Source organism: Notolepis coatsorum, assembly GCF_963971535.1.
Source record: "Notolepis coatsorum genome assembly, chromosome: 17".
Lineage (NCBI taxonomy): Eukaryota > Metazoa > Chordata > Actinopteri > Aulopiformes > Paralepididae > Notolepis > Notolepis coatsorum.
In genome coordinates, this window is record NC_140181.1 from 97140033 (window position 1) to 97212121 (window position 72089).

Below are 72089 nucleotides of genomic sequence, written 5' to 3' on the forward strand. Positions count from 1 at the left end.
AAATGCTTCTTACTGTTACGCTCCAGAGACAAAGCCTTGTTCTAATCAAATCAACTACATGGTAGTTATTACATATTATAACCTTGAAACGGGTCGCTGGAGACCCTAACACCACATAAGTGTTAAATCGCCACCTGGGGGCTCTTGTGGTCAATTTACCAAACAAAGCTGTGAAAGTTACCTTTATGATCGGAGAGAGCCATGGGTAATAAAGAGACATCAAAGCTGAAAGCTGTCGAAGAGATTGGGAGAACAGAACAAGTAGTCAATCCCGGAGGTCTTATGTCTGGCAGAGAAACAGGAAAAGTCCTTTAAGGTAGGGTTAACTAGGCGCCATAGGTCAGTTAGGCCAGTAACATGAGTCAGTATCAAGTGTTATACCTTTTATGACCCTTTATTTCTGGTGCAGTGTTAATAGTACACACTCATAACATACAGTAATGTTAAATAACTGCCCGATATTGAAAGATGAAGTAACAAAAGGAAAAAATGGCAAAAGCACTTACTCCTAGGACATTCTTTGACAATTCTACAGCCCAAAATACACAAGAAATCTAAGCGGAATTACATATGCACAGGGTTAAGTCACCGTGTGAGCATACAATATTTTACATTAAAAAAAACACCCAGAGAAAAAACCGAGCATTTTCTTGAATAACTCCAGGGAATTTTTTATAAAAAAATTTCTATGTGGAAAGTAATTTTTTTTGGTGCAGATACATCTTTTCCTCAGTTAGTGACAACAGCCTGTTTAAGCTGCTGCGGTCAGGCAAGCGCCTACGGTCACACGCTGCAAAAACAGAGAGACTCCGACTCAGCTTCTTCCCCCAGGCCATCAGAACACTGAACTCTCCACTCACAAATACACATGAGCACACACAGACACACACACCACTCAAACCAAAAAAAAAAGAATCACTTTAAACAAAATGTCACTTTAAAAAATAGAATCTTTAGAAACACTTTAAAAGAAGGAGGTACTGTATAGTTTAGAGACAGTAAGAGTTAACATTGTAAATTGTATATTGCATAGTATATAAGAACCAGTTTCTCAGGAACCTAGCATGTCTTTTTTTACCATGCATATCTTGTGTCTTATCTATTTAATTTTTTCGATGCCTATTTTATTATTGTATTTTGCATATGCGGGCAAGACCACCCGCATTTCACTGTATGCCCTGGTATGTATGCGACAAATAAACCTCTTGATTCTTGATTCTTTATTTGGATATTGTTCTGGGTGTTTTTAGCAGATAATATGAAAATATATCTATTCTGATGTTGCCTTCAATATGCAAGGGATTAGATGCAGCCTGCATTCGGGAAAAATAAATGGAACGATCTAGATATTTCAAGATTCTAGGGCTAGGCTGTACTTCCGCGCACTGCCAGTCAGCCTGTAGGGCGATGGAGAAAGACAGTCTTCATCATAAACGGTTCCAAAGATATGTAATGTCTTGTAAAACATGTCTAGTGGCGTGGGCGCAACACTCTGCTTTAGAGGGTTAAAACCAGACGAAAATATAACTACACATAAGTCATATAGATGTTCAAGGTGGATGTTGGTCACCAAGAGAGCCTTAACCCAACAATCATGTCTTTCTGACACATCCGTTTGGCAAAACAAATCACGAAAAAAGACACCAAACAGATCTTACTTTACAGAAATACTTTGTACAGATTTATTGACAATAGTCACAAAAGGTGATGGCAGAGAAGGGGAATAAGTGTTTGTTTGTGGGGTCAAGAGATTAGTTCCGTGTAGAGAGTCTGGTTGGCGAAGTCGGACGGCTTGCCCCGGGGGTGAGGCAGCGGGGGGCTGCTGCCTATGCTGCGACGGGGGACCCCCGCACTCAGGAAGTAGAAAGGCACGTGGGTAATCCTTCCACTGGACCAGCACTGGAAACACAGACAGACACACCACTTTAGTCACTGGCTGGTGGTTGGGAACAGGTGGGTGATTGGAAACTTTTAAACACTACACCATATTTGATCCATTTATTACAAAAAGATTTGCACTACATCCATACAAATTTTTTTGCAATTTGCATTCTTAAAAAAAACGTTTGCATTTTTGCACCTCATTGTTTGCATCGTGTACTTCATTTCGTACTTTAGGTTGTATATTGTATAGTGTTTGGAGTTTATTCGTTTTTTTTTTTTTACTTAAATTTTTATTAACAGTTATAGACAAACAGCACTTACAAAAAAAAACTAACATCACAATAAAAACAAAAAAAAAAAACAGTGCACATAAATGTTTACATGGGTATCATGGTTAGTTGTCTGGTTCCCCTACAGTTGTTTTCCAGGTACTTAATACAAAGGCTGATTGTGTACCTCCCTTAAACAGGTATAAAAATGTAATTCCTACTCAAAGATGTTAAATACTGACTAAGGCATGTATGTGTGATCTGGGTCCAGAGACCCTCCTTGAGCTTCTTTCTTCCCTTATCCTTCGTCCTTTTTTTTGTTTTTGTTTATTAACTTTCACTTTGCCTTTTGATTCACCCATACACAAACCACATCATCCCTGAATATTAATATAACACCGTTAAACAGACATAAATAATAAAGTATAAAAACATAAAGCAATTGTAATACCCCAAAAAAAATAGAAAATACTAACTAAAGCATAGTTGTGTGACATGGGTTCAGAGACCCTCCTTGAACTTCTTTCCTCCTTTACCCTTCGCCCTCTTGTGTTGCATTTGGTTCTTCCTCTGTGATGTCGTTTTCGTTCCCTTTATAATCCTCCCACTTTCCCCATCTTTCCCCAAATTTCTCTTCCTGTAACCTCAGCATGCGTGTTATCCTCTCCATATCCTGTATTTCTTCCACTATTCCTACCCATTGTGCTATTGTCGGTGGGTCTTCCTTGTACCACAGTCTCGTTATTGCTTTTCTGGCCGCTATCAACATTATCTTTATTAAATATTTGTCCCCCCCTTGTATTCCCTCGTGTGTCAGGTCTCCTAAGTAAAGCACCAGTCCTGTTTGTGGTAACCCGTATCCTAATATTCTGATCATTGCTTCCCCTATCTCCTCCCAATACCCCTTCAGCTTCTGACATCCCCAGAATATGTGCGTGTGATTTGCCCCCTCCTTCCCACACATCCTCCAGCATGCTCTTTGTGTTGGTGCATATTTTCCCTTCAGCTCTGGGGTTATAAAGAATCTGATTATGTTTTTCCATCCAAATTCTTTCCATATCCTCGATCCTGTTGTTGAATGTTGCACCTCGCATATGTTCCCCCATTCCTTCCCTGTTATTCCTATCTCTAGTTCTCTCTCCCATTTCTCCCTTATATAATCGGTTGTGTGTCCCTTGCTGGTCATTATAGCCCGGTACAGTGCTGATATTACCCTTCCTTTCCCTCCTTCGTATGCCCTTACTATCATCCTAATTATTCCATTCTGTTCTTCTTCCTTGTCCACTCTTATTTCTTTATTATAGTAATCTCTAATCTGTAGATATCTGAAGTGGTCCTTGTTTTCTAGTCCAAATTTCTCCTTTAATTTTTGTAGTGTTTGCATTTCCCCCTTCTCTATCATTTTGCATATCGCTGTTGCCCCCCCCCTCTCCCACCTTCTGAATCCATGGTCTAACCTCCCTGGTTTGAATCTCTTGTCATGTGCTACCCATCTCAGGACCCCTGACTGCTTCTCCAATTTGTGTGTTTTTACTACTCTTGTTCCATATGGTCAATGTGCATTTGGTGATTGGATCTAATAGTCCCTCTTTTTCTTTAAATAGTTCCCTATCTCCCACCAGAGCTTGTACCTTGTATCCCTCCCCTTCTTTTTCAATGTCTTTCCATCTTGCCTCATATCTGTCGTTACACCAGCACGTCACTGCTCTCAGTTGTGCTGCATAGTAATAATCTTGTAGGCTGGGTACTGCCATCCCTCCCTCTTCCTTTGGTAGTTGTAGTGTTTTATATCTGACCCGTGGTCTTCTCCCCGCCCATATGAACCTCGATATCAGTCTGTCCCACTCCCTGAATTGATTCTGTGGTATTTGTATCGGTAGTGACTGGAATAGGTACAGTAACCTTGATAGTATGTTCATTTTAATGACCTCTATTCTTGAATTGAAGTCCAAGGGCATTACTGTCCATCTCTCTAAGTCTCTCTTGATGTTCTGATTTATCTGTGTATAGTTCGCCTCAAACAGTTTCTCCACCCCTCTCGTGATGTTCACCCCTAAGTATTTAATCTTGTCCATGTCCCATCTTATCCCGTACTGTTCTCTAATTTCCGTCGTTGGGGTATAGTTCCATGCTAAGGTCTGTGTCTTTGTCACATTTAGTTTGTATCCCGAGTAGTGGCCATATTCCTTCAGTAGATCCATCAGTGCCGGGAAGCTCTTGTCTGGTTGCCTCATGTATACTATCACGTCGTCTGCAAATAGGCCTAGTTTATATTCCGTTCCCTTTATCTTTACTCCCTTAATGTCCTCGGTCTGTCTGATCAGTTGTGCCAGTGGTTCTATGAAAACGGCGAAGAGCGTCGGTGAGAGACAACATCCCTGTCTGGTAGCCCTCTCTAATCTGATTCTATCCGTCAAGCTGCCATTCACCTTAACCCTCCGTATCTCTGTGTTCCATTCCTCCGCTTGTGCCGTCCTAGTCTGTAACTCGGTCACGTTTCTGTCCTGTTCCGCCATCTTCTCATCCACCCTTTTGAGTTCTGTATTCATTTCACCTCTGAAGTCCTCCTGTTCTTTCCTCAATTCCTCCCGTAGCTTCCCAATATCATTCCTTATCGTGTCCGTGTTCAGTTTTATCGCCGCTGTTATGTTCTCCAGTATCCCGGCCTGCATGACCACGGCCCATCCTGGCATTCCCGTGTCTGCCTCGGCGGGACCTCCCCCTTCTTCCGCCTGTCTCTTCTCGGCTTCGCTTCGGGGACTCTGTTTCTTCAAATTCTCTTCTTCTCGTGTGTTCTCCATTTCTCTTTCCTTCACAATCGTTGTCTCTTCCTTACTTCTCGTGTACATTTTCATTTTTAATCACTTTTCGGGTCCTTTTTTATCCGTTTTTTCGCTCATTTGACCAGGAGCTCTATCGCACGTGTGTTACCCGTCTGCTCTCATACCGGAAGTCAGAGTTTATTCTTTTTACTGTATGAAGCACATTCTCAGGGGGCTCATAGTGGTGGGACTCGATTACATTTTTTTATCAAATTCATTTGAGACTTTATAGTTAATTAAATCGAAATTACCGTAATTTTCGGACTATAAGACGTGGCTTTTCCCCCCATTTTTCGACCCTGCGGCTTATATAACGGTGCAGCTAATCTATGGATTATCTATGGATACCTGGCTGGCTAACTAGCGTGGCTATCGTTCTGTGAGCTGGCGTTAATACCTAGCTACCGTTACTGTTTAAACAAAAAAGTTAATAAATGGGAGCTTCCTCAAACAGCCATCTCTTTCCCGACAATCCCCTCTGTGCACGAACCCTTACATATGGTAATTAAACATTAAAACACCTGCAGCTTATATATGTACACATCATTCAATTTAGCTGCTGCGGCTTATATTCAGGTGTGGCTTATAGTGCGAAAATTACGGTAATCGCATTTTAAACGCATATAATAATACTAATAAACTTTATTTGTATAGCACCTTTCATACAAGAATTGCAGCCGTAAGTGCTTCACAGCAGTAATGTAGACATAAAATAGACTTAGGCATAGAATTGGCATAAATATAAACGGGTATAAAATGAGCAGATAATTGACCAAAATAAAAGCAATGCATAAAGTGCAGATATACATTTTTTATAAAATAGACAGAATAAAAGTAGTGCAATAAATCATAGTGTGGATGTGATGAGTCTGCGGCGGAGGTTGTAGACAGACTGACCACAGTGAGCAGAGCTCCGTGCTGGAAGTTTGGATGGAACTGCATCAGGCTGGGCTCTGCTCCCAGCTCGCCCTGCACAAAACCACTAGGGGGAGACACAACACACACAGGGATTGTCACAGTGTGATATCATGACCTATTGGTTGTTTTCAGAATCAATGACTGCTGTATGAGGAAAGAAATTCTGAATTCTTGCTAATATCTATATATATATATTTTTTCCAAAAAAAATGTCTTTCTTCTGTATAAAACACGTTGAACTCATATTGGAACAAATACCATTCCATGTATCAAGTCTCCCAATTTCCAGTCAGCATAGATATTGGGACAAATAACTCATGCTTCAAATGGTGTTCTTTATTCTATAATTATTTACACACGTCACTCAGACATAATTATATTTAGGGGTTTTTGAACAATATTTTCTTTTGAAACTTGTTTTATTCCTTTATTGCTATTAACACTTTCAGTGCCCAGCAGGGGGCGCACATTTAGTGCTTGAATGCCCACCATCCACTTCAATGTTAGCATTAATATCGCCTAATCTATGTTTTAAATTATGGCTATGTGTCTAATCTGCCCGTCGCTTATCAATTACTCATTTTCCAGTCAACATTGTCGAAGCGGATTGTTTTTTTATCGGTTCATTTCCGTTTTATAGCATTTTTTAAAAGCCCTCGTTTTCAAGAGAAAAAAAGATTCTGTGATAAACGCCCTGGAACTGGAATATTCTAGAACGTTGTCATTTTTCGGCCTATTTATGAATTGTTTTCAAATAAACGCTAGATTATCGATAATTCGATAGTATATGTGTACGTATGCACGCTTGTGCCGCGAGCGAGATTCTCTTAGTTCCTGATCGCTTGCACAGTCAAACAGCCATATCACACATAGGGGAAAAGCTTATATCTCCGTGAAAACAGGTCTGATTATCCTAAGACTGGTCAAATAGATTCCTTACCTGAGATCAGATGGTATCCAAAAAGATTATTCCAATTCCTGATCGCCATTCCAAAAATCTATCCTTTTATTGATCCAATGCTACGTACTGTAAAGACATATTACACGCTGTTCTGAGGGTCCACAATGAATCTGATCGGCTCCGGTTACATGCGTGAGAAGTAAAATGTGGATTCCGGAGTTTTTTTTTCTCATCCATTTTCATTGAGTCCATTCCAAAAGGGTGCATTACCATCTGGGAGACAATAGGGGGCGCTTTTTTCACATCTGAGCGCCTGGTGGGGCTGGTTTACCAACGGTAGACTCGGTTGATGAAATATTAATTCAGATCGTTAATAAAAAAATAAAACGATATTTCTCGTCGTGGGCACTCAATGGGGGGGCTGATAACACGAGAAATGTCGTGATGGGCATTCAAAGTGTTAAGACAAATAGACCCATTTAAAGACCCTTAACACATATAATACACATAATGAGAGGGACACAAAATACTCGAAGACAGCACGTGATGTATAACGTCACAGTGCCCAAGTGCGTCCACCTTTTTATAGGATTCTATCACATTTGCATAACAATAGCGAATATTACGTACCTTGCGCCGTTTTCATTGGAGTTTTTTACAAAACAACGCTGTTTTATTTGTCCTATATATGCGGATATCATTTAAAAACTTAAATTTTACCATTTTAGTTCCCTTTAGACAACAAACATAATGCTAATGATGCACTTTAATTATGATAATTAGGTGGCCATTCACGGTCACTGTACTGAGGTGACGTGAGGGCGCATTCATAGTTTAACGCTCCTGTGTTCAGATCGCATTTTCATCAACTTTTACCGACCTGCTGACCTGTGAACTGTGAAAAAAGGTCTTGGAAAATGGAGTTCTTTTGTTTGAACCTGTTTTCATCCTTTAAAATCAATGCTGCCATCTACTGTCAGCTGGAAGGTAGTGTCGTTTGTCTACCATCTCATCTCAGGAGCAAACAACATCCCCATTTTATTTGTCTAACAAACAAAATATTAATCACAATCACTTGTCACATTAACATTTGTGAGTACATGTGTTTTCAACAAAAATATGACAAATTTAACACAACAGCCAGCACTTCATAAAATTTTATAAACATTATATAAAAAATACAATAAACATAACTTAGAACAATAACTATTTACAGCACACCATACATATTTATAAATTTTTTCATTCGCTCACTCATTCATACACTCATTCATCCAAACACCAGTAACACCAGAAACTAGCATCTTCGTCCTCCTCCTCCTCCCACTGGACACACATGGTGTGGAACCATTTGTGACAGTTGTCACACTGGACCCACGACACCAAACCCTCAGAGTCCACAGGGGGGTTCGCCTTTTTACACCGGCCACACCGCCAGATCCTCAGCTTCTGCCTCTTGGTGGTGTGACCTGCAGTTAAAAAGAAATTTATTATTATGACGCTGCTTGATTACAATATACCAAGGTCCAATAATAAGTAAGGGATAATGTATAGCTACGAGGTCATTGTCGCAAAATAATTGACCGACACGGAGTTTAAAATACCGAGGCGCAGCGCTGAGGTGTTTTAAACGTCAGTGAAGGTCAATTATTTTGCGACAATGATCGAGTAAAGCTATACATTATCCCGCTTATTACATGGCTAACTTACTAACAATATACCTAATTCATCGACAAGACTAGATCAAATGAAGACGCAGTTGTTCTGTGGCTCTGTCAGCCCAAATAAAGTGATTATTATTATCGGCAGCCGGCAGGTCTCTGGTCTGATTGCATGACTGAGTGCAGCTGTATCATTTAGGTTCCCTGGGTGACGGAGGTTATAGATGGCCAGGGCGTGGGCCAGGACCTGCGACCTCGTCAGCGGAAACCCATAACTGGCAGAGTACAAGCAGTACTCCACCAGGGAACTCTCATCTTCAGGGGTCAGATAGGTGCCCCGGCCGATGTTGCAGGCCAGAGACACCTTTCCGCTGAGTCGGTCGATCAGGCTGGACTTAGGGACCTCGAACAACGTGGCTGCCCGCCTCGCACTCCACCTGCCTGCTCTGACCTCTGCAATGGCCTGATCCATGGCCTCCTGGGTCCACAGACGCACCTTCCTCTCCCTCTTCCGCATTTGCCGGATATTAGGCATGCTCTGCAAACACACAAAAATATTTTAAACAAGAAAGTAAAATAATATGAACTTTATTATTATTGTACGACTGACGAGTTTATTTTATTTGATTTATTTAGCACATTATTTAAAAAAAACAGTGCTAGGAGGGAACTTATGTGAGTGATTTATGATGAAATTAAATTAGATTTGAATTGTTTTTTTGAATATGGATAAGGAGGTTGTTGACCTCAATGATGAATTTAGTTTATTGCTATGGTTTGTTGGATATGAGTGAAATTCTGATGAAAAGATGCAGAACAATGGAAGGTATCAAGAACATCTTGCCTTTTGTTAATGAACTTGAATATGAATGAGCATGAAACCAAAATGATTATGCTGAAATATTACCAGACATGCAAACACACACACAACCTTACCTTCACCCAGTTCAGCATGGCAGCCTCACACACACACACACACACCTCCATTCACCTGTAGAGAAACAAACAAGCACACACAAACCTACCGTGTCTGCTGTGCTGTCTCTGGACTTTGTCACTGCTTCAGATGTTTTTTTATACAGAGATTGAGAGAGAGAGAGAAAACCAGTTCATTATTTTCCCCGCGAAAATTATTGTTCTCCCTTCGATTATTTTCGCGCAACCTCAGTTCATCACTCGTTCAGACAAACTTAGATCTCTTATTAAGATTACAAATGTACAACACATTTCGTCGGACAAAACACTGGCTATATATGCTAGCAACATAACCAAACAATCTGACTTCATCTTGGGGCGAGTGGGAGTTCGTGTTTAAGGAACAGGAAGCTACTTTTACTTGGAAATCAGCGTCGCCCCGAACACATTCGAACAATTATAACGTTGCAGTGGTACAAACGTTCACATCTAGTAGTCTTTAGATGACTAAATATAGATGAATACTCATGAAATTTGATATATATACTCTAAAATAAGTATGATTTCATATCACCTACCTTTCGACGTGAAAATCTGGTGGGGCTGTGAGGAAAGATCCAGAATGCCGCGCAAGATGGGGCGTGACCGAAGTTGGGTTTGGGCGTTCCCAGATAAAGAGGGTGACCGGGATTGGTTTACGTTCCGTTAGTTGACTTATGAAAAGGCATTCAAGTCAAGTCTCTGAATTTTCATAGAAAATATAAATCATCCTCTCAGAAAATACACAGAGGTGCAAATTCACAGAGTGTTTCTTGTCCAATTTCGAGGTCAAATGGGAGAAATCACATATGAAACCATCACAGAATGCACTGTGAGTAACTACTTAAGTATAGAATGAGTGAAGGAGGACGCACCACGGCAAGAGCTCAAAGATGGGGTTGGTTCTCGTCTTGAAGACAGCGATCATAGCAGGGCGGTCAGCTGCTTCAGAAGCGCCTGGAACCACGAGCAGAAGAGCGACACATTTGTAAAAAGAAAACATAGGAGCATGAGTTATTGAAAATATGGAAAGAGAGTTATAGGCCGTATATAGCAGTTAACACTTAACCCCTAACTGCTCCCGATGAGCAGGTTGGCACCTTGCCTCTGCCATTGGTGTGTGAATGTGTGAGTGAATGTGAGGAACAAAATTGTAAAGCGCTTTGGATAAAAGAGATATATAAATGCGTTTTACCATTTAGGCCGAGGGGATAGGAGTGTGCGGAGAATATAAATAACTGACCTTTGAGAAGCACGGCCAGTCGCTCGCCTCGTGGGTCCCAAGCTATAGACTGGACCTCCCCACCGACCCTGAAGACACAAGAGACCAAGAGTGATGTTAAAAATATAGGACCACTTTGAAATGCTCTCAAAAGAAAGCACGATTTAGAAATGCCGTAAAATGAACTCCTTCTCATTGCCTTTCAGTTGGTCTGTAGCCTACCACCTCCCCACCCCCTTTTTCTGCTAGAGAAGTTATTATTATGATGCATACAATATAAGATGCCTTTTACTCTGAAGTTATTCCACACAGATGGCACAAAAAAAGCCAGCATCCTAACTACGTCATAAGGCTTGGTCCACAAAAACAATAAGCTAACAATAATCTGTCTTTTCCCTCCTGTGTGAACGTTTTTTTTTTATAATCTCTTTTTATTAGTATCATCGAATTCGAACAAGTTGCAGCATGAGGGTCAACATTATAAAATGTGCTCACAATCTACAGCAAGTTGTCCATGGTTGAACTATTCCCATTTTTTCCCTCTTTGCTATCCCTTATAAAGTTAACAGGTTTCGTTTGTTTAAAGTATAGCATCCTTTAAAGTATAGCATCCACCCACCCGCCCAGACAAGAAACAATAGTAATAACAACAAATGTATACACATACATACACACAAAAAATATGAACAATAAAACGGGTTTTAAAAGGCTAAATACCGGCTAGTTAACTGCATCACCACCTAACATAAGACTTCTTACATGATATCTCCATCTGCTGTGTTGATGGGCGTCTCCGACAGGTCAGCCACCACTGATGCCGCCTTTGGTCCTCTTGACGTTCCTAAGGGCGCCCCTAGTGGAGAACGACGGAGAGAATCATACATGTCAAATTTGCCCAATGAATGAAGTTCTTCCCAAAATGGGGGTCGCTGGAGACCAGAAGGTCAGGGAGGAGGCTCCAGGGAGGGGAATAAAATTAACAGTATAATACAGAATTAAAATCACAAATCAAAAAAGAGTCCATGATCAAAACAACAAAAGCAGTCCGCGTCTACACATGCGATCACTGCTGCTTTGATTTCCGACATACTTTGAGTCCTCTGTTGAAGATGTTGACATTGGACTCCAGTTTTAAGCCAGCCCAGTAGGCAGAGAGTTCCATAAGTTTGCCCCTTTAACGGAGAAGTTTTGATGATGATTGTGAAAACATTTAAAAATGAGTCTAATATTACAGAAAATTACAAAATGTTCAAACGTGAAAATATTGTGTTTACTCAAAATACAGCAGTGATGCCATCGCATTGATTTACGGCCCATAGCCTTTTTTTTTTTTTTTTTTATCCACTTTTTCTCCCATCCCAATTTCGTATCATCCAATTCAACCCTCCCCTGTCTCGAACGCTGTTTCTTGCCTCCCACAAGCCGGCTGCAATGTGGACTAAGTCATACATAGCACGAGTCCCCTCCGATACTCGAGGTAACAGCAGTCGCATCTTTTCACCTGCGCGGCGCGATCTTTCAGCGTCAGGGGTCTGCGCTTTGGAGGGACGCCGCCCCTGTCGCTTCTTGATTCTACTGCGCAGGCGCACCAACCGACCTGTAGGAGTCGCTGTCCACAACGCCCGATCCCCACTCATCAGTTTCCCTCCCCCTAATACTGCCAATGTGTATTAGTGCGGACGACCAGCTAAACTGAAAGCAATGTGGAGTGCTGGGTTCGAACCCAGCGTCTCCAGCATTGGAGGCGAGTGCCTTGCCCACTGCACCACCTAGCCGCCTTTATAGCCTGTTATAGTTATGGGTTTTAGTATGGTTTGTGACCATGTGATATAGTAAGACAAGTGGGAAAGAATCATAGCGTGCATATAAAGTTGAGCAGCTTTAGTCGACAGATCCCTTCTAATAAAACGAAAACAGTTTAAATTAGGCTTGACCTTCTTACATACATAATGTATGGTACCAGTCTATAAAATGTTAGGTTCTTGTCTAATAGGATTCCTAGGTACTTCACCTCATTCACTTCGGCAATTATTTCGTGAAGTAGCCAGTAGTTCTACGAACTTCTACTATATTATGTGGTACGTTTGACACAGTGTGATGGCTGTTTAACCTGGCATGTCGGTGAAGGTCAGGGCGTAGATGAGGGCCTCTCCCTGCACAGTGAAGAGCAGGCGACTCCCATCTGGACTCCAGCAGGCCGACTGATCCACGATCAGAAAAACATCAAATCAATTCAGTTAAATTTCAAATTCCATCCACGTTCAGACCTAAATCAAAAAGCACTGCTATTTAGCGAACAGAAAGAAAGACGAGCCTAAAGCAGGTTGAGATGTTGTCACCTTGTTTTTTGTTTGTTTTTGCTATGTGTTTGTTGTGTGGTGTTTCTTCCTTCGGCTCCTTGCTCTAAAGACACCAACTGAAGGGACTCTTGAAGGCCTGATGGTACTTTGTACAAAGATTATATCTGGACTATGTGGACTGAATGGCAACTGTGAAGCTGTCCCTTACACAAAGCCATGTAAAAAGACTGTCTATTATAGATATATTTATCAATCTCTGATTTGATATGTCTAACACTGGTAAGAGACACAAAGGAGTGACTGGTTGTCTTGTTTTTTTATTTGTAAAGATTTTGGAGGGGGGAGGGTATATATATTTTTCTTTTTGTCGTCGTGATGTCTTGATTTTGTCTGTTCTGTCTGCTTTGTTTGTATCCGTGTTAAAACATTGAATACAAATAATATCAAGAGATGTCGTCACCTGACAGCGCCCCTTCAAACATGGCCAACGCTCACAAGTCCACATCCTGGTCTCCCAAACTCTGAAGAGACAAGAAGAGAGAGACAAGAGATTCAAGATTCAAGAGGTTTATTTGTCACATACTGTACATACCAGGGCATACAGTGAAATGCGGGTGGCCATGACCGCTTTGATTGTGCAATAATACTAAATAATAAATAGACATAATAGACATGCTAAAGTCCTGAGATAGTGCAATACAGTGTTAGCTATGGATTTAAGGCACTGGGTCCTATGTACACTCCTATACAATATACAGTTTTTACTCTATATCATTATGCTATACTTGCTATTTCTAAACTATACTATACAAGAACCACATCAGCTCTTTCCTTAAAGTGACCTTTATTTTCCTCGTTCCTTTTAAGTGTCCTTTCCATTTTGTTTAAAGTGACAGGAGCATTATCCCTCAGTGCTACACGCTGACAACGCTACTCCGTGCCCACTCGCCATCATGGCTGCTGTACTCCAATCCAATTGATTATTGATTACGTGACACTTGAGGAAAAAGTTCACACATAATGTTCTTCAGTTTCCCCAGAAATGGCACGTTAGCTTTTTTATTTTTAAAGCATTCATCATTGAAACAGTCAGGGTACTACAGCTAGCTGCAAGCGTTATGCGTACATTACTAAGGACAGCTCACACCCTGGCTTCCACCTGTTCCCATCGGGCAGGCATTACAGGTGCATCAGAGCCAGAACAAACAGGCTCAGAGACAGTTTCTTCCCCAGAGCCATCACCACCCTGAACTCTAATATGCCCCAATAATTCACCCTTTCCCCCTCCTCCCACACTGTGCAACATCCTACCCCTCAAGTGCAATACCCACAGTGCAATACCCACCCACTAACGTCCGACACTGTGACTGTTATTTTGTATATTGTTATTTTGTATATTGTTGTTATTTTGTATATTGTACAGTATTGTAACGTTTTATTGTATAGTATTTTATGTTTCTCTTTTATTACTCGTGTGATTTTATATTCAAGTTTCAAGTTCAAGTTTCTTTAATAGTTGTCATACAGAAGTACAGAATACTTTTATACAAAATGCTTCTTACTGTTACGCTCCAGAGACTGTGCTAGACAAGATAAGTATCAAATAACATAGTATAGCATGTAAATTAGAAGTAGAAAATGAGGTCACAGTGTTCAGTATAGACATATGTACAATGTTCGATGCAGAATAGACGTAACTGAGTTACCATATAATATACAATACTATGCAGTGTACTAATATACAATACTATATAGTGCAAAGCAGAAATGGGATGAGGTACAATTTAGGTACAATTTACAGTAAGGTGTACGAGTTGTAGTGCAATCCTTTATCAATAAATATAAAGTGTGGGGAGTGGGTGCTACAGTGTTTGTTTAAAGTGAGTGTGTGCTATAAAGTGTGGGGAGTGGGTGCTACAGTGTGTTTGTTTAAAGTGAGTGTGTACGTGTGGATGTGTGTGCTATGTGCGTTTGATGGTTGTTGTGTAGTGTTCATTGTTCGTTGAGCAGCCTGATGGCCTGGGGATAGAAGCTTCTTCTGAGTCTTTCTGTGCTCGCCTTGAGACTCCGGTATCGCTTGCCTGACCGCAGCAGTTCAAAGAGGCAGTTGTTCGGGTGACTGGAGTCCTTAATGATTCTCTTAGCCTTGCCCCTGCACCGCTTGTTGTAAATGTTCTGGAGGGTGGGGAGCCCCCCTCCAATTGTGCGTTCGGCTGAACGTGTCACTCTTTGTAGTCTGCTTCGGTCTTGTGCAGTGCTATTCCCAAACCAGGAGGTGATGTTGCCAGTCAGGATGCTCTCTATTGTACATGAGTAGAAGTTCTTAAGGATCTTCTGACTGACTTGGAACTTCCTTAGGCGCCTGAGGAAGTAGAGGCGTTGTCGTGCCTTCTTCACAACACTGTCAATGTGTGTGGTCCATGTCAAGTCCTCGGATATGTAGGCTCCGAGGTACTTACAGGGTATCTGCAGGTTTAGCCCAGTCAGATTTAAGGCTTTTTAAGACTTTTTAATGCCACTCAGAATTAAATTTAATACCAATTTCACGATAACAAAATGGCAAAAATCATGGGTACTCTCAGTACACTCATTCAAGGGTACTACGACTATGCCTGCACCTCATGGTACCAAAGCACCTCAAAGGCACTAAAAACAAGATTACAAACATCACAAAACAAACTGGTCAGACTACTGCTTAACCTCACTCCTAAAACCCACTTTACCCCTGCCCACATTCAAAACCGCTCTTAAAGAGCACCTACGGGAGGCTGCAATTCGAAACTGGCCACCGTAAATGTCCAACCCCCCCCCCTCCTCCTAATGTACAGTCTCATCCCCATCATATATATATATAATATTTTCTGTTATGATCTCTGGGTAACAGTACTGTATATTATTTGCATATCGTATGTCACAAATGTAACAGTACTACAGTATATACCTGTATGTCATGATGTCATGTATGTTTTTACTGTATTTATTTCTGTATATTTTATTTCATTTTTATTCTATTTTACTCTACTCTTATCCTAGGCAACTTGATTGATTTGTGTTATTATTCTAATTTGTGACCTGTCCTGTCTAAATGTTTAAATGTTGAGCGATTTGCAGTGTCAAATTTCCCACGGGATAATAAAAGTATTTCTATTCTATCTATTCTATGTTGTGTATGTCAATATGAATTGAAAATGGGGGACCCTGATGTAAACAAGACAAACGTCTTTCTCTGGTCTGCATCCCCTTATTATTGTGTGTATTGAGCTGTACTGTATTGTACACATTCTGCAATCTGTTAAATAAAGTTTTCATTCATCCAGTTGTTTTGTTTTTGTGGTTTGGTTGAATGAATACTTTATTTAACAGATTTCAGAATGGGTACAGTACAGTACAGCTCAATACACACAATAATAAGGGGATGCAGACCAGAGAAAGACGTTTGTCTTGTTTACATCAGGGTCCCCCATTTTCAATTCATAGTGACATTTATGACATGCACAACATACATGACATTTATGGCATAGGGATATACATGACATACAGGTATATATTACCGTTACATTTGTGACATACATGATATGCAAATATACAGTACTGTTACGCATAGATCCTAACAGAGTCAGGGAACATCGCTTGAAACACCTCTCCTAGTCCCTCATTTCCATTGTAGGACTGATGCTTTGCGACCGTATTTAGAACCCACAGTACCTCAGCTTCAAGGGTTGGCGTGGAGCCGAACGTTACCCGGACAGGTGCAGATGTAATTGGTGGTAGACCTACCTGTCCCTGAGCAGTTGATGTGGACGGCGTCGAAAATAAATTTGATATTGAAGTTGTCTGCAGGCGGGTTTTTGCAGAGGTAAACATGCTTAGCGCTGTGCATGTGTGACTCGACTGCTTTTATTCCCATCGTTCCCAGTTTAAAATCCTTTTTGCAGAGTTTGCAGCGGGCCTCGTACTTTCACCAACCACGGTGCAAACAGAGGGTTTTCGAGCCAGTTCTCATTAAATTTGCACTTTCCCATGTTAAATTAACGAGTGCAAATAAATACAAATCAATTAAACTAAACTAAACGTCAGCGTTATCGCTACGGCTTGAATAACGTGTTACCTATGCTCCGGTGTTCTGAAATAGCTCCCGACGGCGACACACATTAAGGACCATAAATTGGTTCCGCCCCACTGCGTACCGTTTGCGTGAAAGAAAAAAAAAAGCCTGACTTTATCTCCCGTTAATAATAGTTTCCCCCCAGATTTCACAATGAAACATAAGATGACATGGCATGTTTTTAAGACCTCCGAAAGTCGGATTTAAGACATTTTAAGACAAATTAAGGCCTTAATAGTTGATAGTTGAATTTAAGACTTTTTAAGACTTTTTAAGGTCCCGCGGACACCCTGTACTTAAAGCTGTTCTCTCTCAACCGGTGCCCCGTCGATGCTGAGGGGGCTGTAGTCCTTGACCCCCGACCTCCTGAAGTCCACAATCATCTCCTTTGTTTTGCCGACGTTCAGGGAGAGGCTGTTTTCCTGGCACCATCCCGCCAGGACCTTGACCTCTTCCAGGTAGGCCCTCTCGTCGTTTGCAGTGATCAGGCCCACCACCACTGTGTCATGAGCAAATTTGATGATTGTGTTGCTACTCCGCTGAGCCACACAGTCGTGTGTGTACAGGGAGTAGAGGAGGGGACTCAGAACACAGCCCTGGGGGGCCCCTATGTTGAGGGTGATGGATTCCACTACTGCACCTTAAGTTTGAGTCCCAAATCTCATTTGTATGCTAATATAATGACAATAAAGTACAATCTAATCTAAGCTAGTATTGCCCTGTTGGGTTTTGACGAGGAATGCTAGTGAAGCTAAACTGAACCTGAAGGACGTTTGCTTTCCTCCAGCGAGACAAAAAAAAAGCGTGAACGTGAAGTGAATAAATCAACAGAGAGATTCAAAATGTCAACGCACTCCCTTTAACCGAGGAAAGCGCTAATTTAGCACTATAACCGCCCCGGACTAGAAATATCAGGGGCCCTCGGGGGGCTTGGCGAAAACCTGCTCCCATCTGTCCGCCGTGTCGTCTCTAACCTGAACAGGGTGGAGGGCGTTGAAGCCAGCACATGGCTGCCGTCGGGGGACCAGGACAGGAAGGAGACCCCTCCTCCCCCCACCCGCTGGAGAGGCACACAGCTCTCCGCCGCCACATCCCACACCTGAGTAATGGTAACGCAGGAGAGGGTTCACAGGGAGTCACGGCAACACACAATCAATTAGTCGGGGTTCCCACAGACGTTGCAAAATGAAACTCAAGGACTTGCCAAGTACTTTCCTAAGCAGAATTTTTCATTTTAAAAAGGGCATTTAAAAAGGATACAATTCACTTTTAAATGCTGTTTTTTTAATAGAAAAAATAATAGGATCCAATATTTATGGCTTAAAACAGATTTTCGACAATTAGTTACACTTTAGGCCTTGACTTTCTTTTTGGTAAAAGATCAATCACTTTAAGCACTTCAAGGACCGTGTGCAAACCCTGATTAGTTAAAAGCATATTCTGTGTATTCAGCTCGATTCAATAAACGTTTTTTTATTCCCCACAACAAGGTGATTTCACTGTTAGGCATAAAACGATACACGAAGAGGCACCGTCTAGACATGAAGAGAGGTAAGTCTCCTCTACCGAGTCGTTATATATAACAGTGGGAGTGTAGCGGGAGCTGATCTGGACAGTCTGGAGGAGGCTGCAGAAGGGAGGACAAGAGGGAAGATGTACGCTATTCTTGAGAACCCCTCCCATCCCCTCCGCTGAGGAGCGGACTGAAGTGAGGAGCGTGCTCAGTCATAGACTTATCCTCCGTGATGAGCTGACAGAAGTGAGAAGCGGCTTCCGGCAGTCATTTAATAACAATAATAATTAACTTTATTTGTATAGCTGCACCTTTCATACCAGAATTGCAGCATGAAGTGCTTAAAAGGATTGTGATAGATTTCTGTGTTAAAATGTCCAACCAGGTCCTACCCACCTCCAGGGTCTGAGGCCCCACTTGTAAAAATAAAAGCAATGCATAAAGGTGCAGACATAAAAACTAGTATAAAAATAGACAGAATAAGAGAAGTGCAATAAAATAGACAGACTAGCATAGAATAGACAAGAGTAAAATAGTGCATTTTGTGCCACTAGCCATCAAGCTCCAGAACCAGGCAGGGCCAGAACGGGCTAACCGTAGCGGATCTGGAGATCTGGGGGTTCTGCTAGACCCGATAGGCCATTAACACTCTGAACTGGACTCTTTTTTCTCTATTTCAGATTCAGATTCCTTTATTGTCACTTATTTCAGTACTTTACAGCAAGAAGAGTGAACATCTATTTATTGTGGTCCCTCGAATATAGCAGCTTCCAATAATAAAAATACAATAATTTTAGCATAGAATAAAATAAGACTAAAATAAAGATAACTATATACAGTTCTAAATAGTGTGCATTGCAGATCAGGATGTAGATATTATACTACATGCAATTGAATAACAAAATGGCTATGTACAGTTCCAAAAATGTTGTGTGATGTGCAATGAGCAATGTGCACATTTAGTGTGTAGAATGCAATGTGCAATACAGTTTTTATTTACTATGTATTTGCCTTGTATCTTATTATTCTATTCTAATGCTGTTGTTGTTATGGACACTTGAATCTCCCTACGGGGGGAAATAAAGGTTTTCAATCAATCAATTAATACTACAGGTACAGGGTGTAGTGCATGCGATTGGGGGAGATGGCTTGTAGGGTGGGGTTTGGAGTGGGGTGGGGCATTCAGGCCCAAGAGATGGGAGGTGGCTGTTGGGGTAACCTTTAACACTTTGATCGCCATGGGTTAAATTCATAATTTACCATCCCTCGCCAGCTCTATTTGTCTATGGAGAAGTTCCCCTTCTTTGCAGGGCTATAACTTTTTAAATTCTATTGCTACATTGCCATTATTATGGCCCATTCAATGTCCTATATGTATTGTTCAGGGTGTAGCAACGTTACACTTTTTCATTCACATATTCATACTAAAATATGGTCTAAAGTATGTTTTTATCGTTTTCTGCAGCTTTCTTCAGAACGTGATTTATAGCCCTAAATGCATTATATTGATAATCAGATACAGTTTGGTAGGAATCTGTGCGAGATGAAAAATTTCAACTGGACGTACTTCTAGAATGATCTACGTATGATCTGATGATGACCGGATGGGCGGGGGATCGTTTATAATTCCGTGGGCAGCGTTAGATAATTCATCCAGAGTGGGTCATATGTTCATCATAGCAGTTTATATGGAATACGTTAGAAAATAACGCTGAATCTTACCGTATGTTCCTCGCGCCGTTGGACGATCAGCGTGGAGTAGACCGTTTTCGATTATGGGATGTTGATCCTGATGAACCATTTCCAGGTTGTATAATACTATATACGTCCAAATAACGTTGTTTATTGAGTTAGGGCGAGCGATTGATCATCCAGTGTGTTGAGAGGGAGTCCGGCTACAGATCGCGAGTGCCCGGAGCACATATGGATGAGCACTTCCTGTTTGGCGCGCCCCTCCCTCTTGGCCGATCTGCCACCAGATGGCGCTCTCGAACCGTTAGACAGTTGAGTGGAGCTCACCAGTACATCTCAGGGCTCCGGAAAGGAAATATGATTTCGATGACAGATTTTTGAAATATTGACATCAAAGACGAGTTACGGCGTCTTCGGCAGAATGAGCATGGCTAGGAATGACTTCTTAACTCGTCATCGGCGATCATAGTGTTAATAAAAAGGTAATAAAAAACAAAACAGGGCTTTTGAGGTGATGAAATCACTGCGCCCACTCGCCCAGGCAGCAGTGCGGTTTGGCAAAAAAGAAATCCGAGTACCGGTATATATCTGCTTAGAAATTATTATATTATTATATTATTATAATCTTTTTCTCCACGTGGTAAATACACAGGTCACAACATGTTTACAGGAAAGTTTGAGTGTATTTCATGATTGTTGGGAACTAGGCTACACTGGCACACCTACTTCCAGTGAATGATGCTAAGCTAGGCTAACGGTGGGGCTGTTCCCTAAGCCTAATGCATGCACAGAGAAGAAAAGGGTATGTATCTGCTTGTCTAACTCCAGGGTAGATGGCAAATAAGCAAATTTCCTAAAAAGTTGGCGTGTTCCTTTAAGAGAGTTGGGGTCTGCTGGGTCCTACCATCATGGCGGTGTCCACGGGCGAGGCCGACACTAGGAGAGATCCACTAGGAGACCAGGCGATGGAGGTGACTGGAGAGTGTCCTGGATGGGACAGGACCTGGGCACAGCCAGAGGACGGCCTGGACCAGAGGAGAAACATGAAAAACTAACTAGGAAAAACTAAAGCAGTGCAGAGAACCACTGTCCTTCATTGGTGTGTTTGTGTTGGGAGATATTTTCCAATATTCCTAACACTCAATGGAACTGTATAAGAAAGATAAGAGATAAGATTTTCCTTTATTGATCCCCTTGGGGAAATTCAGGCATCATAGCAGCATGGGGGAGGGGAAGGGGAGGTACATGTAGTAGAAGACATGATACAGGTCATACAATTATAGTACAGTGGAGAAGTAAAAATAAAAATAGAATAGAAATAGACAGTGTAAACAATATAACAATATAATTAACTCTGAGCATGCGCATATGGGCAAGTAAATAGGTCAAGGTGCAAGATGAGGGTATGTATGCCCTCTCAGTTATATTTGCAATACAATAAATAGTTACAATATATATAACTATATACCGTACTTTTCGCACTATAAGCCGCACCTGAATATAAGCCGCAGCAGCTAAATTGAATGATGTGTACATATATAAGCCGCACTGGACTATAAGCCGCAGGTGTTTTAATGTTTAATTACCTATGTAATTAGCATTGGGACACAATACTGTCGGAAAAATAACAAGAATTAACAAATGTACAAGTTGTATTAAGTTTAGCAAATAAGGGAACAGATAAATAACATTTCAATGCAGTCAAAAAAGCAATATTTAGATTTTTACATTTTCGGGTTTGGTCACGTCGAGTCACATATAAGCCGCACCGTTATATAAGCCGCAGGGTCGAAAAATTTGGGGAAAAGCCGCGGCTTATAGTCCGAAAAGTACGGTATATATTAGTGCTGTCAATAGATTAAAATGTTTTTACTAATTAATCTCACAATTTTCTGTAATTAATCTAGATTAAAAATAGCATTTTTCTACTTAAGACCGAAGCTTGTAACAGATATTTACCGTACTTTTCGGACTATAAGCCGCAGCTTTTTCCCCCATTTTTCGACCCTGCGGCTTATATAACGGTGCGGCTTATATGTGGACAAAACCCGAAAATTGAAATATTGCTTTTTTTACTGCATTGAAATGTTATTTATCTGGTCCCTTATTTGCTAAACTTAATACAACTTGTAAATGAGTTAATGTTATTTGTCCGACAGTATTGTGTCCCAATGGGAGTCATTCTCTGTAGAGGTGGGAACTTAAAGCTCAATATAAGAACGGCCATGCACCACCACTCACAGAATCGAGAAAGAGCAATCAATCTGTCAATCCTTTCCGTGTCCGGGCCGGGTGAGGTTTCCCGTGTTGAGTCAAATTAAGCCGCAGGCTCCACTCCTTACATATGGTAATTAAACATTAAAACACATGCGGCTTATAGTCCAGTGCGGCTTATATATGTACACATCATTCAATTTAGCTGCTGCGGCTTATAGTCAGGTGTGGCTTATAGTGCGAAAAGTACGGTACTTGCGTAAAATCATGGAATTAATGTAAAATCAACAAAGAAAGTATATTTAGATTCAAAGACTATTAAATAGCTTTCTTTGAATACAGTTCCTCTCCTGTGAAATACAAATGTTCAACAAAACCATCAACATTGACTCAGCTAGACCCCCTTCTTATATCCGCGGCGCTAAGATTGAGGATTTTTAACTCCATAGATTAATCTAGATAAATTTATTTTAATGCTTTAAATAATTTAAATTAATCTCCAAAGTTAAAGCATTAATTTCGACAGCCCTAATATATATATATATATATATATATATATATATATATATATATATATATATATATATATATATATATATAATAATCTAGTATGTAATCTATATATAATTAAAAAAAATGCTAAATATATGCTCTGATGAAGTAAGTATACAGTATACACATGAGGTGCAGTATGCATAAGGTATGTATGTCGTGATATACTTCATACGTTATACATTGTCTGTTTAGGTGGGAGTCAGACACACTCAGTGATAGAAGTTCCTAGTAGCTGGATGTCTGGCGGCGGTCCCTGCCCAGTGTTGTGGAGCCTGATGGCCGCTGGTATGAAAGACTGGCCGAGGCGGTGGAACAAGCCAGACTGACTAACGCATCAGCCCGTAGCTGCACATTATGAGAGGTCTGGGCTATGTCTGTAGACTAATGGTTTTGATATTTCTCAGCCTCGTTTCACAAACTTGCCGTTAGTGGCTATAAAAAGCACACGTATCAAAGGAAAGGTCAAGCAAGCAAGGTGCATCTGTCCAGCTTCTGCTGTAATAAGGAGCCTGGCTATGAGTAGAGCCATATGAAATCCGTTTTATTTTTTTCCAAATTCCATTTTATTTTTTTCCAAATTCCGTTTTTTCCGTTTTAATATTTCAGAATTCTGTATTTTGCTTTGTACGCTCATTTTACCATCAGAAATAGTGTCTAATAAGTGGGAATGAATAAATGTCCACAATTTAATAAGATATAACAGTCCATTTAATAGGGCTGTCTTAAATACTTCGAAGCTTCAAAGCTTCGTTCGATGGGCATGGGATTCGAATATGAAAAAAAAATTCGATTAAAAAAAAAAAAAAATTATATATATTTTTGCAAAATCAACTCTGCCTCTCTTTGTTAACTACAACAAGCAATGCTGTTTGTTATTTAAGATGAGGTCGGACTCTGCACTGACAGATTTGTATTAATTGTGCTGCTTTTATTAAGCCTCAAATGACGGCTTACAATATTTCATGAAAGCAAAGTGTTTTGTTTGTCTAAGATTTAAAAAGGTTTCAACTTTACAGCACTGACAAAGTTGAACAAAGTGCTGTACAAGTCCCACAACAGTAAAAAAAAAAAACGTTTTTTTTTTTTTTTTTTTTTTTAGTCGATTCCATTTTTATTGCTCAATTCCGCAATTCCGTCCGCGATTCCGTGATCGCGGATTCCATATGGCTCTAGCTATGAGGTGGAGACTATGCTCTTTGTATCCTTAATGTCCTTCAAACCATGTTGAATTTCTGGAATATATAACGGACTACAACATATGACTTATATCAAGCCAGTTAGGGTACCTTGTGTATACCGTTTACTTTTACTCAATAGTATAGTATATATAATATACTCAGGGATTAAAGCAAAAAAATCTCCTGACTGAACTTTTTTCAGGCCAAGTCATATTCTTATTTTAACCTCCACTGTATTTTATTTTTTTTTAATAGTGTTAGGGTTTTAAGGGAGCCTACTTGTAGAGCCTACTGTCCTGACTGTGACTATAGACCTACTGTTGTGGTTGTTGTGCCAGGCAGGGAGGCTGTGTGCTGGAGAGCGTGAATGCAAGTCTTGTGGCTAGCTTCTGATTGATGGCGAGCTAGCACCCTTTTCCCATTACTTTGAACCATGAACTAAAAGGCTTGTTATCATACAAACAAGGGACTAAACACATTTCGCAATTATGCCACAACAATGTGGAACGCCCTACCCACAGCCGTAAAAAATTTGAATCCTCAGTGTTTCCCACAGGATTTAGTGAGACTGTGGTGGTGGGTGAACCTCGGCCCCTCTAGGGGGGTCCGGTGGGCATGCTGGTGCACTTTGACAGCAAAATTAAGAGGCTAGATCTATGATGAACTTTGTGCTCAAAACACAAAATCAACTAGACACTAGAGCATACATTTGAGCCATCAAAGAAATTAAGCAAAAGTGGTTACCTGTGTTGAACTAGTTAATTTTTTTGAAAATAAAAGAAATACTGGATTACTATTACGACTACTACCACTGCCAATACTACTGATACATTCCTATTGGCAAACTTCATATTAAAAAAAATAATAATAATAAAAGTAAAAAAATAAATAAAAAATTATAAATATAAATCAAAATATTATATAAATATAATCAAACTGACGGAAATCCGTCTCAAGACGGAACGCTTTAATGCCTGTATACTATATAATATACTATTATATTATTTTGTATTGCCTATTTTTATTGTAACGTATACTATAACCAATAGGGCATACAGACCCTCATCTGCACCTTTGTTTACGCCGTTTATTTTTCTCATATTTCTATATTCAGAGTTAATCATATTGTTTACACGTTTATTTTTCTCATATTTTTATATTCTGATGTAATTGTATTGCCTATATTGTGTCCTTCTACTATTACCCTGCCCATAGCTGTACCCCCCCCCCCCATGCTGCTATGACGCCCGAATTTCCCCAAGGGGATCAACAAAGGAATATCTTATCTCATCTTATCTCAATCTAGATAAAGAAATATGCGTGTGCTTGTTGTACCTGGTTGACAAGGAGCAGGGGTCCACATGCCAGACGAGGAGGCAGTTATGACAGGCGACGGCCAAGGCAGAGGCACACAGTGGCTTCCACTGCACAGTAGACACACTCCTCTGTAAACGATGCTTCAGGGTAGGAGCTATGGTGCTGAGAGACAGTAACATGTTTAGAGTGTACATACCGGTAACTTGTAAGTCGCTTTGGATAAAAGCGTCAACTAAATGACTAAATGTACATTTAAAAACAATTATGCCAAGAGCCTTGTGTAACAGAAAAGCAAAGCACACATACATGCAAGAAATTGATTGTAAAATAGATAAGTCAATAACTGTTGTACAATGAACCCACGTGAATGGCCTAAGTCTAATTCAGGTAGAAATAACATAATATGTTTTATTATGTATTAACCACGTGCCAACAGTGCAACCCTACCCCGTCATGGAGACACACAGTACATTGTATTATACAGGTGATGAAGATAAGTGGTTTAATCTGCGACCAACCCCGTTTTCCACAGTCTAGTAGTACCATACTATGTCATTCTGACATCCTCTGTCCCTATATGCATGCTCTCCAGGGCTGAGCTTGTCACTTTATCTGGAATGTCTAAAACCACTGCAGGTGGCAGAGCAGTTCCACACAGCAGTCCACGAGGACTGATCTGGGACACGGACACAGTTAATCCAGACTAACAAGTGTTTTCTTTGCCACAGGCCAACTGTCATTGTCCCATTATTCTCCAATTTAAATTTAGCATCTTTATTACTTCTATTATAATATTATTTAGGTGAGGCTTTTTAAAAGAAGCCTGTAGTGGGTTTTAAAACTCACCTTTCTTTTAAAATGTGCAAATAGACAAACACCCGCCTCATTATCGCTGTTTTACATAAGGCGTGTTGTTGTACAGTGTGTCTTGTGAGGTGGTGTGTTGTTGTACAGTGTGTCTTGTGAGGTGGTGTGTTGTTGTTAGTCTGTCTTGTGAGGTGTTGTGTTGTTGTTAGTCTGTCTTGTGAAGTGTCGTGTTGTTGTTAGTCTGTCTTGTGAAGTGTCGTGTTGTTGTTAGTCTGTCTTGTGAAGTGTTGTGTTGTTACAGTCTGTCTTGTGAGGTGTTGTGTTGTTGTTAGTCTGTCTTGTGAGGTGTTGTGTTGTTGTTAGTCTGTCTTGTGAGGTGGCATGTTGTTGTTAGTCTGTCTTGTGAGGTGGTGTGTTGTTGTTAGTCTGTCTTGTGAGGTGGTGTGTTGTTGTTAGTCTGTCTTGTGAGGTGGTGTGTTGTTGTTAGTCTGTCTTGTGAGGTGGTGTGTTGTTGTTAGTCTGTCTTGTGAGGTGGTGTGTTGTTGTTAGTCTGTCTTGTGAGGTGGTGTGTTGTTGTTAGTCTGTCTTGTGAGGTGGTGTGTTGTTGTTAGTCTGTCTTGTGAGGTGGTGTGTTGTTGTTAGTCTGTCTTGTGAGGTGGTGTGTTGTTGTTAGTCTGTCTTGTGAGGTGGCATGTTGTTGTTAGTCTGTCTTGTGAGGTGGTGTGTTGTTGTTAGTCTGTCTTGTGAGGTGTTGTGTTGTTGTTAGTCTGTCTTGTGAGGTGGTGTGTTGTTGTTAGTCTGTCTTGTGAGGTGTTGTGTTGTTGTTAGTCTGTCTTGTGAGGTGTTGTTGTTAGTCTGTCTTGTGAGGTGTTGTGTTGTTGTTAGTCTGTCTTGTGAGGTGTTGTGTTGTTGTTAGTCTGTCTTGTGAGGTGGTGTGTTGTTGTTAGTCTGTCTTGTGAGGTGTTGTGTTGTTGTTAGTCTGTCTTGTGAGGTGGCATGTTGTTGTTAGTCTGTCTTGTGAGGTGTTGTGTTGTTGTTAGTCTGTCTTGTGAGGTGGCGTGTTGTTGTTAGTCTGTCTTGTGAGGTGTTGTGTTGTTGTTAGTCTGTCTTGTGAGGTGTTGTGTTGTCGTTAGTCTGTCTTGTGAGGTGTTGTGTTGTTGTTAGTCTGTCTTGTGAGTTGGTGTGTTGTTGTTAGTCTGTCTTGTGAGGTGTTGTTGTTAGTCTGTCTTGTGAGGTGTTGTGTTGTTGTTAGTCTGTCTTGTGAGGTGTTGTGTTGTTGTTAGTCTGTCTTGTGAGGTGTTGTGTTGTTGTTAGTCTGTCTTGTGAGGTGGTGTGTTGTTGTTAGTCTGTCTTGTGAGGTGTTGTGTTGTTGTTAGTCTATCTTGTGAGGTGGTTTGTTGTTCTTAGTCTGTCTTGTGAGGTGTTGTGTTGTTGTTAGTCTGTCTTGTGAGGTGTTGTGTTGTTGTTAGTCTATCTTGTGAGGTGGTTTGTTGTTCTTAGTCTGTCTTGTGAGGTGTTGTGTTGTTGTTAGTCTGTCTTGTGAGGTGGTGTGTTGTTGTTAGTCTGTCTTGTGAGGTGGTGTGTTGGTGTTAGTCTGTCTTGTGAGGTGTTGTTGTTAGTCTGTCTTGTGAGGTGGTGTGTTGTTGTTAGTCTGTCTTGTGAGGTGGTGTGTTGTTGTTAGTCTGTCTTGTGAGGTGTTGTTGTTAGTCTGTCTTGTGAGGTGTTGTGTTGTTGTTAGTCTGTCTTGTGAGGTGGTGTGTTGTTGTTAGTCTGTCTTGTGAGGTGTTGTGTTGTTGTTAGTCTGTCTTGTGAGGTGTTGTTGTTAGTCTGTCTTGTGAGGTGTTGTTGTTAGTCTGTCTTGTGAGGTGGTTTGTTGTTCTTAGTCTGTCTTGTGAGGTGTTGTGTTGTTGTTGGTCTGTCTTGTGAGGTGTTGTGTTGTTGTTAGTCTGTCTTGTGAGGTGGTTTGTTGTTCTTAGTCTGTCTTGTGAGGTGTTGTGTTGTTGTGAACAGGTCCTGCATTATTATATTATTATTAGTCTTGTGAGGTGTTGTGTTGTTGTTAGTCTGTCTTGTTGTGAGGTGGTGGCGGTACCTCTTAGGATTGTAGATCTTAATGGAGTCGTCCAGGAGGGCCACAGCGAACTTGTCGGTATGAGGATGCCAGGCGAAGGCTCGCACCGCACCGTCAGACCTGGTAACCATGGAGACGGCAAGTCAGAGAGAAGAACTTGGACGCACCCCCCCCACATTATGCAGGGGGGGGGGGGGGGGCTTCGGGGGACTGTGACAGTGTGACAGGGTGTCTGCCGGGTTTCAACACGTTAAATATAACACTTTAATTAACTTTTTTAATACCACTTGTCTTAAGAGTGACATTTAATACCAATTTCACAACCATACTAGCAAAAAAAGAAAACACACACAGCAGCACTGAACTGGCGGCTGCACTTGCACGCTAATTAAAACTTTTCACGCGTTCCATACTCGCCAGACGCACCGAGCTCCCGGTGGCCGGGCTGCCCGCCCCCAAAAAAACATTTAATACTTTTTAATACCTGAGATGAAGCTGGGTAGCTTTTATATTTACACTGTAGCTGCCCTTTGTCAGTGCAGAACAGGTCATCTAGCTGCTTGTAACACACAGACCACACTGTTTGACTGAAATTAAGTGTTTTAATCACATTATTCTCAGCATGGTGGATGGTGTCATGGCCCACCGCAGTAGAGAAATGCTGGTATAGACCCGTTCGCTGTATACGTCAGACTCGGTGTGCGCGTGCATCACGGGTGCAGAAAGGAACGTAATCCTGGTCAGAACAACGGGGCAGACTACAATATATTTGCATTTGTTAGCCATGCTAGCGATCTAAACAATCAATCCATGCCAAAGCTAGATATGTAAAAGGTGAAAGACTCACACTCACAGCCATGCTGATTTGGCTAAATTACATCCAGCCGTTTTCGTTTGAAAATAACTTTTTAGTCAGGGGAGTGTCATGGTTTCTCCATAGAGCCCCGTCGTACTTCTTTTAGCGCAGCAGCTTGCGCAGGTAGGGGGCAACTTAGTCACGTGACTCAGTTGGTATTGCTGATTGGCTCGAACGCGGTGTGTTTGTAAATGGCGAACAGGTCTATACAAATAAATAAATCCTGCGTTTCGCCTGCATTCACTTACAAGCAGCCCTTGTACAGCTGGGACACACTACACCACTGCTGTAACACCATGATAACTCAACGAGTGTGCATGTGCTGTAGCCCAAAGCAATCACATACAGTACAGTTACAGTCCAATGAGTCCATTCATCATCATATTATTATCCAAATAGGAGTCGTTATATAGTACAGTTAGTCTAATGAGTCAATTATCATCATATTAGTATCCAAATGGTAGTCATTATATAGTACAGTTAGTCCAATGAGTCCATTTATCATATTAGTATCCAAATAGTCGTTATATAGTACAGTTACAGTACAATGAGTCCATTCATCATCATATTAGTATCCAAATAGGAGTCGTTTAGTACAGTTTCAGTACAATGAGTCCATTTATCATCATATTAGTATCCAAATAGTAGTCATTATATAGTACAGTTAGTCCATTTATCATCATATTAGTATCCAAATAGTAGTCATTATATAGTACAGTTAGTCAATTATCATCATATTAGTATCAAATAGGAGTTGCCTTTAAAGCGTTCCCTGAACACACGTATAGGGGAGCGGAGCCACTATGGCAACACGCCAGTGCCACCATGTGTTTTCTTTAGTTCTTTTTTTGCAGAGGAAGCTTGGGGCTTAGAAACACATGCATCATTGTCTAATACGTGATTGCTTGGTCCTCTGTTCCACTGTGTGTGTGTCTGTGTGTGTGTTCAACATAAAACTATTGTGCAACCTCACACGAAAAAACACAAGTAGTAAAGAGGTCAGCACTTACCAGCTCAGCACCTGGGAAAACTCGGCAATCATGTCCTCGCTAGTCAACTGCAGAGAACGAGGACATTAGCGACATCAATAGACAATCGTGAGGGTCAAAAAACAAACTGCTCTGCAAATGAGAGCAATGTGAATTTGACCCGTCTCAAGCCCCCGCCCTCTTTTTTTCTTGATCCTCCGGTCACAACTGTTGCGATTGGAGGATCAAGATAAGAGGGCTGGGTTTGAGACGGGTCGATTGAGGTGCCGCTGCACCAATGGGCAGAACTCACTGTGAGGTGGGGGAAGAGAGAGAGGTGGAAGGAGGACAGGCATCGCAGCAGAGCCAGGACACAGCCTGAACTCACCGACAGCCATTTGGGCACTGAGGAGGAAAATCAGACATCATGTAGAGACCAGCGATTCTCAAGCTACGGGTCGCGACCCAAAGTGGGGTCGTGGGTAGGTGACAGTGAATTGCACATTGGCAAGAAAAAATTAAAACAAGGTGTGCTTTTATTTTGATATTACTTAATTCCACATTGAAATTACGCAATACATTAACACTTTGAGTGCCAGCGACGCTATATGTCGTTAGTTCATGCCGACCGTTGAATGCCAGCAACGCTATATAGCGTTTGTTTGTCGTTTTTTATTTATTATTATTGGCGATTTGAATTCATATTTCATCAATCTAGCCTCACGTCAGTGCAGCAACCTCTCTCTGAGCTCCATTGGGAAAATACCGCCCTCTATCGTCTCTCCCTGTGTAACTGCACCCCATTGGATTAGACTGATGGGGGGGGGGGGGGGAATCCAGTTTCCTCATTTTACTTATCCGGCAAGCCATCCGAAGAGATCAAAGTGATTGCCGAGCCGGAAAACAGCGTGGAATACATATTTACAGTACCCAGCGCTGAATCAATAAACGCAATCGATATTTGGAATGGCGATCAGGAATTGGAATACTCTTTTTGGAGAACATCTGATCTGAGGTAAGGAATCTATTTTACCAGTCTTAGGATAATCGGATCTGTTTTCACAGAGATATCAGCATTTGCCCTATGTGTGTCTGTGCGCGCTGATCAGGAAATGAGAATAGATTTTTCAGCTCGCTTCTCTAGCGTGCATAAGTACACATATACTATCGATAATCTAGCGTTTATTTGAAAACGATTCATAAATAGGCCGAAAAATTACAACGTTTTGTGTATTCCAGAATATTCCAGTAAATGCTGTTTATCACGGAATCTTTATATTTTCCTGAAACTTTCAAGAAAACAAGGGTTTTTCAAAATGCTATAAAACGGAAATTAACCGATTAAAAAACAATCCGTTTCGACAATGTTGACTGCAAACAAGTCATTGATAAGCGACGGTCAGATTAGACACATAGCCATAATTTAAGACAGATTATGCGTTCACAACGCTATCATTGAAGTGGGTGCTGGCATTCAACCATGTTTTACCATGTTAATCAGTGGCATCCAAAGTGTTAAGTGTGGGGTCACCAAAAAGAATCCTAAATAAAATGGGGTTGTGGTATAAAAAGGTTTAACAACCCCTGATGTAGACTTAGAGTAAATCATATTTTGGTTATAAATCCATCGTGTTTGTTTTAACTTGCTTGGGAGCAGGGTTTCCGTTAATCCGGTTTATTTCCTCTCATTAAATTTCTTGGTAACGTACGTCCAGTAAAAGTGCTTGTTTTTGCCGCTGAAGCGGAAGTATCTCTGAAACCCTGTGAGACGCATACACGTGTGTGTGTGTGTCAGAAGAACAGTGGAAGCTGGAGCATGTAAGCGTAGGAGGATTCTAAGTTTGCCAACATTACCACAGGAGGTTTGTTGCACATATAGGTTGGTGGTTGGAATACATCTAACTTAGCGTTTTCTAAAAGATAAAAACACTACAAAGATTTTACCACTACAAAACTTTGCCAACATCAGCATAAGTGTCTTATAGAAATAATAATCCAACATTCATTTTGAAAAGCAGTTATTCTCAGATGAGGACATTTATTCATGAGAACTTTCAGAAAACCTATGTACCGTAGCTCTCATTACCCGCTACAGTTCAACTTTGCGCACAGGAAGAAAGAAGCTTCAATTATTTAATGACCATTGCTACTGAAGCTTCAAAGCCGGAAAATGGTAGTCCAAACAGCGCTACTATTCTGAATATAAATGGGAAATACCTTTCTGTGATTGACAGCCTACAACACTGTCTGTACTGTCCTGAATGTGATTTAAAAACAATTAAACATCTTGTATTCCCAGCAGGTTACAACTAACCTAAAATAGCTGTTTAGTAAATATGTGAGCAGCTGTGGTCGGACCATGGGCCTTCAGTCACTCACCCTCTGTACTGGAGTTGGCTATTTCATCTAGTAACCCTGAGAGACCTGCATCACGCCTAGAGAGAGGAGAGAGAGGAGAACGCTAGCAAAGTAACCATCTGAAGGAGTTGTGTGTGTGTGTGAGAGTGAGAGATAGATAGATAATCTGTGTGTGTGTGTGTGAGAGTGAGTGAGTGAGTGAGTGAGTGAGTGAGTGAGTGAGTGAGTGAGTGAGTGAGTGAGTGAGTGAGTGAGTGAGTGAGTGAGTGAGTGAGTGAGTGAGTGAGTGAGTGAGTGAGTGAGTGAGTGAGTGAGAGAGAGAGAGAGTGAGAGTGAGAGAGAGAGAGAGAGAGAGAGAGAGAGAGAGAGAGAATGTGTGTGTGTGTGTGTGTGTGTGTAAGAGACGGGCAGATATATATATATTATATACACACATAGTACATACATACACACTAGGGTTGGGCACCGAAAACCGGTTCTAATAGGAACCGGTTCCTAACTTCCGGTTCTGGAACCAGAAGTAACATATTTGCATTTAGATTCTTAACACATTGACCACCAATCACATTGTACGACGGGTTTGCTGGTCATGCGAATTCTGCCAAAGCACGGCGTAAGACGTTATTGAGATCATATTTCATTTTTTCGCCATGGTATTCATAATTCCGCCACCCAGCCTCTGCTGAGACAGTGGGACTCTGCACAACAGTGCAACGCTTCAATACGGCCGCCTGGTGGATGATCGGGCGAGTTACAACCGGAAATGGATCTGGTGATCTCGGTGCATCTGGGAAATCCGTCCGGCAGTCACATATTGTTGCGGGACTCTAGACACACATCCGTGTATATGGATCGCTGCCATAATTCAATAATCGATATGATTTGGGCGTTTATTGCGCCATACTAACCGGAAATGGATCTAGTCGAACGACGTCAAATAAGTGGGATCTTTTTCCTCCAGTCTCATCGGCGAACGGTAAGAGGACAGTAACGTTATTTTCAAGGCGATTGTACATTTCTTTATTTACAAACCATCTGATCAATAAATCAACCCATACTACATAAAGAATTTACTGACGATCACGGAATTATAAACGACCCCCCCCCCCCGTTCATCCGTGCACGATGAGTCATAACGTTTAGGATCATGTACAGTTGAAATTTTTAATATAGCGTGTATCGGCAATAAACGGCAGTTGATAAATCTATATATGCGTTTATGCCTATAACTCACGTTCTAGGAATTACTGCAGAAAACGATAAAAACACTTATATTCTAGACGGTATTTTTGGAAGAATCTATGAATGAAAAAGTATAACGTTCCTACATCCTGAACGATAATAATCGATGTTGAATGGGCCATAGTAATGTCAATTTAGCAATACAATTTAAAAGGTTATAGCCCTGCAAAGAAGGTGAACATCTCCATAGGCTTAGACTGGTGGCAGTGATCATACATTGATGGATAGAAGCGTGGCAGTCAATGTGTTAATACCCTAGTTACAGTACAGCAACCAAATTAAACTGTATCAAGTCAACTGACAATAATAATATAATAATTGGTTAGACTAGAAGTCTTTATTTGTCATGCAGTTTTTAACACACGCGCGAGATGGGCGACCCACAGGAACACACACACATGCACTGAGTCACTGATGAAATGTCTCTCTGCACTTTTCCCATCCCGTTGTCCTTCCCCCCATGGGCAGCCGGGAGCAGATAGGGCGTCAACGTAGGGCTGGGCGATATGGAAAAAAATCATATCGCGATAACGATATGATAATTTTATTTTATTTCTCGATATCGATAATTATCGAATTGTTATAAGTATATTTTTTTTTCTTCTTTTTTTCTTTTTTTTTTAACAACAGATGTATGTTTATTTTGCAGCAATTCTTTGTCATTGCCGCCATCTTTAGTGTTACATCCCCTCACACTCCAGTTCTCAGGCTGCAGCTGGTTTAAAAGCTAAAGTAAACCGGCTTCTCTGCTGGCTGTGGCTCCAGAGGAGTTGAACAGTTCTGGCTCTGCTAGTTTATTTTCGATCTTTTGGCGCTTTTTTGGTGGACAAACCACCGCACATGTGCACTGTGACTCGTGACTGGAGTCTAGTTCTGCTAGCACACATAGCCTACTGTGTACAGACGGTTTCAAAATGTATTTTAAATGAGAAAGCAAACAAAATAAATGGACAAGAGAAAAAGAAATCTGAATTTGGTCAGTATTGTCATTTGGACAAGCAAAGCCATTACTTTAAGTTGCAGGCAAGAAAGACAAGTCTGTCCACTGTCTCTGGTTTTAAAACTGCCCTGTTGCAGGTATAAAAAAAAAAAAAAAAAAAAAAAAAAAAAAAACGATTTTTCGATTTTTTTTAAATTTCGATATTCGATATCGATTATTAAAATATATCGCGATATTTATCGTTATCGTTATATCGCCCAGCCCTACGTCAACGTGAGCCGCGCCCCGGCGGGGACCAATCCAAGTGCTCCTGTCCGTCTTCGTCAAGGACGCCACAGCGTTAGCGATCTGTTGTGCATGTTTTTCCATTGGGTTTATCTTATCGGGGGGAAACCCTTGTGAGCACGGGGAGAACATGCAAACTCCACACAGAAAGGCCTGGGAGATTCCCCACCCGAGTACCTGGCATCATGGAACCCTGGACCTTCTTGCTGTAACCACTACACCACCGTGCCGACAATGTGAATAGTATGAACAAAAATTAAGATTTTTCAACAACAAAAAAATCTCCTGCGAAATAAACTGTGACCTGTTTTGACCTGCACCTCAAAGAATCGGAATCGAGAATAGTTTAGAACAGGAATCGAAATGGAGAATCGGAACCGGAATCGTTCAAATCCAAACGATGCCCAACCCTAATACACACACATATATACAGTATATAGAAAGAGGGTCTGTGTATGTAATCTGTGTATGCTAAAGAGAGGGAGAGAGAGATTGTGTGTGTGAGTGAACAAGTGAGATAGAGAATCTGTATGTGTGTGAGAAAGAGATAAGAGAGCATGCGTGTGTATGTGTGTAAGAGACGGGGAGAGTGAGTGACATATATATATATAGATATACACACATGGTAGATACATACACACACTCGCATATATACAGTCGTTTTTTAAGTTCAAGTTTGTTTACTATTTGTCACACATGTAAAATACATGTACTTTACGGTGAAACGCTTGGTTCTGTACGAGCCCCTGAGAGTGTGCTTCATACAGTAAAAAGTAAGTAGAAGAGGAATAACAGTCACTATACAATACACAATATAAAGTACAATCTAAGTACAATGAGTAAGAATGCAGACAATGGGGTACGAACACAGACAATGAGGTACAAAACTTTAGTACCGTAATTCCTCTAATAGTAACCGGTATTCAATTAAAAACCGGGTCTCTATTAATGACCGGGTGCGCTGTTGAGCTAAGCAATTATAAGCCGGCCTCCTAATACAAGCCGGGTTTCATGTATATTAGAGGAATTATGGTATTTCCCTCAACGGATTTACCATAGGCAATATATTTTGTTATTGTTGTTATATGCTGGCCTGGCTGTGCAGTAAATACCATATAATGTTGGTTAATGTTTACCAAGAGAGTAAGCCTACCTCAGAATTGTATAAAACGAAGTTATTATTATTATACCAGTATTGTGATTGCACTATTTTACTTTATTTAACTTTTTTTGACCACCTGTAATTGCACTGTTTACTACCGTATTTCATACAGTACTTGGTTTCAATAAATGAACACAGTACATTTTACTGGGTTCAAACTGACACAAAATGTTGATTTATTCATTATGATCCGTTTGAAAATTTGAAATATAGGCCTCTCTCTTATACATGCCTCCTCCTAATACAAGCCTGGTATCCGCTACAGTTGAAACAAATACAAGCCGGGGTTACTATTAGAGGAATTACGGTATATAGAAAGAGGGTCTGTGTATGTATGATAAAGAGAGGGAGACATTCTGTGTGTGTGTGTGTGTGTGTGCGGGTCACCATGCAGCCGCGCTCCTCATCCACAGCGTCTCACAGTGGTCCAGGAAGGCTGCCTTGCTGCTGCTCTCTGTCCTGCTGTGGGGCTTCAGTGACTCCCGGGGGAAGAACAGGCTGAGAGGTCCCGCCTCCTGCATCAATCATATACTTTACTGTCAATCAATTATCTTTCTTTGGTGTAACACACACACACACACACATACACACACACACTGTGTGTATCTCTATATCCGTGTGTATCTCTCTGTGTGTGTGACGTGTCTCTAAATGTTACTTGTCCTTTCGAACAAGTTATGTTTTTGTAGGTTTTTATTGATTTTTTGCTACCGGGCACTCCGGTAGAGAGAGAGAGGGGAGGAATCGGAGATAGACCGGGGAAGACATTTGGCAAAGATCACCGGGTCCGGGAGTCGAACCCGGGTCTGCCGTGTTGCACCGTAGTATGCAGTGCGCCACTCGGGTAGCCCCTGTGTGTGTGTGTCTCTATCTGTGTGTGTCTCTCTCGCTCTGTGTGTCTCTCTCTCTGTGTGTGTGTGTCTCTCTCTGTGTGTGTCTCTCTCAGTGTGTGCGTGTGTCTCTCTCTGTGTGCATGTCTCTCTCTCTCTCTCTCTCTCTCTGTGTGTGTGTGTGTGTCTCTCTCTGTGTGCATGTCTCTCTCTCTCTCTCTCTGTGTGTGTGTGTGTGTCTCTCTGTGTGTGTGTGTGTGTCTCTCTCTCTCTCTCTCTCTCTCTCTCTCTCTCTCTCTCTCTGTGTGTGTAGCTCTCCCTCTCTAAGTAACAACTACACTGTGTTCACTGGGAATATCATCGCTCACCTGTTGACAGCTGTCGCTCGAGGTTCCTGACACCAGCTCGTTGTTGGACTCACACAGAGTGATCTGGCCCGCCGGCAGTGGAGGGGGAAACAGTGCCAAAGAACACATCACTCAATCCCTGCCACTGGGCCTAGAAAAACATTCAAAACATTATTCACAGAACGCCGCCGACTGTCGAGAGTATTTTGCGGTGATAATCACCCTAAAGTTTTATTCAGAGTGACTTGAATTTGTTTTTAAATGCAATGCCTGTTGGTGGAATGTCATGATTAGTACGTAGCTAACATTAGCTGTCTAGCTAGCTTGACACAAGCTTGCCAGATAGTAACATTGACATCAGCATAGCTAGTGGTGTAGTAGATAACGTGCGTGACGTACTTTATGATTGTTTTACCTTTACTGTCCAGTGAATTACGGTGAAACAGCTATTTGTTGTGACTCCTAACAAGAGTTGCAGCATGAGTTCAGATTCAGACTCAGGTAGATAAGATTCAAACGAGGCTTTTTTGCTGATGCGCATGCGCGCAACGCAGCTTTTCTCCAGGACGTCACGCAGCAGGATCATCTTGACTTCCGGTCAGAGATTTTCAAAATAAAACCTCTCAAGTCAAACTCGATGAAATATACAAATTGCCAGTGTTGGGGAGTAGTTAACTACATGTAGTTCAATGACTAGTTTAACTACAATCTGAAATAGTTGGGTGGTAGTTTAACTACATTCACGTCTCAGTAGTCTTTTCAGTAGTTAACTACTTTGGGTTATGTAGTTTAGGTAGTTAATTACAAACTACATATTTCCCAAGCAATTTAGCATTTTCCTGATTCCACCTCAATAATTGCTCCCTATCCTCTCCTCAAGTTTAAAACACATCATCAGGCTGCGTAAGAGAGGGTTGGCCTACCCTATTCCCTAAATCAAACACACCTATACTTACTCAGTGTCAGTTCAGTTGTACCTCCATAAAACATAAACCTTAGAGTAGTTAAGATGTAGTTTAACTACGTTTCATTGTGAAGTAGCCAGTAGTTTTTGGTCAATTACAGTTTTAAAGTAATTTCCCCAACACTGAGTGATGAACACTGAGGTCTGTCTAAAAATGATATCATTATATCGTTTATAATACTCATTATCTGGTGATGCCACACAAATTTAATACTTATCTCTTGGAAAAGACGTCATTGCATTTGGATTCATATGAGATTCTAGTGTAGAATGCTTCACCAATCATTTCAAGTAATTGCCACTGATCTGAGGGAGGATGCATATAATTAAATCAGCATTGGTTTTGGAACTCAAAGTCATTTCAATTTAATGCAATTGTATTCCAATGGTAATTATTTTTTTCAATTGGAGCAAAAGATTGACAAAGTAATTGCCGTTGGTCAGAGGGAGGATATCTATGATTAAATCGAATTTTGTTTTGGAACTCTAAATCATTTAAATTCAACATGATTGAATTTCTATAGCAATTTATGGCAGTTTAATATTTTAAAATAATCGGGCGAAATTTTTTGAAAGTGATTGCCGCTGATCAAAAGGAGCATTTTTGATTAAATCAGAATTGGTTTTGGAACTCTAAATCATTTAAATTTAACACGATTCAATTTCAATGGTAATTTATGACAGTAATATCTTATTAAATATTGGAGCCAAAACATTTGAATACCTGTAATTTAATTATAATTGATTTTGAAAATGTAACAAATTTAAATGTAATTTTCAAATTGCAATCGTAAATTGTGGCGGTTTAATATATATTAGAAACTTGGAGCAGAAATGTAGCAGGAAACAAATTGTTGTCCAGTCCAGATTTGAACTTCCTCGCATGCAAGGAGACAGAGGTATTTAAGGTATAAATCGAATATGTGAATATTCAATATAAAACTAACTTTACTGCAATGTGTCACAGTATAGGGTAAACTCAGCTGTAACGTTAAAGGTGGGGTAGGTAGGCCTAATTCTCCTTCAAACTGGATTATTTTAAAAATAATTAAAGAAAATCAGTGCATTTGATTCATTGGTGTTGGGGTGTAAAGAGAATTTCACCAAAATGGTAAAAAAAAAAAAAAAGGGTGCCTACCCCACCTTTAAGTATAGTGTCCAGTTCCATTTAGGTCTCCCATAGCCATTCTAGCGAGTCAACTGTGAAACACAGGTCTATTTTATGGCCTCCCCCTGACTAGCAGCTGTTCTTGAATGTTTGGGTTTTCTATGAAAAAGAGGAATTGTTTAATATTTATTAACATTTCTTCAATATCATATCATTGCTCTGTAATCATCGTCATCATATGAATGAACTCGTGTAGGCGAATGATCCAAAACAACCAGTTGATACAGTAAGAAGTGTATTTATCTATAGACGGAACTAGTGCATGTGATGAACCACATTGAATGAATGAAAAGATGCTGAAATGGTGGTGGAGTGGAAACCGCCGGTAGCCTATATATAATTCTCTGTTGTAGAGAGGGCGATAGTCGCGCCCCCTTGTGGGTAGCTTGCGATTCCGTGACGTCAATTCAGCACTGGGAAGAGGAGACAGCTCCCCCCCCTCCAACCAGCGCGCCTCACGTTCCATGGGTCCCCGGTTATTGATAACACAATTTGCCCGCTGGGATTCGTTCTGATAACGTGAACACGCGTGTGTAGGGAGTCTAGGGGGACTTTCACGCAACAAAAAAATAAAAATAAAGAGACAGTCGGGACAGGATTTATTCATCATTGCCATACCGCAAGTATAGAAAGCTCAACCCATCACCCCTCACTTGACAAGACAACGCGACACCAACCAGGCAGAAAGGTATGGGAATGTCATGCTATATGAATGAACGCCGATTAAATAAGAAATCAGGTGTTATTATGATGTTCAGGTAGGATGCCTTATTATTGCTTCGAGCAGTGCACACGTTGCTCACATTGCACCAGTGAATTGTCGATACACGTTTTTCTTTTGTTGCGTCGATTCATGTTTAAAAATAAAAAAAATCACATTTGTGCAGGGAGATAGCCCCCACGTTACGAAATATTTGTGTTGATGCCAACATCCAGTAAATCTACAGGCGCTGCGGCAGTTTGACTTGGCATGGATCTCTCTCTCATGGCGCTCAGCTACAATTCATGCACATCGGCTGTGATGCTAGCGAGTGTCATAATCACATCATTGGTTATTTAAAGATTGATCTTCCTGCGCTTGTGTGCAATGTGCCTTCCCACAGGGCCCTGTGTTTTTTCCCCCTTCCCATTTCACACTTTCAGTTCGCTCGGTCGTCGCGGCTTCTCTCATGCAGTGGTGCAGTACTAGATACGAAGCGGATCTATGTGTACATGTGGTCTCTCTCTCTCTCTCTCTCTCTCTCTCTCTCTCTCTCTCTCTCTCTCTCTCTCTCTCTCTCTCTCACACACGCACACACATGCGCATGCTGCACACACTGAGAGGTGGTTATGCAATTTGTCATATTCTTCAGATTCGCACAATGGCTTCACTTGCTGAATGACAAATGGACACTATTATTGACTTGCCTCTCTTCTGATTTGTGCGAGCCACTGCCGTTCAGACTGATGATGCTGTTCGGAGGACGATAAGGGAATAAGTGACTCGGTTGTACAACATCTTTGGTCGGTTCATTCATAAAACCTTTCTCCTGCAGGTGATGGCTGACAGCTTTGTCTCTCCATTCATAGACTGGTGGGGTGCATGCATTATTCAGACTGAATTGTCTTATGGAAATGAGTGTATAATCAGACTATAGCTCATGCATCTGTTTGTTAGTATTGTTTGGTGAATGACAGAAAAGTCAATAGATTTTTAACTGCGTTGTGTAATACTTATAGTAACCAACAAGGTCAAAAGAAGCATGGATAATGGGTCAGTTGCAGCACTGGGCAGTAGACAGATAGATAGATCGATAATTTAGTATCCTCCTTAGAGGCAATTTGTTTCCACAGCCTGCATGCACACAAGAACAATAAAGGTACATCAATCAATCAATCAAACCAACACAAAAACATAGCCACAAGAACACAGTCCATTAATTAAACGCTACAGTTTGTTCAGGGCAGAGGGCACAAAGCTCGTACTGTAGCATGCTTTTTTTTTAACCCTTTCACTAACACACCACAGAAGGTTAACCTTTCACTACCGTCTGTAGTGTGGTAAGTGAAAGGGTTAACCTTCTGTAGTGTGGTTGTGAAAGGGTTAACCCTTTGCCGTGTGACAGTGAAAGGGGGTCAACCTTCTGTATTGTGGCGCAGTGAAAGGGTTAACCCTTTGGTAGGGATGGTAGTGAAAGGGTTAACAGGTCAGAGATCTGTATCTGAGGCCGAATGGGAGTAGAGTGAAGCATGGGTTTAGGGTGGGTGGGGGGGGGGGGGGGGTGGGGGGGGTGGCGGCTGCATGGGGTGGTGTGCTATATGGTGAGTGCTTTGCGTGTGTGGCGGCCGTGTCGTCGATGAGGACCGCTGAGAGGTCGAGAGTCGTTTTATTCATGTCGCTGATGGTGATCACGGTGAGGTATAGCAGCGTGTGAAACAGTAGAGGAGGAGGAGGATGGGTTCTACGATGCTCCTGTACAGGAGGAGGGGGAGGAGGAGCAGAAGGTGGGGTGTGACTGAGAGTGCCCTGGGTTTCCAGATGGGGAACGGAGGGGCTGTCTCCTCGATAGAAGTCCCAGTAGAACGGAGAGGCTGTCTCCTCAACAGAAGTCCCAGTAGAACGGAGGGGCTGTCTCCTCAACAGAAGTCCCAGTAGAACGGAGGAGCTGTCTCCTCGATAGAAGTCCCAGTAGAACGGAGGGGCTGTCTCCTCAATAGAAGTCCCAGTAGAACGGAGAGGCTGTCTCCTCAATAGAAGTCCCAGTAGAACGGAGGGGCTGTCTCCTCGATAGAAGTCCCAGTAGAACGGAGGGGCTGTCTCCTCGATAGAAGTCCCAGTAGAACGGAGGGGCTGTCTCCTCGATAGAAGTCCCAGTAGAACGGAGGGGCTGTCTCCTCGATAGAAGTCCCAGTAGAACGGAGGGGCTGTCCCCTCGATAGAAGTCCCAGTAGAACGGAGGGGCTGTCTCCTCGATAGAAGTCCCAGTAGAACGGAGGGGCTGTCTCCTCGATAGAAGTCCCAGTAGAACGGAGGGGCTGTCCCCTCAATAGAAGTCCCAGTAGAACGGAGGGGCTGTCTCCTCAATAGAAGTCCCAGTAGAACGGAGGGGCTGTCCCCTCAATAGAAGTCCCAGTAGAACGGAGGGGCTGTCTCCTCGATAGAAGTCCCAGTAGAACGGAGGGGCTGTCCCCTCAATAGAAGTCCCAGTAGAACGGAGGGGCTGTCCCCTCAATAGAAGTCCCAGTAGAACGGAGGGGCTGTCCCCTCAATAGAAGCTCAAGTAGAAAGGAGGGGCTGTCTCCTCAATAGAAGCTCAAGTAGAAAGGAGGGGCTGTCTCCTCGATAGAAGTCCCAGTAGAACGGAGGGGCTGTCTCCTCGATAGAAGTCCCAGTAGAACGGAGGGGCTGTCTCCTCGATAGAAGTCCCAGTAGAAAGGAGGGGCTGTCTCCTCGATAGAGGCTCCAGTATAACTAATGGAGGAGCTGTTTCTTTGATAGAGGCTCCAGTAGAATGGAGGAGCTGTCCAGTGCTGAAAACAGTCTTTTGTGCTGCAGGTGTAACAAACAAAGGTGGTGAATAGAACCATGGCGGGCTCCCTCTAATGCACTTTTCCTTCTATACCTCTTCATCCAGGCTTACCTCCTCCTCTTCTGTCCTTCCATCCACCCTGACCTGCATCGGGGGAACCCCTGATGAGTGGGACCTGTCTCCATGAGCCCCGCGCCCCCTCCCCCTCCCTCTCAGGCTTCAGCACCCCACTCTCAGAGCCCCCCTACTGCAGGCTGGACGCAGAGAGCCCCGCCTGCACCCCCGAGACTGACCTGACCCCCACACAGTGTGTCATTCGCAACGTGTTGTCCATTGACACAGGTGGTGGACAGGGAGCGCCGGGCGGGGGTCCCCACACCTGCGGTTGTAGCCCCACTCCCAGCGATGGAGGCCCGGCTCACTTTGACAACAGTGTACTCAAACTGCATGACCATGAGGCCTGTCAGTGTGGCGGCAGCGGGGGGGCGGAGGCGGGGCGGAGCTCAGAGGCCGGCGCCATCCGCGGCCAATCGGACAATATACGACTGCAGTCTGGGAATGTGGGTTTTCTGGAGGGACTCTTTGGCTGCCTGAAACCAGTCTGGACGATGATCGGAAAGGCCTACTCCACTGAACACAAGCATAACCACGAAGGTATGTGGAGCGAATATATAACACCACTGCACCCTGTTGGATATCTAATTACCACATGTGTTTTGATTTGTGTAAATTGCATAAATCAAATTTATTCGTAAGGCCCGACAACACACGTTAATGTCCCCATGGGCCGGACACATCTTCTTTAAACAAGTCAAGAAGAAACATCACAATAAATCAAGAACAAAACAAAAACACCATGAAGTCCAAAAAATTTAAAATAAATGAATGAAACACTCCCAGACATACCCCACGCGAAGGTAAGGGAAAACTCACTAAAACCTAGCAATAGGGGAAAAAATGCACCACAGGCAATGTGGAGGAGAGAAACCTTAGAAGGGCCGTTCAAGGGGGGATCTCTCTTCTTAGGTGATAGTAGTGTTGCTATAGCATAGCATAACAGGAACTAGAATAGTGCAATAGTGCAAAAAAATAAAAAAGATTGTAGTGATGGTAATGCAGGATTTAGAGACCTGTATCCATGGTGACGCATTATAACTAGGGATGTTCGATATTGACTTTTTTACCGATATCCGATATACCTATATTGTCCAACTCTTAATTTGCGATATCGATATCAACCGATACCGATATATGCGGGGCATAATTTCAGGTAATTAACATTACATATCTCTTGTTGTGGAATTAACACAACATTATGCATACTTTTGTTGACAATAAATAAAATAAGAATTTGTTCTTACTTGCTTGCCTGGGTAAATAAAGGTTAAATAAATGTAAAAAAAAGAAAGAAAAAAAAACCATATTTTTGAAAACCGATACCGATATTTTCCGATATTACATTTTAATGCCAATATCGGGCGATAATATCGGACATCCCTAATTATAACCGATGAAAGGTTGAGCTCGTAGAAGCGAGTCTCTCTCTCCGTCATTTCCATCGTCACCCCGTGAACCACCACCGTCACGTCCCACTGTTGTCCAACATGGCACAGCTGCTGCTTACGTGTGCAGAGAGAGAGAGGCCCTGCTCGCTCATTCACGGTCCTCAGCGGCTACAGTGAGGAGTCACAGCGGGTCCAGTGAGGTGACGCGTGCATTCGCCTCCACAGTCGCCTGTCCTTGGGGACCTCGAGACTTCAGAGGAGCTCATAAAGAATTGATCCGCTTGCCTTTTCTCTCTCAGTCATTCATGGATGTAGTCTCACTGTGACAGAGAGAGGAGGCCGATGAACAGATTAGCCTTTTTGAGAAAATCTGCCTGTTGTTTGTTTATCTCTGTGTCTCCCTTTGATGGCATCTTGCTGAGCGGATAATGCCGCCACAAGGGAATATCAGTATGGTAGCTGTTGATGACGGCGTCCCAGATTGACTCATTTCAGTGCTTCTGGCACATCCCAGTGTGCAACAGATGCACTAGGCAGTGAGATGTGTGTGAAAAGAGTTTGTGGCACTGAGACAAACAGTTGCCAATTGCCACCATGTGTCCGGCCTGTTGTCTAATCTCCCACCCTGTTTATATTGTAAGTGTATCATGTGTTCCCCCACTGTGTGAGGAGACCTCATCTTCAGTGGGGGACCCTGATGTAAACAAGACCAAAGTCTTTCTCTGGTCTGCATCCCCTTAACAATTGTGTGTATTGAGCCGTACTGTATTGTACCCATTCTGCAATCTGTTAATACAATTTTCAATCAATCAATCAATCAATCAATCAATCAATCAATCAATCAATCAATCAATCAATCAATCAATCAATCAATCAATCAATCAATCAATCAGTTGCCACCTGACTTGTCATTTTTGCTTTGTGTTTTTGGGCCTGTATATAGAATCCTGGGAGGTTCCCTTTGAGGAGATCTCTGACCTCCAGTGGGTGGGCAGCGGGGCGCAGGGGGCGGTCTTCCTCGGCAAGTACCGCGGGGAGGACGTGGCCGTGAAGAAGGTGCGGGACATCAAAGAGACCGAGATCAAACATCTCCGCAAGCTCAAGCACCCCAACATCATCACCTTCAAGTGAGGACGCTCTTCTTCAGTTTCAGTTTCAGTTTCAACTTTATTTGAACAGGGACAGCACTGAACATGAATGTAAATGTGTGACACAGTGTTAGCCAAAGCGAATTTTCGACTGTTGTCCCTGCTGTTAAAAAGCAGCTAAAAAAATAAAGCATAACATAATAAGGCATACAGTTAATTAAGAAGATCTGTGTTCATCATCACCATTTGATATACTCTTCCCTCTCTTCGACTCGTTACCCTAGCCTCCTTACCTCTCTGTCTTCCTCCTCCTCTTCCTCCCAGGGGCATTTGCACCCAGGCCCCGTGTTACTGTATCCTGATGGAGTACTGTGCCCAGGGCCAACTGTACGAGGTGCTGAGGGCCGGCCGTAAGATCACCCCTGCCCTCCTGGTGGAGTGGGCCATGGGCATCGCCGGGGGCATGAACTACCTGCACCTCCACAAGATCATCCACCGCGACCTCAAGTCCCCCAAGTGAGTCACCGTGCTGCCGCTCAGTGGCTCCGATGACAAGAGAGCCGTGTCTCAGGAGGAGAGCAGAGACATCTGTAATGTCTCCTTTTAAGCCTTTCACCACCACACTACCAGGGTTAACCCTTTCACCGCGACAATACAGAAGGTTAACACTTTCACTGCCACACGACAAAGGGTTAACCCTTTCACAACCACACTACAGAAGGTTAACCCTTTCACTACCACACTACAGACGGTTAACCATTTCACTACCACACTACAGTACTGGTAGTGAAAGGTTAAACTTCTGTAGTGTGGTAGTGAAAGGTTAACCTTCTGTAGTGTGGTAGTGAAAGGTTAACCTTCTGTAGTGTGGTAGTGAAATGGTTAAACTAGAGGTCAGAACTTTGGACCCAAATTAAGTCATGGCTCTTCTTCTGGTGTTCGCACATCCTAATATATGTGCTCGGGTCGCCCACACATGACAACAGCAGTAACATTTTGTATATAGTTTGTGATGTGTTTCAATGAGCCTGGGTCCCATGACGAAGACCTAGAGCAGGGGTTCTCAAACTTTTTTATACCACAACCCCATTTTATTTAGGATTTTCTTTGGCGACCCCACGCTTAATGTATCGCATAATTTCAACGTGGAATTAAGGAATATCAAAATAAAAGCACACGTTGTTGAACTTGATCATGCATATTTATTAGAAAATGTATTTACAGCACTATGTTATCAATACACATTTATAAAAAGGCATATTTAGCCAAAATATGTTGTCAGAACATTAAAATAAAAAATATATATGTGATTATTATTATTATTATTATATATATTCATTTTTTTTCTCAATGCACTGTCACCTACCCACGACCCCACTTTGGTTCGCGACCCGTAGTTTGAGAACCACTGACCTAGAGTGTTTATCTTGTGTTTACTTTGTGTTGACCTGTCTTCTCCAGCATGCTGATTACACACGATGACCTGGTGAAGATCTCTGACTTTGGCACCTCTAAGGAGCTCAGTGACAAAAGTACCAAGATGTCATTTGCCGGCACAGTGGCCTGGATGGCCCCTGAGGTGATTAGGAACGAGCCTGTGTCAGAAAAGGTAGACATCTGGTGAGTCTGATTTCCTTTCTGTTTGGTTATACACATCATTTGCGACAAATATCATCATGAAAGACTATATTATCTTAAAGGAACACGCCAACTTTTTGGGAAATTAGCTTATTTGCCATCTACCCTGGAGTTAGACAAGCAGAGACATACCCTTTTCTTCTCTGTGCATGCATTAAGCTTAAGGAACAGCGGCACCGTTGAAAAACAGGGCTTTTGAGGTGATGAAATCACTGCCCCCAGGCAAAAAGGATATATCTGCTTAGAAAAACGAAAATGTCTAATAATTTTTATTTTATTTCTCCATGTGGTAAATACACAGGTCACAACATGTTTTACAGGAACGTTTTGGAGTTGTATTTGGATTGTATTTTGTGACTGTTGGGAACTAGGCTACACTGGCACACCTACTTCCAGTGAATGACGCTAAGCTAGGCTAACGGTGCGGCTGTTCCCTAAGCCTAATGCATGCACAGAGAAGAAAAGGGTATGTATCTGCTTGTCTAACTCCAGGGTAGATGGCAAATTAGCTAATTTCCCCAAAAGTTGGCGTGTTCCTTTAAGTTACCACAATCAATGAAACAACTACCAAACACCCCCTGGTACAACTACAGATAGATACACCTGTATAACCAAACGCCGTGCAATGTCCTAGGTCCTTTGGAGTGGTCCTCTGGGAGATGCTCACCGGAGCGGTCCCATATAAGGACGTGGACTCCTCCGCTATCATCTGGGGGGTGGGCAACAACAGCCTCCAGCTGCCCATCCCGGAGAGCTGTCCTGACGGCTTCAAGATCCTCCTCAGACAGTGCTGGTGAGTGTCAACGTGGAGACGCAAGGAGAGGGTTTAACGAAACAAGTGGAATCTGCGAGTGACGGGGAGGGAAAAGAGGATAGACTACGTGAGGCAGGGACATGAACAGCGGGGGATAAAGGATAGACGTCAGGGGAGGTAGGGACATGAACAGCGGGGGATAATGGATAGACTACGCGAGGCAGGGACATGAACAGCAGGGGATAAAGGATAGACACCAGAGGAGGCGTTTGTTTCTCGTCCAGAACCTCTGCAGGTAAATAAGGCCTATGCAGACCTTTATTGATTTCACATCGTAAACATACAAAGCTGTCCCTCGGAAAATAATTTTATCCTTGGCTTTGCAGGAACTGCAAGCCCAGGAACAGGCCGTCTTTCCGTCAGATCCTCCTCCATCTGGATATAGCATCGGCCGATCTGCTTTCCACGGCGCAGGAGACATACTTCAATTCTCAGGTACTATTTAACCGCCCGTGCAGATCAAAAAGGTTGATCGCACCAGGGATACACAGGCGTATTTTGCATGCATGCAGACAAACGCAGGTACATACATGCACACGTGTGCACATAGAACCTTATCACCAAGTAAATAGGGATTTGTTCTTAGTCTACCTGTTCGGTCAGGCACCTGCCACCATATAATTCCCGCCTGGATCTTTTATGTATTTTGGGCTGTACAATTGTCAAAGAATGTCCTAGGAGTAAGTGCTTTTGCCCTTTTTTCCTTTCTTACTTCATCTTTCAATATCTGGCAGTTATTTAACATTACTGTATGATATAAGTGTGTATTAATAACAGTGAAATATCAAGAAAAGAATGAAAACGGAATTGGATTTTTAAGATATTCCTTTATTGATCCCCTTGGGGGAATTCAGGCATCATAGCAGCATGGGGGAAGGGGGGGGGGGGGTACAGGTAGTAAAAACAACACAAGCAGTGTAAACAAATAGGTCAATATAATTTACTATCTAACTAACTGAAATATATATTCACAGTATTCACAGTGTCACATAAGGTGCAGTATGCATAAGGTAGTGTTATAATTTACTATCTAACTAACTGAAATATACATTATTCACAGTATCACAGTATCCACATAAGGTGCAGTATGCCTAAGGTATAGTGTTATTGTCCTCCTTGGGTTCCTATTAGTTCTAGGTCAATGTCTGGCAGCAGTCGCTGCCCACTGTTGTGGAGCCTGATGGCCGCTGGTATGAAGGACTGTCCGAGGCGGTTAGTTGAGTGTCGGGGGGGTATGAGTCTGTGGCTGAACGTGCTTCTCATCTTGACTAGCTCGTCGTAGTAGTAGGTAGGGGTTCTCCAGGATGGCAGCCAGCTTCCTTCTCATCCCCCTCTCTGCCATCACCTCTAGTCTAGGTAGCTCGACTCCCACCACGGAGCTAGCCTTCCTCACCAGCTTGTTGAGCTTGTTGGTGTCCCTTGAGTTGATGTAGCCCCCCCAGCATGCCACAGCATAGAAGAGGACGCTGGCCACTACAGACTGGTAAAATGACTGCTGCAGTCTATTGCACACGTTGAAGGACCTGAGTCTCCTCAGGAAGAACAGCCTGCTCTGTCCCTTCCTGTAGAGGGCCTCTGTGTTATCCGACCAGTCCAGTTTATTGTTCAGGTGTACCCCAAGGAACTTATATGAGTCCACCACCTCCACCTCCTCCCCTCGGATGGTGATGGGAATCGGGGGGGGCCTCTTCTTGCCCCTCCGGAAGTCCACCACCAGCTCCTTAGAGGTTTTTATTCTGCCTTGACACATTCGGTGTACAATCCAAATGCACGCTCCACAGGCTGAGTGGCGGGAGGAAGTGAAGCAGCACTTTGAGAAGATCAAATCGGAAGGGACCTGTCTGCACCGGCTGGACGAGGAGCTGATCAACCGGCGCCGAGACGAGCTCAGGTCTGTTCTCCAGACACAATCACTCTTCCCCCTTTAGATCTTTACAACAGGTCCTCGCGGTAATTACTCTCTCGCTGCAGGCAATGCCACTATAGTCACACAAAACAGCAATACACACCGTTATTGTCACCAAGTGTGCTTTTATAAGGGACACGTCGAATATTTTATAAGGACACTTTCACTCTGTCCTATTTTTCCCAATGTCCCTCCTTTATCCACCCTTGACGATAAAAGAAAAAAAAGAAGAAAAAAAAATGCCTAGAGTGCGTTTCTATTGTGGAGCATTTGGGTTTTCTCTTATGCGGAAACATGATGTCATTGGGAGGCTTTTTATTTCCTCTCTTTCTTCTCAGGCACGCGCTGGACATCCGTGAGCACTACGAGAGGAAGCTGGAGCGGGCCAACAACCTGTACGTGGAGCTCAACGCCGTCATGCTGCAGCTGGAGCTCAAGGAGAAGGAGCTGCAGAGGTATCCATCAATGAACCCTTTCACCACCACACTACAGAAGGTTAACCCTTTCACCACCACACTGCAGAAGGTTAACCCTTTCACCACCACACTGCAGACGGTTAACCCTTTCTACAGAAGGTTAACCCTTTCACTACCACACTACAGAAGGTTAACCCTTTCACTACCACACTACAGCAGGTTAACCCTTTCACCACCACACTGCAGAATGTTAACCCTTTCACTACCACACTGCAGAAGGTTAACCCTTTCACTACCACACTACAGAAGGTTAACCCTTTCACTACCACACTACAGCAGGTTAACCCTTTCACCACCACACTGCAGAAGGTTAACCCTTTCACTACCACACTGCAGAAGGTTAACCCTTTCACTACCACACTGCAGAAGGTTAACCCTTTCACTACCACACTGCAGAAGGTTAACCCTTTCACTACCACACTGCATACGGTTAACCCTTTCACTACCACACTGCAGACGGTTAACCCTTTCACTACCACACTGCAGAAGGTTAACCCTTTCACTACCACACTGCAGAAGGTTAACCCCTTCACTACCACACTGCAGACGGTTAACCCTTTCACTACCACACTGCAGACAGTTAACCCTTTCACTACCACACTACATAGGGGTAACATTACAGAAGGTTAACCCTTTCACTACCACACTACAGAGGGGTAACATTACAGAAGGTTAACCCTTTCACTACCACACTACAGACGGTTAGGGTAGTGTGGTAGTGAAAGTGTTAACCCAAACAGAGACTGGTATTCTGTTCATCTGCCTGTTGACAGGAGTGATATTCAGCACCATGTAATGGAAGTTATTATTATTTACTACTTATATTACTTATACAGTACTTAATAACCCTTTAAGGTGTACGATCACACCGTTGGTGTGATTCTATTTTTTATTTTATTTAAACACTCTAATGGCAATGATAATTATTGTTAATCATGAATAAAGATATAATTCCGAGGGAATGTTTGAGAGAATCATGATGTCACAATGGTCACTGGTGATTTGAAATCAGAAGATAGAATCGTTGAAATTATTTAAAGTGATTTCAGCGATTGAAATCATTGAAAGATATAATTTTGAAGTAATGTTTGGAAAATAACAAGAAGAAGAATAATAAGTAAAACTCACCTCAAAGGGTTATTATTATTACTTGAGAATGTATCATACATGCCATTACAATACATATTATTATGATGATATTCTTTTCAGATCTATCCAAATAATGCAGAATACGGTATGAGGGTAGAGCTTAGGATACTAGAGATAGGGTCAAATGTTTCTTTTATTTTATGTTTATATACAGTTATTTATTTATTTATTTGTCCTGAGAGGGAAGTTCAAAGGGTCAAATTGGGTATCAAACAGGAGGAAATACTGTCTGATTTTAAACTGTTTTAAACAGTTTTTTTCTGCTGTGAAGCACTTTGAGCTGCAATTCTTGTATGAAAGGTGCTATACAAATAAAGTTTATTATTATTATTATTATTTTATTATTATTATTATTATTATTATTATTATTATTATTATTATTATTATTATTATTATTATTATTATTATTATTATTATTATTATTATTATTATTATTATTATTATTATTATTATTATTATTATTATTATTATTATTATTATTATTATTATTATTATTATTATTATTATTATTATTATTATTATTATTATTATTATTATTATTATTATTATTATTATTATTTATTTGGTCATTTCCTAGGAGAGAGCATTCTCTGGACAAGAAGTATCCCGGCCTGCTCAAGCACTACACCTCCAGACAGAGCAACTCCTCCAACTCCGTGGACAAGCTGATCAAGAAGAGAAACGTCCCACAGAAGCTGCCCTCAGGAAAGAGGTCAAATCGATCAATGTGCTCCACATATAGATCATAACCTGGATCATAAATCCCTCAGGGTTCAAGGAATTAATGTGGTTTTCACATTTTGTTTATCATTATATTTCACCGATCACCTCCTGTACTCTTTCAGGCCGGACATCCTCAAGTCTGAGGTGATCATTCCCAAGATGGACTCCTCCGTGATGCAGGTCACCATCCCGGCCTGCCTCAACAGAAGCTCCACCTCTCCCAGCCGCTCCCGAAGGGTGAAGAGCCGCCACCGCAAGCCCGGCAAGGGCAGCAGCGGTGACCTGGCCGGGCTGAAGGCCACGCAGTCCACCCCCAGCGGGGACGCGGCGCCGTCTGTCCAGGCCAACGGCTCCGCCACCGGCCCCCCCTCCAAGCAGCTCCTGGAGCCCAGCGCTGCGGTGGCCCTGCGGGGCGCGAGCCACGAGCAGCAGAGGCAGCTGTCCACCTCCAGCCCGGACCTCGTCCGCGCCGCCGCCCTGGAGGCCGAGGGGGTCCAGGGGACAGGAGAGCCCGGTGGCGGCGGTGGGCTGGAGAGGAGGGGGGGCAGCCTGAGTGCCTCCGCGGGCCTGGGGGGGTCAGTGGCCGGGGCGGCAGCTCTGGATGACCTCACAGAGACCCCCCCGCGCAGCGACACTCCCAGCGAGGACGCGGCGTCTTTCCCCTTCTCCAGCAGCCCGGACTCCCCCTGCGGGAGGGGCGCGGCCGCGCGGAGGGGCTCCCTGGGCTCTCCTCGCCTGCCCCACGACGGGGAGGACAAGGAGGAGGGGGGAGCCGGCGCGCTGAGGCTGCCTCGAGGGGCGTCGGGGGGGGGGATCGGGAGCCAGCACCTCACGCCCTCGGCCATCCTGTACAGGGCGGCTATCTCACGTAAACAGGTACGGTGCCCAAGTACTAATCGTTGTTTAACAGGCGATACATCTAGTCTCGAATAAAAGTTAATTAATAATACTCTAACCCTAACTAACCTCACTGTCATGCACTTGTCCTAATATACTAACCTACACCGTAGCACTCAACACTTTGATGAACATTGTTACTCAGCTGATAGAGTTGTACCCTTCCTGCTGTCTTGTTGTACAAAACTTGTAAGTCGCCTTGGATAAAAGCGTCAGCTAAATGACAAAATGTAAATGTAAATGTAATAATAAACTTTATTTATAAAAGCACCCTTCATGCAATAGAAAGTAGAGCTGTGTTGCGTTTCACAATGCTCTCCGCGTTAAGTCCCTTGACTGTTCCTCTGTCTCTGACTACAGAGGCGTGGAGTGTCATCAGAGGAGGAGGAGGGGGAAGTTGACAGCGAGGTTGAGTTGCCACGGAGACGGTGAGTCGCTGTCCTTCAGCGCTGAAATATATTCCCTTCTGTCACGGATATAACGACCATCTCTCCTCTATGGCTTTTCATTATGGTAATACGTTGTAGGTTATTCAAAGAATGAATGCGTACCGGTTCTATTTCATTATGGCTTTCGCTCAGCATCATCTGCACTGTACTTCACTTCGTGCACGAGCACTGAATAAAAAATTCCACCATGTACCTTTACATCCCAACATTCGTCTGGCCACACCCCCATCCGCTTACCTTCATAAGCAGGTGTGTGGTCACCTACTCGCCTCCTTCTTCACTTTCACCACAAGGAAGTGCCTTCGGTAGATCCCACACTTGACGAGGTTGTTAGCTGAAGAAAGTTGAGACGTGTTTACATTGTTGCTTGTTTTTTTTCCTTCTCTCATATATTTCGATAGAAAAAAACTAAGTCATAATGTTTACTTCGGTGAGTTGCGCTCGCAACGCTACTCTTCACCAGCGGTTCTCCATTTCCGCCTCCGTCGTGCGTCTTGGAGCGGGGCTGAGACCTCTCTCGTGGTCGGCAGCCACGCCCGGTAGGCGTCCGATGGGTAGTTTGCCTCTCCAAGGAGCTGGTGCACCGGGGCCGTCGCCTGTGCGATGGCCTGGTTCCGGCTCTGGTTCCTCTGCTTCCGGGGAATCGTCCGCTGTTGGGCGGCCGGTTCCCTTGGTTGCGGGGGATTTGAGACGCAAACTTTTTGCGTCAGCTTGCTCCCGTCGCAAGATGGTGGCTTGCAGACGCGAACGGCCCGGTTTTGGTGAGTTGCTGGAGCCAGGTGAGGATGCGTCGGTCTCTACATGCCCGATGGAGACAGTGGACTACATGATAGAGGCGGACGGGTTCTTATTTGAAGGCCCGGTGGAGACATGTCTCCCGCCCGTCCAGGTAACACTGGAGGGGGGTGAGATGTCTCCTTGGGGCGCCTCGTTCGAAGACGTTGGGGTAGAACCTCTGACTCGTCGGCGGGATGCCCTGCTATCAGCCACATCGGAGTGTGGCTCCTTGACCAGTAGTAGCCTGCTGTATGTGAGGGATGCGGGCTCGGAGGAGGAAAGTCTGCAGGGGGAACTGCGTGCTTTGTTTCCCGAGCTCATGGCGGCGGCGGCAGTCGCAAACGGCGTACCGCTGCCGCAGCCACTGCCTGTTCCTGTCCCTGATGATCTCATAGGTCATCTATGGCAACGTCGCCCGGTGAGAAGGGTGGACGTTGTCTACCCATTTTTCCCCTCAATGGCGGCCTATGTCCGTCAGGGCCAGGTGGTCTCCCACATCATAGGCCTTACTCCTGCCTACGTGCAAGTCACGCGGGTGGCGGGTTTGGTCGACGGTATGAAGGAGGGCGTGCCACGGCTTGATAGGCCGATGGCGGCGCTCCTTTGTCCGGAGGTGGTGTGGGAGCCGTTACGGAAGCCGGTTCCTCAAGGGAAATCGGCGAGGCGGTTGGCATATTGGAGCGACCAGTCATTTATCACTGGAACACAATCTCTAGCTGCCGCGTCTAACATCGCGCAGCTGGCGAGATTCATGTCCGGGATATTGACGGGCGGCACGGAGCTGACTGATGTACAACATGACCAGCTCGCCCAGTCGGCAGGAGCCATCCTGCATCTGACTCAGCCGCAGGCTATAGCCGCTGGGAAAGTGCGCGCCCTGGCAACTCTGGTCCAGCGCCACCTTTGGCTGGAGCAGGCGCGTGTGCCGGAGAAGAAGAAAGTTCCACTTCTGACGGCACCCCTCTCCGATGCTGGACTATTCGGGATGACCTCGACTTGCAGAGAGATGCAGGAGGAGCGATCCGTGCTCCAGCCTCATTTCCCCCCTCCCGATGTCGCCGGTGGAGTCAGACGGCCGCCACGTCGTCGAGCATCTTCCGCCGTGGCCGCCGCTGCCACCACCGCCACTGCTGGACCTTCGGGGAAGAAGGCCAGGAGGAGAGAGGGCGCCTCCGCTACGACAGCCGGCCCATCTACGCCCGGAGCCGACGGTAGGGATTGTCGTGACCAGCCGCCGATCGTTTACCGTCCCTCCGGTGCTCCACGAGGTGGCAAATCCTGAGCGGCTCGTGGCAGGCGTTGCTAGGACCCAGTGACTGTTTCCCCCTGTGGTCCCCCCCCCTCTGTTTTTCCCTTCCCGGCCCGCTATGATTTTGTTCAAAAATAAAGAGTCCCCTCTAAAGGGGGACTGTATTTTTTGTTAACAAACTGTGTGTTTATTTACCAAACATATGATGGGGTTGCAACGTGTGAATCTTCGCTAGTAAGGGTTGATAGGAGGGTTACATTCATGTTAGAGCTTAAGCAAGGCCTGCAGCCTACACTCGGTTGAAAAAGGGTTTTTTCTGCCTCGGCCTGAATCTCCACATAAAGGTAGAGGCTAGTTGTGTGCTCTGTTGCTTACACAGTGATATTGAGCTACAACACTGTTGTGTTGGGTTTGCAGTAATGCTCGTATGAAAACGTACCACGGCTCTGCCGTTCTCTCTCTCTCTATCAATGTTTTTTCTGTGTTACAACATGGATGCGGGTGTAGGATTCACACACACGCGACTTGGTCTTGTTATAAACCCTGTTCACAGATTATCTGTGGTTAGCGTGCATTGTATTAGCTTGCGCTATTCATTAGCATTGCTACTAAAGGTATCATATGGCTAGTTGTTGTTGTATGCAAGGGTTGGGCTTGTGAGGGGGTACCGGATAAACCCCTCCTTCCCTCTTCTGATTGGTCAGGGGGTTTATTCCTCTCTTATTAGATCAGTCAGGGCCAAGCTGTTAGACGGCTTGGCAGGGAGGGGGGGAAGGTTTCCCAGACTCTGCACCTATCACAGGCGTTGAGTCTTGGGTTTCCCCCCGTCATAGCACACATCACTACGCACGTTGCTATTGGACGATGGCTTCCATGAGTTAGACCCGTATGTAAGGTCTGTTATTGTCAAAGTGTCGGGATAGAGCGTAGGAATTAAGGTTTCACTACGCTCGATATACGCGTAACTTGAGTCGGTTGGTCACATGACTCAAGGTTACCGTGGCTTTTTCAATCTGTGGCTCACGTGGGAAGTCTCTCTGGGGAGTTCCGTCTATCCTCTGTGGTAGGGATGACGGGATATAAAAATGTAAACAGTTTTTATCCTCGGCTGCGTCAAGTGGGATTCATGTCAGTCGGTGTTTCTTTCTTTTTTAATAAAAGAGTGTGGAGTATATGAAGCACCACACCCTTCTTGTCGTTCTCCCAGGCGCCTTGAGGGATCAATGTGGGGTCTGGTTAGACTGTTCATTGATGTGTTTTGTGTCCCGACGCATGCATAGTGCTGGCTCGGGGTGTTTCTGATAAGAATCATACGGGTGGCTAGTACGCCTTGGTTGCTTGTTATTAAAACAGCGTTTTTATAAAGCAACTGGGATGGGGGTTTTTTCCTCTTCCGAGAGCCTGTTACTAGGTCTCGACGGATTCTCGTTCATATCTGGGGGATGTTAACGGAATAGATCAGAACATAGGTAGAGGGGTCTCACGCCCTGGGGGTGGGCCACCGTGCACGGTTCAAGCCAGACCGTCTGGGTGGCGCCCTCTTTTCATATTTTAGATCAACACGCATATCTGCCCCTTCTCCTGGAGTAGGCATGTCGGCATGGTTAGGGCACGGGACTGGTTCTGGTCACGCTGGTCCAGGTCAGTTAACCCGTTGTCCGCCGGGGATGCAGATCTGCTGTGCTGGTACCCTGAGGGACTTGGGCTTTTTTCAGGGGGAAAAATGCCGGGTTGGCCCGGGTGTCACAGGGTTAGGCGTTATGGAGACCCTTTGTTGGGTACTCTTTTGTACCTGGCACTATTGTAAGGGACTGGTTCTCCTTTCTTTCGCTCCTCTCTCACGCATGGCGAAGAGGGGGCTGTTGGGGTGGTCTTCTGGACTCCCTCTGGTAATCCTGTGTGCTTCCCGGGCCGCCGGGCCCGGTCCGAAGTAAAGTTTTGTTGATACCGTAGGCCTGGGATAACCCTTTTTTGGAAACTGAAACACTTGTACTGCGGTATAGCTGGTGTATACCCGCAGGTGTGTTTTGGAGTTTTTTCTTGAGGGGTTATAGGAACAACCACCTTCTGTACCGAGAGGGTAGTTGATTCCCTGGTATGTTGGAGCAGAGTCAACTCCCGGGTTGCCCGGTTGAGTGTGCCCCTGCACGTTCATGACGTCTGCCAATCATGTCAGCCTTCTCTGCCTCGACCCCTCTGGGTGTTTTTTTTTTTAATGGAGGCTTTGTCATGGTAATCAACAACGCCAGCATACGCCCCTTCCGCCGGGGGGGCTGTTTTCAGCTGACTCCTTTGGCGCCTGTCTCGTCCGCAGTGCTCCAGGCTCAGGTTACAGCCTGTTGCCTGGTTTCCCCGGTGCGCTGCCTGCTTCCGTTGGTTAACCTTTTTGAGTGCTTACGGCCATGCTGACTGCCTGTTCTGCAGGGTCAGTGTGCCAGGCGGTGTGCTATTGGGGGGAAAGGGCCCGCTCTTGGAGGGGCCTTATCCGAATACGCTGGCGATGTGGGGGGCGGTGTCCTTAAATGACCACCTGGTGGGGTCTTGATGCCTGGCGTCATTGACCTCTCCGGGCCCCCTTTTTCCAGGGGATCCAGTCCCTTCAGTGGGTCTGGGTCTTCCTTCGCGCTCCGCTGATACGGCCTTGCCACGGGGTTGGGTTTGCTCTTGACCCCGTGATTTTGGGGGCAGTAACGAGGTTGTTCCTTCCGTTCGTTCCCTGGTGGCATGCGGGTTGTGCGTGTGTGTAGTCGTGGGGTCAAGCCACGGTCTGCTCACCCTGTGCGTTGAGTTGCTTGAGTTCCTCTTCGCACGGTCGGATCCGTCTCCCTCCCGTAAGCCTCCAATAGGGGGGGTATCCTCCATTAGGGAGGGTCGGGGGGCTCGGTCCTCCCCGGTCTGATGGTTGTGGGGGGCCTCAGCGGGGTACATTTGTCGGGCTATGGCTCCCGCTCAGCCTCTCTTGCGCAGATGATGCTGAGCGAAAGCCATAATGAAATAGAACGTAAGGTTATGTATATAACCAAGTTCTATGAATTATGGCGACGCTCAGCATCAGACGCCGCTGCGGCCCTTGATCTCGCCTTGTGGTGAAAGTTTGGGAAGGAGGCGAGTAGGTGACCACACACCGGCTTATGAAGGTAAGCGGATGGGGGTGTGGCCAGACGAATGTTGGGATGTAAAGGTACATGGTGGAATTTTTTTATTCAGTGTATGTACACGAAGTGAAGTACAGTGCTACTGGTGCTGAGCGCACCATAACTCACAGAACTTGGTTATATACATAACCTTACGTTAACCTTTCACTACCACACTACAGCAGGTTAACCCTTTCACTACCACACTACAGACAGTTAACCCTTTCACCACACTACAGACGGTTAACATTTCACTACCACACTACAGAAGGTTAACCTTTCACTACCACACTACAGAAAGTTAACCCTTTCACTACCACACTACATAAGGTTATATATCGTATTTGCTTATCGCGTCCCGCTCTGAGCCTTATGAGATACCCCTTATCTCCTATGATACCTACTGTATCCCCAACGAACAACTACATGCACCCACACCTGTATGGGGCCCCGCCCCTATGGAGGCGTAGCCCATATAACCATGACTCTGGTCACCAAACACCCTTCCTCTATTTTCATTCCAGCGTACTGGCTGCGTGCACCATACGTAACTAGCAGGATGAAACAGATCAGAGTCATAATGTTGAAAGCTTACCGGAGGTTGCTGGCCCCTGGCATCTTCGACGCATGTTTTCGGCGACACGACGGGCCTATGTTGATGTTCCTTGTCTGATGACAGCAGATCGAGGTTCAGCTGTACAAGATTGGCTGTCGGGCCAGCTTGTACCCAGGTAGGCCCTGTGTCTTCAGGCATGGGTATTAGTGTTAGTAATGCTGGTTTGTTTTGTTACACAACCATGTTGTGTGTTGGCGCCGGGGGCAGGATGGTTTGGTGAACGTTCACTGCAGGGAACGGTTTCCAAGCTGTCTTGGTCGTGCTACTAAACATCTAATGCTATGCTACATGCTATCGCTAATGCCACATGCTACTACTACTGCTAACTGCTACGCTGTTCTAATGTCTCCGCCGTGAGATGTTGTCACTTCTCCCTCCTCTTGCCCGGTTCATCAATGAAGGTCAGTCGGTAGCTGTTGTGGTTTTTTTTGCTGAGTCCTATTTACCTTTTTTCGGGTAAATGGGTTGACAACAGGGTAGGCCGTGGCTAGGTAGCCTAGCCAGGTATGTTACCTTGTGTTCCGGCGGGGTCTATGGAACGGTGTCCCCATCTGGGGCGATGCGCGAGCTCGGCGGTGTAGCAGTAGAGCTATATTACTGCAGGATGGGACTTAACGGCGGGTTATGGCTCAGCTGGCTAGTTCCTATCCACATTGGCGTCGGGTAGTGGGGCTATGGGTCCAGCCGACATGGTAAACATGTTGCGTGTCTGTGCGCAGGCGGTTGTTGATCTGGGTCCCACATCGCCTCACGCTAGGCTGTAGTAGTATAGGGGCAGGGCCGCCTGGGAGAAATGTGAGGCCCTGTGCGAATTTAAACGCGAGGCCCCCCACCCCCTGAGGCGGCCCTGTGTAGTGGGCTATTGTTTCGTTCTGTCACTCTGCTATGAGAAGGTCTGTCTTGCTACAGTTTTCTCTCCTCTCAACCATTCATACTGACGGTCAATCGGTATACTGGGGGAGTAGTGCGGGGGGGGGGCTTTGTTTACCTTTTTTGGTAAATGGGCTAAGCTAGGGCTGGTGTGCTGTTGTGAATATTTTGAATGAAGGCGGGACTAGTTCGCTCTGGTCCGCCTCCCCTTAACGTTGTGTGTATGGGTTTTCTGATTCTACAGTATTTTGTGGTTTAGTTCTTTTATTCATTTAACCCTTTCATGGTGCACACCACAGTGGAGGTTGCTGTTTGCAACCACCACTGGTGCTCCGTGTTAACATCAGTCCTTTGTTTTTGACATATTGAAACAGTGCCCCGCCCGGCCGACGCCATGGGTGGGTCGGCCTGGTGAGTGGCTGGTGGGTTAAAGCTTGTACCGCCACGGTATGGAATTGGCAACGATTAGAACTGTGTTCGAATTGCTGTTTTTTTCTATTAAAAAAATTGTGTCTGGTGGCGGGGCCTTGAGGGCCAGCCGACGTCGACACATCGCGCGAGGTTGTTGACGTTATTAGCTTTGACCCAGCCGCAAGCTATAACCGCTCAGGGTTCCCCTCTCCGCAGGGGATTTTGGTCTTCTGCTGGAGCGCGGGTGGTATTGTCCTAGGCCCTACACCGCCTCACACCGCACAGCCAGAAGAAGAGAGAGCACGGCCTCGTCAGCGGCGATGACGAGGCCCTCGACAGGCGGCCATGTTTTCCCCCGCCGGAGGTATCCTGGGCGTTGATTCGACAGGTGTCCACAAGGCCGACAGCCTTGGCGGCCGAGGGATCGGCCATGTAGAATGGGTTCGGCTTGAACAAACAAGCCGTCACCGTCCTGCCGCGAGCAGCCCGCTCTCCGATCACTCCCTTCCCTAACACCAGCGGAAAAAGTGGGCTTGGATTGTTTCCTTTGGCTGCGGGCCGCGTGCCTTCGTTGATGCGCGGGCGGCCCCCCTTTCGCTTCTCATGGGGACAGGGGCTGACACCCAGTTGATGGCTGAGCCTGGGTCTGTCCGTGAGAATGTTGTGCTGTCAAGCGGCTCCCACACCTTGAGCTGTGTTGGTTGAGCCTGGTGTTACGTCTGTCAACTTAAGTGTTGTCAGCAGGGGGGCTCGAAACCTTTTGAGGCACACAGTGCGGGCTTCCCCGGCCTCGCCTTCGCCAGGCCAGGTATCATGTTGGTGCCTCCCACTCCTGAAATATTGGCAAGTGGTCGCAGGCACACGTGATTTGGGGTGGTAGTAATATCACTGCAGGGCTACGGTGTGTAGGAACCCATGGGGGCCTTACACCTTGCATGTCCGGCTGCAGAACAACTCCTCAGCATGTTCTGGAGGGGTGTTCAGTGGGGGGGCTTTTTTCATCGGAAGCTCCCCGTATCAGACCGGCCCTTTCTGTCGGGGTTCCCCCTTGGGTGCGATTGCCTCGTGGGTGGTGTCAGGGTCAGTTGTTCCGACACGGAACGCGCTGCTCGCACGGTTCCAGGGTTGGCTACGCACAGCGGGGGGACCGGGCCAACTATCTACAGTTCCTGGCGGACCTGCGCCACGTGACGGCGGGTGCGTTGGGAGTGTGGTCACATATGACTACGGCAGTACCATATGTCGAGGTGGATGGAGAGAACGCTGAGGCGGGGACTTGTGTTTACACAACCCCACCCGTTTTCAGGTTTGGTACAGACCCTATTGTCAGGGTCTCCAGCAGTGACAGCTCTGGTCAACGAGATCCAATCTCTGTGGACGAAGCAAGCCATCGTCGTGGCGTTCTCCTCCCGGTGTTCTCTGCCTGAGAAGGGAGGGAGGGGTGTAAGACCCAGGCTGGACCTGTCCCATGGGAAGGTTCAGCATTTTTTGGATCGTCTCCTACCTGTTGAACACTGTCAGGTGGGGGTCTGGTTCTCCTCCATAGACCTGTAGGATGCGTATGCGCATCTCCGATCTTCCATCCTAGGGCTTACCTACGCTTCCTTTGCAGGGTTAGCGTATGAGTACCAGAGGCTGCCGTTCGGTTTTCTCTGGCTCCCCGCATCTTCACCAAGTGCGTGGAGGCCGCACTGGGGCCTCTGCGTCGTCAGGGGTTACGGAGTGTTCTGCCCTGATGACGTTCTGGTCCTTCGCAGTCAAGGTGGATCGTCAGGTCTCGTACCAGGCAGGTCTCTACCAGCCTGGGGTTGCTGTAGACTGGATGTAGAGTACTCCTCTTCCCAGTCAACGGTTGGAGGGCTGTGGGCATCCATCTCAGAGCGTGTTGTCAACACGCTCGGGAGGTTCCGTCCTAGGACGGTTACGGCGCTGTCTCACGTCGCGTTTTCACCGACGCCTCCCTCGCTGGTGACGCGTCGGGCCAACGCAGTAGGGGGCAGCTGGCAAACCATGCTGCCCGGTCTGCGCTACGTTCAATGTGTTGGTGTTGAAAGCGATCCTTCTGGTCCACAAATGGTGTTGATCAGGACGGACGATACGACGTCAGTGTCGTGTATCGACAGACAGGGAGGAGTACGCTCCCCCTGTCTGCACCAGGGCGGCGGGCGGCTGGCTATGGGCGTCCTCCATCTGTGCGGCCTGAGGGCTCCCCACATCCCCGGCAGGGAGAATGTGGGTGCAGGTGTACTGTCGCGGGGCGGTCCTCATCCTGACGGGTGAGGATTACGTCTGGACATGGCCAGGCAGGTCTGGGACCGATGCTGTGCCGCCAGGGATTCTTCCCCATACATCTGTTAGGTCAGTTGTTGGGACGGGTACGTTGAGGGGCGCAGGTTCTTGATCCTGATGGTGTTACCATCTGGAATGCGCATGCTCCCTCCACTGTCGCGCTTACGCGGGCAGATGACGTATGTTCCAAGTGTGGTGTAAGGCGGGGGGCCGGGACTCAGTCTCCTGCCCCCTGGATGCTGTCCTTAGTTACCTCCAGTCTCTCCTTGATAGACTGTCGGCTTCGACGGTGAGGGTATATGCAGCAGCTATATCCTCCTATCATGAGGGGTTTGAGGGGATGTCTTGTTCAGCCACCCTCTTGTGAAGCGTTTCCTGCTTGTCGCTCGACGCGTTAAGCCGGTGCAACGCTCCTTGGCTCTGACTTGGGATCTTCAATTGGTCCTTGGTCGGTTGTCCTTGGCCCCGTTTGAGCCGCTCGAGCAGGCACCGTTGGGACAGCTGTCGTTCGAGACCGCGCTCCTACTGGCTGTCACTTCCGCTAAACGCGTAGGTGAGCTCTGTGCTCTCTCGGTACGTCCAGAGTGCCTGTCTTTTCGGACCGATTGCGGTGCCACTCTGCGACCTAATCCTGCTTTCGTGCCTAAGAATATCCGGAGAGGAGGGGGGAGCTCCAGTAGCTCACCACGTACCGCGAGTGCTATTTCAGCGCCGTGGACAACCGCGCTCGCGCGGATCTGGGGCTGAGCGAGTTCGAATCCCGGACTGCAGCTGTGCCTTTCCCAGAGTGTCTTCCCCCATCTGAACCCTTTCAGCCTGCTTCTGTCGGTCGAACTTGACCAAGTATAAATGCGATAAACGTATAAAAGAGCCAGGGAAATGGCCAAAGTTTAAAAAAAAAAAGAAGAAATATCCGGAGTTCCTTCCGCTCCCGGGATATTGTGGTTCAGGCGTTTCGTCCTCTTCCTCACACTAGTGAGTTAGATGCGGGCCTTCACCTGTCATGTCCAGTCCGTGCTTTGGGGATTTACCTCAGCCGTACTCAGGACTTCAGGGTTACCGACCAGCTTTTTGTCTGTTACGGTGGGGCTCGTGCTGGTAAGGCACTGTCGAAGCAACGCCTGTCCCATTGGTTGTGCGAGGGCATTACCCTCTGCTACACGTTGGCTGGGCAGGATCCCCCTGGGGGCGTCAGGGCGCACTCCACTCGTGGAGTGGCTGCTTCTGCCGCTCTCCTGGGTGGGGCCTCGGTGGAGGACATCTGTGCTGCAGCTTCATGGTCCTCCCCGGGTCCCTTTGTAAGGTTTTTACCTCATGGACATGACCGGGGGTTCTGTCTCCCAGGCGGTTCTGGGGTCTGTGGCCTTTCCTGCTTCCCGTTCTTGGTCGGGTAGCAGGAGTGTATGGGTATGGGCCACAGTGTGTTGAGTCACACGTGGTTCCGCCTGTACGGTGTGTTCAAGGGGTTCTGGTTCCCTCTTGTTCGCATTCAGGTGGAGTTGACTGCGCCCCCCCTTCATTAGGAAGGATGGGGTGACAGGGCTCCCTGCACCCCTTGATGTGGGCTTACGGGTCCTCAGGGGGTACATCTGTCGGGTCTCGCGTCCGCTCTTCCCCATATCTCATAAGGCTCAGAGCGGGACGCGATAAGCAAATACGATATATAACGATAGGTTATGTAGATAACCTAGTTGTATTAGTATTGGCTGAGCGTCACCCCGCTCTGCGCGGCCCTGAGTTCCCTCTTGAGGGATCTTTTCCTGGAACGGGATTTGGCGAGGAAGGGTGTTTGGTGACCAGAGTCATGGTTATATGGGCTACGCCTCCATAGGGGCGGGGCCCCATACAGGTGTGGGTGCATGTAGTTGTTCGTTGGGGATACAGTAGGTGTCATAGGAGATAAGGGGTATCTCATAAGGCTCAGAGCGGGACGCTCAGCCAATACTAATATAACTAGGTTATCTACATAACCTATCGTTAACCTTTCACTACCACACTACAGAAGGTTATCTTTCACTACCACACTACAGACGGTTAACTTTTCACTACCACACTACAGACGGTTAACCCTTTCACTACCACACTACAGACGGTTAACCTTTCACTACCACACTACAGAAGGTTAACCCTTTCACTACCACACTACAGACGGTTAACTTTTCACTACCACACTACAGACGGTTAACCCTTTCACTACCACACTACAGACAGTTAACCTTTCACTACCACACTACAGAAGGTTAACCCTTTCACTACCATACTACAGACGGTTAACCCTTTCACTACCACACTACAGACGGTTAACCTTTCACTACCACACTACAGAAGGGTAACCCTTTCACTACCACACTACAGACTATTAACCCTTTCACTACCACACTACAGACGGTTAACCGGTCTAGGACAGTTGAGTCAGTGTTTGTGAACACGCACCACTCTCTCAAGCTAGAACCCTCCAATCGGTGATGTCACTGGGATGTAAAAGCTGGTGCTGTTCCATAGACAATTAATGGGCCTCTGACTTTATGAGGCCATCAAATGTTTGTGTGAGCAAATGAGGTGTAAGCAGGTCTAACAAGGCTAGACGGTCTGAACCAGAATTAACACTGAATTTGTGTGTAAGAGCTCACACAAACATGTCATGACCTCACTAAGTCAGAGCCCCATTCATTGTCTATAGAGTAGCCCCGGATTTTACACAAGTATAAGTATAAGTCTTTATTTGTCATCAGATTAACACACACACACACACACACACACACACACACACACACACACACACACACACACACACACACACACACACACACACACACACACACACACACACACACACACACACACACACACACACACACACACACACACACACACACACACACACACACAGTCGCTGACGGAATGTTCTCTGCACCTCCCATCCCATCGTCCTTCCCCCCAAGGGCAGACGAGGGCTGCGGCGACCACCACGCCCGGGGACCAATCCAAGTGCTCCTGTCCGTCTTCGTCAGGGACGCGACAGCGTTAGCGATCTGTTGTGCATGTTTTTCCATTGGGTTTATCTTATCAGGAGGGGAAACCCTTGCAAGCACAGGGGGAGATTAGAACATGCAAACTCCACACAGAAAGGCCCAGGAGATACCCCACCTGGGTAACTGGCAACACGGCAACCTGGTCCCCAAGCGGGAATCGAATCCACAACCTTCTAGCTGTGAGGCGACAGTGTTAACCACTACACCATCGTGCCGCCCCACATCCCCAGTGACAACACTGATTAAAGCGTTCTCTCTCCTACAGTAGCTTTAGGAGAGAGTGACGCGTGTTCAAGAACGCTGACTGAACTGTCCCGGGTCACAGGGAGTTTGGGAGGATTATGTAAATAATCCCCCCCCCCCCCCCCCCCCCCCCCACACACCAATTCTGCTTCGAACGCTCATGTTCCCGTAGAGCTCCCAAAGTCATGTAAATCTTGAGCGGTTTTCCTCCCTACTAAGTCTATGACAATAAGGTATCAGGAGTTGGGTAGTGTTTATAGATTTCAGGCTTTAAGACATTGGTCATAATTGGAATAATTGGATTCAAATGAAAACACTGACCGACTTCTGTATTTAAGTAATTGAGAATATGGAGGCAAAATATTAACACCATACATCTCTGTCCAAACACTGACGGTTCTCACTGTGGATCAAACTTACAAAACACACAGATGACACAGGGATAGTTTCAGCATTTCAGCATCTTTTTATTCATGTATTTAAGTTCTTCAACAATTCAATTGCACCCAAATCTACATAGTAAATAGTTATGTAAACTAAATGGTTTGAAAATGTGCAACAAAAACGTGCGTTTCTTCATTCTGCAAGGAATACAAAAAATAAAAAATAAGCAGTACATAGGCCACCTTGTTTAGGGTTTGATTCTATGGCCGTTTTAAAATAGACAATAATAAAAGGAGTAAAAAATAGAACAGACAGAGTAAAATAGTGCAATAGCGTAGTGCAATAAAATTGTTAGTAAAATAGAATAGACAGAGTGAAATAGTGCAATAGTGCAGTGCAATAAAATAGTTCAATAAAATAAAATAGCCTTCATTTACAGTACAATAATCACAGTGTTGACGTAATTAGTCTAGGTGGCACAACAGAGTAACGTATCGCCCTAAGCAGAATAAAATAATCTAATATTATAAAATAATAAATTGAACCGTTTAAAACCATCTTTACCCACTTTATTCCCTGTTTGATATCCACACAGTTTCAACCCTTAAATCACCCACATCCCCATTAAAAAAGAGTATAGTCACAAATGAACACATGAAGCATAATGCACATCCAATTTTGCTTTAGTTATTATTTACCAACATGGGTGACATCCCTCATCAAGCGGTACAATCTCCCCCCCCCCCCCCCCCCCCCCCCCCTCAGACTCTGGACTAAGAACACCCCCCCCCCCCACTGACACACACACGCACGCACGCACGCACACACACACACACACACACACACACACACACACACACACACACACACACACACACACACACACACACACACACACACACACACACACACACACACACACACAGCTTTCTCCCCCTCTCTTACTACTACTATGCCCCCACACTCTGGACTAAGAACCCCCCCCCCCCCCCCCCCCCCACTGACACGCACGCACGCACACACACCTACACACACACACACACACACACACACACACACACACACACACACACACACACACACACCCACACACACACACACACACACACACACCCACACACACACACACACACACACACACACACACACACACACACACACACACACACCCGCACACACACACACACACACTACTGTTTATATTGTATATAGTCCTGTACATTGTGTCCTGTATGTTACTTTATGTTACTTTATTTAGAAATGAGAATAAAGTTGACTTTGACTTTGAAGAGGTGGTTTTCGACGGCGGTTTCTTTTCTCTCTCCAGACGTCCGACCAGCATCACCAAGTGCCCGTCGGTGTCCACCTTCAGCTCGGAGAACCTCTCGGTGTCGGACGGCGAGGAGGGCCACACCACCGACCACTCCCACAGCGGCACGCCCGACGTGGTCAGCACCAACACCGACGACAGGCTGGACGACCGCAGCGACGACCTCCTCTCCCAGGGCTCGGAGATCCCGGCGGACAACACGGACCCCGGCGGCCTGTCGGAAAGAGACGGAGCCCCGGGCCGCGGCGGCAAGGCCCAGCTGGACGCCGGTCAGAATCCTAATGAGGTGAAAACAAAAGCGTCGGTTCCGGTAGAACTCTTTTGAGAGGGTTCTATATCTGTCAGGTCGTGTCCACGGGGCTTTTAAGAATTCACACACTGTTATTTCTCCTGAAGCTAGAAACCACTGAGAGATGATCCTGGGATTTGTGACGTCACCCCGGCTGCTACACGCAGCCAATCATGGGGCTATTGATTTTGTGAAGCCATAAACTGTGGGGTTCTCACACCCGTGTGATGTTGAGTATCGCTAACCGTCTGAACCGGGATTTATACCGCATTTGGGTTTAACGGCTCACACAAACATTGTATGGGTTCACAAAGTGACAACACCCCCATTCATTTTCTATGGAGTAGACCCAGATTTGACATCCGGGTGATGTCACAAATGAAAGAATCACGAATCAAGTGAATTTAAAGAATTGGTGGAATTCCACTGAACCCGAATAGAGTTCGGGAGGTAGAGCTTGGGAGGTATAGAGCAGTCGTCTGGTAATCTGGAGGTTCTCGGTTCAAATCCCGCTCCTCCCTGGCAGTGTGTCGAAGTGTCCTTGAGCAGGTTGGCACCTTGCATGGTCGCCTCCGCCGTCATGTGTGTGAGTGAATGGGTAAAATGTGAGGAACAAATTGTAAAGCGCTTTGGATAAAGGCTACTATATAAATGCACCATTTACCATTTAGTTCTGTGTTTATAAGTCTTATCGCCACTTACTTCCAAAACCGCTTCAGGTCAGGTATTAAAATCTTTCTCTGCTCCTTCCTCAATATTTCAAGAGATGTATTAGTCACATACACGAGACATGTAGTGAAATAAAGGTGGCCATGCCCGCCTTGATTGTGCAATTTTTTTTTTATTAAATACAAATAATAATGGAATAAAATAGAATAGATTATAATAGACATGATAAAAGCTACTAAGATAAAATACAATACAATGCTAAGCTTACGAATTAAAGGTAATGAGTCCTATACACACTAATACAATATACTATACAATATACAGTTATGCTATATGTAACTAACTATACTATACTAACTATACTAACTATGCTATACAAAAACATACAGTTGTGTTTTCCTAAAGTGACCTGTAGTGTGTTTGTGTGCCTGTTCAGTGCTAGGCTCACACTACCTAAATGCAGCACTTGAACGGCACAGGAAGTCCTTCATTCCGACAGGCTGACAGCCATCAGACTATACAATGCATCATTGTGCCTCACTGCATCACTGAGCACAGAGTGACAGTTACCATCTTCCTGGACTCTTACTTTTGAAACAGCACTGTGCAATATTACACCTACTGTAGACTTCAGTATATTTTTACTGTATTTATTTACTGTATATTTTATTCTATTCTTATTCTTAGGCAATTTGTTTTGTTATTCTTATTCGTGACTGTCTAAATGTTTAATGTGAGCGATTTGCAGTGTCATATTTCCCTCGGGATAATAAAAGTATTTCTATTCTATTCTATTCTATTGTGTGCCTCTCTCTCCGTCCTGTAGAGTCGGGGCCTGCTGTGTGATGACTCGGACTGTGACAGCGTGGAGCTGGACCAGTCTGGCAGCGGGGAGCCCAGTCGGCCCCCCAGCAGCGCCGGGGCCTGGGTGCTGCCTCTGTCCGGCTCTCAACCAGCTGCCCAGCAGGGGTCCCCGCCGCAAGGCCCCCCGTAGACCACTGGACACTATAGAACTACAGTTTACCTTACAGTGAACAGCCAATCACAAGCCTGCACCACCAGTCCGCTCAATGCAGTGCATTACTGTTGTCACGAGGGGTCAAATACTTACTACACAACTCAGATTATGACAAGTTTGACACCATCATCTGAGGTTTGTTAGGTTACATCAGACGACATGAGGAGATTTGTCATAAGCTGACAGCAGCGGATCTTTTGGCAGCTTGTGACGTCAGATTAAATGTAATTTCAGTTAAGTAGGGTTTTTTGATAAGAGCTGTTTTAGGTCAATATGATGATAACCCAGGTACCTTGGACACTGGTCCAGTTCAGCAAAAAGAGACGTCCCACAGAGACACACACACAGGCAGGCAGGCGCACACACACAGACAGGCGCACACACAAACACAGGCAGGCACACACACAAACACAGGCAGGCACACACACAGGCAGGTGCACACACACACAGGGGTGTAGCTCCAGATTCTGGGCCCCTTGAAAGAATGTATTTGTAGGCCCCCAGTGAATGCGAGTGCGCGTAAGCGCGCGAGCGTTTTTTTTTTGGGGCATTTTTTTATTGATGAAAACGCATAATATGGTTTTTACCTATACATTCGGATCAGCAGTTCAGCACCTGCACTGTTGGTGGGTGAGCTAGTAAAGGATGTCGCATTGCGTTCATCTTCAATGAATGGACCAATGCAATAGTCTACCAAAGCCCCCCCTCTCTCTATATATATCTCTCACACACACACACACACACACACACACACACACACACACACACACACACACACACACATACATGTATAGTAAAAAAAAAAAAAAAAATTTTTTTTTGGGGCCCCCCTCAGTGCTGGGCCCTTGGAATCATCCTAAGCTACCCCCCCCCCCCCCAGCTACGCCCCTGCACACACACTCACCTGTTGTCCTTTAACACTCTTAATACTCACTGTGGGAGGAGCCTGATATTCCATACACTAATGTGTCAAATACTATGAATAATAATGTAAGTAACCATTACCACATGAGAAATATCTAAATTTATTTTATGTGTAAGATAAAGATGTAAGACTAAATTGTATGCAGCCCTATGAACAAATGCATGACTCGTTTATCATTTATGGTTAATGAATGTGTCCGTTTTATATTTTGTGAGAAGAGTTTACACTTTTTTAATCCTGGAAGTATTACTTCACTAGATTTTCTTTTTGTTTTTTGTTTGTTTGTTAATAAATATCGATGTTGGCACTCAAAAAGAAAATAATAATGATGTCAAAATGGAATGAAGAACTCACCAAGTTGTCAAACATTAAGCTTAATTAGGGGTCTCAGCAAATAATATTTAAAGGGCAATGTCACCCATTTTAAGAATTCACAGTATGCTCTTCCTGCCCCAGGACAGCTAAGTGTGTGAACACGCACCACTCTCTCCTAAAGTTAGAAATCTCAGAGATAACCCTCCAATCGGTGATGTCACTGCAATGTCCAATCTGGGGCTGCTCCATAGATGATGAATGGGGTTCTGATTTTGTGAGCTCTTATACCCAAATAAGCATTGCTAGAAGGCCTGCACCAGAAGTAAACCCTTATTTGGGTGTAAGAGCTCACACAAACATGTTATGGCCCCACAACGTCAGAGCCACATTCATTGTCTATAATAGCATTCCGAAATAATACATAGCAGTGACATCACTGATTGGAGAGTTATTTTATCTGGTTTCTTGCTTTAGGTGTGTGCTCACAAATACTGAACATTATCTGCATTCTTAAAATGTGTGGCATTCCCATTTAAGTTTGATTTTTGTATGCTATTACTGAGTTTTGAATACACATCACTTTGAAGAGACAGTTCTGGTTTTCAACAAGCCTTTCTGAGACATCAGCTGGGAGTCCTTTTAGTCTATATAATATATAAAAAGAAAAAAACATGTACCAATGTTTTTGAGATTTTGGAAGCAGAAGCGTTTGTTAGTAATGCTAGTTCAAGTGCTTGTAAGATGCTGCATGTGATTTTTCTGAGAATATTTTATTTTATTAGCCTGACTTACATGCACCAACATTGATAACAAATGTCAACAACTTCTGCTTCCAGTATCTTAAGAAGCAAACTCCTGCTGCTTTCTGGAAGGACTAAAAA

The 72089-nt window shown here is 44.5% G+C and overlaps 2 protein-coding genes across 2 annotated transcripts; one reads left to right on the forward strand and one right to left on the reverse strand.

Annotated features, from left to right (window-relative positions):
• Positions 1–1683: 1683 nt before the first annotated feature.
• aaas (achalasia, adrenocortical insufficiency, alacrimia) lies at positions 1684–37894 on the reverse strand. Its single transcript, XM_084333978.1, has 17 exons — positions 37787–37894; positions 37393–37522; positions 36582–36709; positions 32587–32642; positions 30521–30612; positions 30250–30296; positions 28405–28503; positions 25524–25667; positions 21146–21266; positions 18011–18135; positions 13392–13452; positions 12742–12832; positions 11391–11484; positions 10653–10720; positions 10285–10366; positions 5873–5957; positions 1684–1899 (listed from the first exon to the last, which is right to left on the reverse strand). Exons 2-17 carry the CDS (start codon positions 37498–37500, stop codon positions 1744–1746), a joined length of 1557 nt encoding a protein of 518 aa, XP_084190104.1. The 5' UTR covers positions 37501–37522; positions 37787–37894; the 3' UTR covers positions 1684–1743.
• Positions 37895–43176: 5282 nt separating this feature from the next.
• Positions 43177–69944, forward strand: map3k12 (mitogen-activated protein kinase kinase kinase 12; the record flags this gene model as incomplete). Its single annotated transcript, XM_084333571.1, has 13 exons — positions 43177–43666; positions 45461–45644; positions 45930–46121; positions 47067–47225; positions 47878–48036; positions 48384–48492; positions 49839–49948; positions 50302–50418; positions 52166–52300; positions 52434–53187; positions 53569–53636; positions 67990–68278; positions 69777–69944. 13 exons carry the CDS (start codon positions 43177–43179, stop codon positions 69942–69944), a joined length of 2934 nt encoding a protein of 977 aa, XP_084189697.1.
• Between the last annotated feature and the right edge of the window lie 2145 nt (positions 69945–72089).

What these genes read in the sequence shown, in the direction of transcription:
- aaas (XM_084333978.1), bottom strand. Translation starts at nt 37,500, where the DNA reads ATGTGTTCTTTGGCACTGTTTCCCCCTCCACTGCCGGCGGGCCAGATC. An exon ending in GTTTGAAGGGGCGCTGTCAG is followed by an intron (nt 12,833 to 13,391) that starts GTGACGACATCT and finishes ATCGTGGATCAG; the next exon opens with TCGGCCTGCTGGAGTCCAGA. An exon ending in ACAGCAGATGGAGATATCAT is followed by an intron (nt 10,721 to 11,390) that starts GTAAGAAGTCTT and finishes TTGTGTCTTCAG; the next exon opens with GGTCGGTGGGGAGGTCCAGT.